The sequence below is a fragment of the Miscanthus floridulus genome, chromosome 10, assembly GCF_019320115.1.
Source record: "Miscanthus floridulus cultivar M001 chromosome 10, ASM1932011v1, whole genome shotgun sequence".
Classification (NCBI taxonomy): Eukaryota; Viridiplantae; Streptophyta; class Magnoliopsida; order Poales; family Poaceae; genus Miscanthus; species Miscanthus floridulus.
Window position 1 is genome coordinate 25,910,552 of NC_089589.1, and position 64,829 is coordinate 25,975,380.

Sequence of the window (64,829 nt, forward strand, 5' to 3'; positions counted from 1 at the left end):
CATGCTGTAATTTTAATGATGCAAACATACACAAAGAACTCACATAAACATCCCTAGCTTCATCAGTTGACCATTCCCCATTCTTGGTGTGAGTTTTCATCCAAAGTTGCAGATCAGTAGGTTGTTCACCTGTAGCACGGTTTGTCTAAGGTGCCAAAAATGTAGCATTAGGTGATGGCCATATATTTCAGAAAGTAATCTACATATTATTTAATGTAGTTATTACCTGTTCGAAACGAATCTGGGAAAATGGTTTCGCTCCCATGAGATGCTTAGTCTTTTGTTTCTTTCGGTTTTCTGAATTCTTTGTGCTAAGTTTCTGCAAAAGGTGAATGAGCATAGTGCTGTTAATTGCATTACAAAACCGGGATTAGTAACAAATTTGGTCACAAACAAACCTGGAATTGCTCAGATCCAAAGTATTGGATCAAGTAGTACCACTCCACGATGTCTAAGTCTTCAGGCTTATGCTTCATACGTTCAGCATCAGTGGAGTATGCCTTGTATGTAGAACTGAATGAAGTTCTCCATCCTTTGTACCTCTCTTTGGCAATTGCCAATATCTTTTCACTAGCATCTTCAACAGTGTCTAAGTCCCAAATTTTCTGTTTCAATGTAATGACCAATATAAGAGTAAAGTAGAGGCGTTGAAATCATTAGATTAGGCTAAAGCTCAAAATTTACTTACCATCATCTCTTGTACTATTGATTCTTTTACAATTTCCTTGACTTTCTTCCAAGATTTCACTCCTATAAGTGGAGTCTTTTTCCTAGTGAACACTACAATCTCATCCACAAATGTACGACTGTTGTCACCACAGGGTCCTCCCGTCAAGGCATCAAATTCAACTTTTAATTTCTGAGTTCCGCCCCTGATTCTTTTAGCAGCTGCTTTGTAACCTTTGAGACATCCACGTCGACGGGTTTTGGATACACCTAATTCACATTTGAGACAAATATAACACGCATGGTCAGCAAAAGAGTTTACAACATACATTTTAAAAATAAGAGACAAGCATATACCATTCCCTTCCTTTGGTTTTCTTGCATGAGATGGCCGATTATTATTATTGTTTGTTGTTCTCCTTTCCTGATTTCCCTCACCTCCCTCACCTTGAGACAAATGATCATTATCTGTATCTGAATGTTCTTGTAATAACGAGACTACACACAACAAAAAAAAGAGCATATATCAATTAATTTATTCAATGAACAAGTATTTGATGATGTGATTAAAGAAATTTATTTACGCATATGGCGACGCCGGCCTGTGTGCCTGAGCCACTCCTTGTACGTATCAATTGTTTCGTCCCTGAAGTCATCCCTGAAGTCTGTGAACCATGTTTAACCAAATGCAATTGTCAAAACAACATTATATCTGATCCTAACCGATTTAATGAGTTATGGAAATAATGAGTATACCTATTTCTGGGTCTTCCTCTTGCATTTCTACTAACCAAACCTTGTAGGCATCAAGTTGCTGCCTATCAGTTCCAGTATCAGCATGTCTTCGCTTCCCCCCATGTTGTTTAATTGGCGTTATGCTGACATCTCCCTGAACTTCGGGCTCCTTTGACATTATCAACCTGATTTAATTATAAAACTACAATTAAATTTGGTTGAACAAGGACATGCAGCAACAAAGTCTAGTATAAAAGAGATAATTCAGAACTGTATATGACTAAACTAACTATAAACATGCAGCAAAAAAACAAAGTCTCTGATCATCAAACATTATCAACCTGATTTCCTTTTCCTTAGCATTGTCATGTAGCATTTTATCTGCATCTCGTAAATATTCAATGGGCTCAATTGTAGCTACATTGCCTCCGCAACGCTTCTTGTAGTATAAATAATCCCTTGATCCATAGCCAAACTGTTCCTTGAAATACATCAGGTTATGAAATGTGAGATGAACTCTATCGACTTCAAGTTCGATAAGTTCATCTTCCTCAGAATGCCCCTTCAATTGTAAATAAATTGTCCACATTTCATCCGTCAATGGTTCCCTGCATATAAAACATAGTAACATTAGTCCTGCTTATTATATTATGAGTTCTCACAATATGATCTAATTGTAAAAATATAATTAAATTTGGTTTAGCAAGGACATGCATGCACACTGTATATGTATACGTACACTGTTGGTGCTGGTTAAATAGAGACAGCAAGCGCACTTGTATATGTATATGTATACCCAACTAGAAGTCTGTTTGAAACTATTATGGCTGAGACAGTAAAAAAAAACTGGAGTTCTTCAACAAAAAAAATTCGAGTTCTTTAACATGTCAACCCAACTAGAAGTCTGTTTGAAATTCGAGTATATACTTGTGTAGCAGCTCTAAATTTTTCTCTCAAAAAATGCTAACCCTAGCCTAGCAGATGCACACCCATGTCCACTTACTGCTCCAGTGAATACTGAACTTCTCTGAGTGGTCTGAAACAGTAAGTATAGTTGGCAATGCCAAAACAATGACTTGGTCAGTCATTGGCTAAGCCAAAAAAAAATATCATTCCATCAAACAACAGTCAAACATGTGGCACAATTGGTGATTTAGATTTAGGAGAAATCATGGAAGTGCCTAGCGGCACAGTGGCACCAGATTTTGAGAAACAAGAAACAGAGACTACACTACAGTTCAATATATCTCCAACGCGGTCCTCACGTTAAATCTCATGATATGCTCATGATATGCACTAGAAAAAAAGAGGCTAAATCCTATAATTTTTCACATACAACTTTCATTTAGTAGACTCTAATCCTGATGTATACAGTATTGTGCAAAGAACTATATTGACAATCTAGTGATGAAATGAGAAGCACTTTCTAGATATTGGTTTGAAACTTTCAATTAATCGGATCCAAACATTTGCCGGTAGAAAATGTCCCAAAGAATACCGGCCTACGTGGCACTATTGCTCTGCAACTGCATGGCCGGATAGACCTCCACAGATCCAGTGATTACGTGAATTTAGGCTCCACATCGACCAACTAAGATCCAACCAGGTCGTCATCGCCAAGGCAGGAAGTCATGCCCAAGAACAAAATTGCCCAAGAAAACCGAAAAAATGAACCGAAAAAATTGCTAACCCTAACCTGATCATTGCCAAGGCAGGAAGTCATGCCCAAGAACAAGAACAACTAGGGGCAATCCAAATGAAGGTAGCTAGCAGATTTATTTAGTACCTCGTGTGCAGGAAGCGTAGTACCCCCAAGCCGTCATCTTCATCTTCGTCATCAGTATCATCGTGTTGGTGTGGGCGCATCTCCTCTGAAGCAGGCTCGGCGAAGCTGACGCTTCTGCGTGTGGTGTTTGAAGATCGACAACTTTTCTTCATGGTGCCCAGCCGTGGTCGCGCGCCGTCGCTGCCGTCGTCGCCGTCGCCGTGGTCACGCGTCGTCGCCGTCTTCATGGTGAGAGTGGCAGCGCCGTCTCTTGACCTAACTGGTGAAGACGAACAGTCGATGTGTGCCGCACGGTTTTAGGAGTGGGGCGGCAGGAGAGTAAATGTAAAGGCCGCTCGAGGACTTTAGGCGCGTGAATTTCGCATCCAATCGATGCTTTGGCGGGCTCCTAAAAAACAGACGGAAAATTTAGTACGGGACTTCATATATGTACAGGGAAACGAAATTTTCATATGTGTACACATAAACGAAATTTTCATATGTGTACACATAAACGAAATTTTCATATGTGAAATTACACAATAATGAATTTTTCATATGTACAAGTCCACGCTTTGTCTCGTGCCGTACTTTGAATAAATTTTCACATAAACGATATCAAGAGTGAATGCCAAACTTTGAATATTAAGTTGTGCCATATTTTGTCTCGTGTACTCCAGTATAGTTTTCCTCGTGGCAGCACGCGACCGGGGAGCGGGCGCGTCCCTGCGGCGTGGCGCTTGACCGCGCTCGCTGGCGGGTGTGGTGGCGCGTCACGGAGCTCCTAGTCAAGGGCGACGACCATGACACGGCGGCACTATCAGGCACGGCGGCAGGCACGGCGGCACTATCAGGCACGGCGGCACTATCAGGCATGGCGGCACTATCAGGCACGGCACGGCGGGCCGCCGTGCCGACCGTGCTCGTGCCTCGCCGAGCCCGTGCCGTGCCGTGCCGTGCCGGGCCGACCGATTGAAACACTATATACTCGGCGTAAAGCGTAAACCGAAAACAAGAAGGATAGCGAGTTCCTAGTCAAGGGCCACGACCATGACACGGCGCAAGACAGTAGGTGGCACAACTGGAGGAAGAAGAGTATATTTTTTCAGCTTCCTTACTGGGAAAAATTGCTTGTAAGGCATAACTTGGATGTTATGCACATCGAGAAAAATGTCTGTGAAAGCATTATTGGGACATTGCTTCACATAGATGGTAAGAGTAAGGATAGTGAAAAGGCGAGGCTTGACATGCAACATCTTGGGATACGGCAGGATCAGCATCCGGTGGTGAAGAATGGAAAGTATATTTTGCCATCATCATTGTACTCCTTAAACAGGGACCAGAAGAAGATGCTATGCACATTCTTAGAAGGAGTGAGGATGCCTGACGGTTACGCGTCTAATATAAAGAGATGTGTGGATGTGAATGGATGTAAGGTTTCTGGACTAAAATCACATGACTATCATGTTATTTTACAGAAACTGTTGCCCTTAGTTGCAAGGCATATCTTGCCTGAAGCTGTTGCTAGACCATTGATTGAGCTTAGCAGGTTTTTCAATGCGCTGTGTTCAAAGGAGCTGGTGCAAACTCATTTAGAAACACTAAGCTCTTCAATTGCAGAGACTTTATGTAAGCTTGAGATGATATTTCCACCAGCATTCTTTGACATTATGATGCATTTGCCGGTTCATTTAGCTGAGGAGGCTAAATTTGGTGGACCTGTGTGTTATCGGTGGATGTATCCAATCGAGAGGTATCTACGTACACTTAAAGGATATGTTAGGAACAAGGCACATCCAGAAGGTTCGATAGCAGAGGGATATATCTTAGAGGAGTGCATGACATTCTGCTCTCGCTTCCTAGAAGACATTGAAACGAAGCTGGATCGACCAATGCGCCATGAGAGGAGCGTGGTCAATGAACCACCGGCTGGGTCTAGCATAGTTGGCAGCATCGACTACAGTAAGAAAGGCTGCAAATTAGAGCATCTTCCTAAATCTGAAATGTTGCGGATGCGGCACTATATGTTATCAAACTGTGATGAGGCACTGAGATGGATCGAGTAAGTGTTAGAAACATTTTTCTTTGTGTTTTTACACAGTTTATAGTTGAATGCATACTAATATGTTTTTCCCAAAATAAATGTATAGGAAGCATAAGGAGCTGTTGAGAAGAACTAGCGCACAAGGCGTTGATAAGCGTCACAGGGAGCATTTTGTTGGATGGTTTGAACGTAAGGTGAGTAATGTGCACTTGAGTAGCCTCTCGCAATGTTAATTTTCAGTTCTCGAACTCTTCAAATGTTGTGGGGAAACTGAAGTGATGTATTGTCATCCCCTATTGCTATCTGTGCAATGCTAGGGAATGCCATGAGTGTCAGCAGGCTTAACTCTCATTGTGAGATGCTTTTTCAACATGTTTGCTGGCTCACATTGCTGACTTACTGTACACTATTTTATCAGTTACAATAAGATGTAGTACTATGTCAATAATCGCCATATACAGCTGTATTTGTGTCCATCATGTATGTCTTTCCATGGAACTAGGACCATTAGGTTTAAATTCCAGCCATCACAGTTGCCTTGTTGGTCATTGCACTACTATATCCCTCATGTTACCTGTGATAACTTCCCTCATGTGCTCTTCTTGTTCCTAAACAATCTCTTGTCAATATAAATATGTGAAGAGATGCTACCCCATTGGCTCAGCATTTGAGTTATTGCTCCCGTCTCAATTTAGGTACTGGAGTTAAACAGGCTGACCTCCAACTAATCCCCCTTGCTGAAGAAGGATTAGTCATCATCAGTTGCTTTCTCAAGTTAAGAATCTCAAATATACTTACAAAAAATAATCCCCCTGTTGTGGAGCCTTTAACCAATCTGAGTAGAGTTAAGCCCACTCCAGTAAAGGGTTACTAAGAAAATAATATCTCTTTGCTGCTAGAAATTAATATCTCTTTGCCCGCTCCAGTAAATCTCTCTTCACTACTACTTGACCAACCACATAGCAGAATTCTAGCAGTATATACTAGAATGAAATCTGTATGAAAATAATATATAGTAGAATTCTGCTATGTGGTTGGTCAAAGTAGAATTCTGCTAGAATTTTACATTTCTGAAATCTGCTATGTGGTTGGTCAAAGTAATCTCTCTTACTGCTAGAAAATAATATCTCTTTGCTGCGTTTGGGTGTGATCTTTTGTTATCTGTCATCGGTGGAGAGTTAAGAATAATGCATTGATATATAGTGTCAGGGTTCAAGGTACTTTATGCATTGATATATATATATAGTGTCACTTTTAAAATACAGCAGTCCTTATATTTTTTTCTTGCGTGTAGGCCAAGGAACTTTATGAAGAGCGGAAGATCAGTGAAGAGCTATATGATCTTTCACAGGGTCCTCATTATGTGGCTCGGGTTTTCAACAGATGCGTAATTAATGATTTTTTTTTCCGAACCGCTGCTATAGAGGCTAGCTTCAATACACAAAATTCAGGAGTTCTAGTGAAGGGTGATGATAGTACGAGCAATATGGATTGGTACGGTGTCCTTAATAAGGTAATCGCACTAGATTTCCCTGGTGAAAAAGAAGTCATATTGTTTGAGTGTGATTGGTTTGATGTTCCTGCCGCATCCAAGAGTAAAAGTAAAGGGTTCAGTAAGGATCAATATGGGATTATAGATATTGATACAACTCGTCGTCGATATATGAATGATCCTTACGTTCTGGGGACTCAAGTGGAGCAGGTTTTTTACGTTAAATGTGCAAATAAACCCAAATGGAGTAGTGTTGTTAGAATGAAGCCTAGGACCTTGTTTTCCATGCCAGAACAAGGAGAAACTGAACAACAGGGACAGATTGATATTGACTCAGTCGATGTAGGTGTGGAGGACATGGACATTTGTATCCAGCTTAGAGAGTTGACAAATTGGACAAGGAATGACCTCGATGGAGTGACTGGAGATGCCAGCATTATTCAAAGTGCTATACCTGTGCCAGAACCAGATCAAGATGACATACCTGATGATGATGATGAGAATGATGACACCTACATCAACGACGGGCATGTTGCACCTGTCAACACTTTAGGCCAGGGAGAGGAAGATGAGCTTTTTACATAATTGTGATCCTATATGTATTAATGTGATATTTGTTTCTTTTAATTGGTATCTAGTATGCAAACTTTTGTTTAATTTAGACCGTGTGTTGAGCTTAAATTATGATTTTACTTGAATTCTGCAATTTAAGTGGTGCGTAAATTTGTGCTGGATGTCGTCAGGTGTTACTTCAATTTTGCAAGCTGAAAATGCAATTCGTTGCCTTTTGCAATTGTATTTTAGATGCTCATTCTAAAAGTGAAGCAATAGTAGTCAGCTTCCTGTACAAATGAACAGCACCTTCTTGTGCATTTTCTTTGGTGTTGACTGTGCATTTTCTTGTGAGAACCAAGGAGCCAAGGAGCCCTTTCACAGGCAACGATGTGGTGTGATGGTCTGTCGCACTTTGCTGTAGTCCGAGGTCCTGGGTGTCCAGTGACATGGCGAAGCGTGTGGCAAAACTGTATACAAAAAAGTTGAATGCAAGGACTACGAGCAAAGTGATTTGTAGCGCAGTGGTAAGGACCATTTCAAGTAGAAATGGAGGTGGGTTCGAAGTTCGACTCCTCTATTTGCATGTTTTTACATGCAGTTTTTTTTCTCTATTTTTTTCTAATAAATATGCAGTTTTTTCTCTATTTTTTTCTAATAAATAATAAATGAAGTTCTAAAATTGAGCGTTTGATTCTAGTAATTAGAGCTCTATAGTCTCTAAAGTTTTTAAACTTTAAATTGTTTTGATGATTAGGCAATTCAAACTAAAGCAAATAAATTGTTTTTAAACTATAAATTGTTTTCTAGATGCAACAGGCACATGAGCTATCGAAACAAAGGTTAAGTTTTAGACAACGTTATTTCATCGTGGCCACAACCAGGCATAATCGCAACCAACTAAATATTCATGGCAACAAACACAAATCAAACGCAACGAATTGTTTTCTGGATGCAACAGGCACATGAGCTATCGCAACAAAGGTTAAGTTTTAGACAACGTTATTTCATCGTGGCCACAACCAGGCATAATCGCAACCAACTAAATATTCATGGCAACAAACACAAATCAAACGCAACGAATTGTTTTCTGGATGCAACAGGCACATGAGCTATCGCAACAAAGGTTAAGTTTTAGACAACGTTATTTCATCATGGCCACAACCAGGCATAATCGCAACCAACTAAATAATCATGGCAACGAACACAAATCAAACGCAACGAATTGTTTTCTGGATGCAACAGGCATATGAGCTATCGCAACAAAGGTTAAGTTTTAGACAACGCTATTTCATCGTGGCCACAAGCAGGCATAATCGCAACCAACTAAATATTCATGGCAACAAACACAAATCTATCGCAACACTAAATCAATATTATCGCAATGCACAATTAGTTGTGGCAATAGGTACCCAAAAAGGCAACCACCTTGTTCACTGTGGCATTAACACCAACTTATTGCAACGAATGTTTTAACTGACGCAACCCACATTTTTTGTGGCCATAAGATCCAGATATCGCAACCCATTAATATGTTGGTTGCTATAAAACAAAATATTGCAACCAAATGTGTGGTGTTGCGAAAAAAAATGGTGCTCTAAGGGTCAATTCCTAGTAGTGTAACTTATATTTGATTGATTGTGTGTCCTTTACAATAGCCGAGGTCCAATATTTATACTCAGAGCCTAAACATGAACCCTACTCGAGCACTACCCATTTCAATCTTTGGCATAGAAGAAAATATTCCTAATTTAAGATAACTTGGACCATAATCTTTCCCTTTTTGTAGAGTCCGATATGTAGTTTCTTGGTGCCAACCATAGCTCATCATCACTATCTGCTGACATCATCCAAAGGGATCCGATTCCAGAGTCGTATCTGAATCAGCTGATATCGATCCTTATACAATCAATTCCTTGATTGGCATGATTTTGAAAGCTTTGAGTTCCCACATTTTTCTCTCCAAATTTTGGTGTAAACACAACCTATATCTAGTGGATTTCACCTCTGAAGATGCTAACTTGAAGACATGCCTATTCACCAAAACATCACTTGGGTGGCTGTGTCATAGAAGACTTGCTCATGTTGGGATGAGCTCACTCAAGAAACTTATGAAGAATGAATTGGTGAGAGGGTTGAAGGATATGAAATTTGAGAAGGACAAGCTTTGTAGTGAATGTCAAGCCAGCAAACAAGTTGCAAACACTCATCCTACAAAAGATTTCATGTCAACAACAAGGGTGCTAGAGCTCCTTCACATGGACTTATTTGGACCAACAACATACAAGAGTTTGGGAGGAAATCTTTATTGTCTTGTGATTGTTGATGACTACTCTAGATATACATGGGTGTTCTTCCTTCATGACAAGACTGGTTGCTTCATGTTTCAAGAAGTTTGCCAAGAGAGCACAAAATGAGTTTGAAGTGAAGCTCAAGAAGATTAGAAGTGATAATAGAAAAGAGTTTGACAACACAAACATTGAAGCCTGTTGTGATGAAGTTGGAATCAAGCATGAGGTCTCCGTAACATACACTCCTCAATAAAATGGTGTAGTTGATAGAAAGAACCAGACACTAATCATACTTGCAAGAACAATGCTTGATGAGTACAACACACCCAAAGCTCTATGGGCAGAAGCTATCAACACCGCATGCTATGCATCGAACCACCTATTCCTTCAAAAGTTTCTTGGCAAGACACCTTATGAGTTGCTCAATGGGAAGAAGTCAGATGTCATATTCTTCTGGGTGTTTGGCTGCAAATGCTACATCTACAAGAAGAGGCAACACCTAGGGAAGTTTTAAAGACGTTGTGATATTGGTTTTCTTGTTGGTTACTCATCAAAGTCCAAAGCATATAGAGTATTTAATCATGCCACTAGCTTGGTTGAAGAAATATATGATGTGGAATTTGATGAATCTAATGGCTCCCAAGGAGCACATGAGAATCTTGATGATGTAGGTGATGAACCATTGAGGGAGGCCATGAAGAATATTCTGGTTGGAGACATCAAGACTAAAGATGATGAAGATAATGTACAAGTGATTGATCCACCTTCTTCATCAAATATGCCACAAGATGGTGATAAAGATGGGAGAGTAGAAAATGAAGATACTCATGTCTCCCATGATCAAATGGTGGCCCAAGCACAAGATGTTGATGCTCCACAACCTCCCCCTCAAGTGATTGATAGAAGAAATTCACCTCTACTACAAGCTCATCCACAAGATCTCATCATAGGGAGTCCATCAAAGGGTGTAATGACTCAATCTCAAAAACTTGCTTCTTTTATTGAACATCACTCTTTTGTCTCTTATGTTGAACCTAAGAATGTAGAAGAAGCTCTTCAAGATTCCGATTAGATAAATGCCATGCATGAAGAGTTGAACAACTTCGCCCGCAATGAAGTTTTAACTCTTGAAGAGCGACCACAAGGTGCAAGAGTCATTGGAACAAAGTGGGTGTTCCGCAACAAGCAAGATGATCAAGGCGTTGTTGTGACAAACAAGGCAAGACTAGTTGCAAAGGGGTTCTCTCAAGTTAAATGGTTGGATTTTGGAGAGACCTTTGCACCAGTTGCAAGACTTGAAGCCATTTGTATCCTCCTTGCATATGCATCACATCATGAAATAAAACTATATCAAATGGATGTTAAACATGCATTTTTAAATGGCTTCATAAATAAACCAGTCTGTGTTGATCAACCTTTCGGGTTTGAAGACCCTAGATATCCTAATCATGTTTATAGGTTGTCTAAGGCGCTATATGGGCTTAAGCAAGCCCTAAGAGCTTAGTATGAATGCCATCAGGATTTCCTTATTGAGAAGGGCTTCACCATTGGGAAGGTCGACACCACAATATTCACCAAGAAGCTTGATGGTGAGTCTTTATTTGTCAAGTATATGTAGATGATATCATCTTTGGATCATCAAATGAAGATTCTTGCAAAGAGTTTGGTGAATTGATGTCGAAGGAGTTTGAGATGTCTATGATTGGAGAGCTTACATTCTGTCGGGTACCTTAGAATGGGGTACCCCAAGCAAAACATCAAATGGGTTGCCCAAGTCCCATCTAAGAAATAATAATGATGATAAAAGCAAAAAGATAAGTCATGGGCCCCTCCCCGTCGCGACCAGGACCACTGGGACCTCCTCCTCCTCGCCTCGAGCCCCGAGAAGGAGGTCTCGACATCCAGGCGAGGCTCCCCAGGGAAGGCCTCAGCAGGAAACGCCGTCTCCACCTCGCCCGAGGCTCTCCACAGAAGGCCTCAGCAGGAGGCGCGTTCTCCGTACCGCGCGAGGCCTCTCGCGCGAAGCCTCGGCAAGGAGCCTGATCTCCGTCTCGCGCGAGGCCCCATTCTCCATGTCGCTCGAGGCCGGCTCGCCCGCGGTCCATCGCCCCCCGCCTCGGCCGACCCTCCCGACAGCCGGTCACGTCCCATTAATGCTTTCAACCACTCCCGTGATCTCAGCCGGACAGCGGCTCAACGTCACAGAAAGACCGACGCGACCCGAAGTCGCATCAGCACCATACCGGCCAGGATAGGGCACGGCGGGGATTACCGGCCACTGTGTCCAAACACTGTGACCACGATCAGCCGCCGTCAGCACCTGGGACAGGATGTGGCGGGGGTTACTGGCCACTGTGTCCTACCACTGTGTCCATGATCAGCCGCCCGCTCAAGGCCTCGGCGCTGTACACTAAGGCCTCGGCACTGTACATCAGGGCCTCGGCAATGTTGGGGTCCGCGCCTGTCGAGACCCCCCCACCGTAGTACCAGCCTCGGCCCCGACCAAGTTTCGGCCTCATGCATAGTCCGTCCACAGCGGCTTATGGTCACCGCCACGTCCACTCCGAGGCATTCCTGGGGCTTCCACGACGCACAGGACAGGAGAAAGACCGACGCGACCCGAAGTCGCATCAGCACCATACCGGCCAGGATAGGGCACGGCGGGGATTACCGGCCACTGTGTCCAAACACTGTGACCACGATCAGCCGCCGTCAGCACCTGGGACAGGATGTGGCGGGGGTTACTGGCCACTGTGTCCTACCACTATGTCCACGATCAGCCGCCCGCTCAAGGCCTCGGCGCTGTACACCAAGGCCTCGGCACTGTACATCAGGGCCTCGGCAATGTTGGGGTCCACGCCTGCCGAGACCCCCCCACCGCAGTACCAGCCTCAGCCCCGACCAAGTTTCGGCCTCGTGCATAGTCCGTCCATAGTGGCTTATGGTCGCCGCCACGTCCACTCCGAGGCATTCCTAGGGCTTCCACGACGCACAGGATAGGAGAAAACACAGGACCTGATGGGACGACCACACCGCCCCAGTACTCCAAGGATGGGCCGCTCCGACGACCACACCGCCACAGGAACAGGCCACAGGGCTTGGACATGCCGTCCCTGTCGGCATGACGCCGCATAGTAATACATGTACTGCCCTTGTCCCCCCTTCAACTATAAAAGGAGAGGACTTGGGCCACTTAGAGGGGACGCCTGGAGAACACACACACACGCACACCTTCCAGCCGCTTGAGAGCAACGTCTCAGACAGCCCCACGACACCCTGCCGAGACCTGGGACAAGTTCCCTCTCTCCCTTAGCTTGTAACCCCCTACTACAAGCACTTTGGTGCAAGGAATACAAGTTCTATCCCTCAGACTGGACGTAGGGCGCCGATTGCCTGAACCAGTATAAATCTTGTGTCTCTTTGCATCACCATCCGGAATCGGGAGCACGCAGAACAAATTCACTAGTCGGTTGAGGACCCCCCGGTCCGAAACACCGACACATTCTTTCTTGGTTTTCAAGTCAAGCAAATGAGAGAAGGGATTTTCATCTCTCAAAAAATATACCAAGGATCTTCTCAAAAGGTTCAATATGGATGAATGTAAGCCAATCAAGACACCAATGTCATCCAATGGACATCTCGACCTAGATGAGGGAGGTAAAACGGTTGATCAAACTCTCTAACACTCTATGATTGACAGCTTGTTATATTTAACCGCATCTAGGCCCGACATCATGTTTAGTGTGTGTATGTGTGATAGATTTCAAGCTAATCCTAAGGAAGCTCATTTAATTACCGTTAAAAGAATCTTTAGGTACCTTAAGCACACACCAAGCATTGGCCTTTGGTATCCCAAAGGAGCTAGATTTGAATTAATTGGCTATTCCATTTCAGATTATGCCGGTTGCAAAGTTGATAGGAAAAGCACATCCGGAGGGTGCCATTTGCTTGGTAGATCACTTGTGTCTTGGTCCTCCAAGAAGCAAAATAGTGTGGCCTTGTCCACTGCCAAAGCGGAATACATTGCCGTGGGTGCTTGTTGTGCACAAATACTTTACATGAAGCAAACTTTGCTAGACTATGATGTAGTTCTAGAAAAGATACCACTTTTGTGTAAAAATGAGAGTGCGGTAAAGCTTGCTAATAATCCAGTTCAACACTCTCACACCAAGCACAAAGATATCTGCCATTACTTTCTTAGAGATCATGTTGCTAAAAATGATATATCACTAGAAGGTGTAAGGACCGAGGATCAATTGGCGGATATCTTCACTAAACCACTAGATGAGGCTACATTTTGTCGGTTGAGGAATGAGCTCAATGTTCTTGATTTTAGCAACTTCACTAGAAAATGAGCTTGTGTTGTCCCTTGCATTGCATTGTAATATACAACATGTTTAACTTTTGGTAATGCATTTATGGCTTGTCTAAATGGTTAAGATAACCACCGAAAAGCGTGTAAAGAAGCTTAACCTTGGATCAAACTTGACAAGCAACTAGAATTACTTTCAAGTATTACATTGCATATGCATGTATGTTGTTTTATCGTTTCTCTTCAATCACCCTTTTATTGCCTATTTTCTTAAATAGAATTATAGCCTAAGGCAAAATACTTTGAAAAATTTGAGGGTTTGAGAGAGGTCACTCACATCAGTCCCAATTGGTGTTTATTTGGGTCTTATTGAAGTTGGGACTTGATTGGGAATAGGTAGCACGAAGGAACATTGAAGATTAGCTGAAAAAGGATGACCGAACACTAGATCGGACTCTGCTCCCTGCGTCTAGTCAGTTCACAGGAGGTGAACCGTTGCTACATAAGAGTGACTGGATGTTGAAACAGTTCCTTTCCCATGTCCAGTTAGTTGGTGATCCTATGTTCGGTCAAGCGAAGAAGTTGGAGACAGGGTCAACTGGACTCTGGCTGAGTCCGATCAGGGACAACTAGATGCGTCCGGTTGTGACTTGAGGGGATTTGGACCTCTCTGTTGTCGATTGGACTCTAGGTGGCAGCGTCTGGTCATTGCCACCGGAGCATCCGGTTAGTAGAAGTTGGTTAGATCTAGGACTCTATTTTGTTTCCTTTCTTAATCCATCACGGGGGCCACCACATAATCCCGCGTCGACATCGCCTCCATCTTCCATCCACCGCCATCACGCCCGTTCCTCATGCGTGTGCCCTAGCCATGACTCTGCCTTCGCTCCGCGCCACCGCGCCATCATGCCGCTCCGCCACCTGCTCACGCCGCCACGCCTACACCACCTCTATCGCGTGCCCACGCCGCACTATGCCACCGCACCCACGTCGCCCGCAGCACTCTTGTGCCATCGCCTGCACCTCCCTTGCCGCACTGATCCATGCATCCATGCCCTAGTGCCGCCAGCAATAGAGCCACCATGCCCTAGCGTCGCCTAAGCATCGCCGGTACCCTACCTACCATCACTAGTGCAGCATTGCCTCGCTGGAACCCTAACCCTAGGCATTTTCCTGGTGGTGCCCTCATGTTTCGTTCCTCTGCTCTTTGATTTGCCGGTTCATCAGGTAGCAAACCCTCATTTCTAATTTTGTACCTATTGCTTGCTTCTTAGGGTTTCGTATCTCTAGATGTATATTGAAATTATTCATATATCTGATCTATTCTATCGTGTAGCGAGTCGGTGTGTTTGAGGTCACTTTGGCAGTTGTCAGTCAACTCAGGGCCAAGCTCACGAGTACGGATCGAGGCCAAGCCTCGGAAGTGACAGTTGGCAGTTGATTCTTGTCAGTGGCCATTGTTCTTTTTAGCTCCAGCAATGGCACATGTCAAGAACACCGGAGGTGGTCCAAGTGATGAGCATCCGAGGCCTCCACCTCGCCTACCTGCTGAGGTGAAAGGCAAGGCGAAGAAGCTTGCAGCGAAGGAGCACAAGTATGCAGATGCTGATACTGAGAGAGTAGCAGCAGTTGTAGCCACCGCAGAGAGTGGTGTTGTCATTGCAGATCAGCTCTCACCAGCACAGAGGGTCATCGTCAAGGCGGTAGAGCATCGTCATGGTAGTCCAGCTAGGACTGTGATGCTTGAGGGACGACGTGTCATTTTGGAGGAGAGTCAGCCTCAGGGGGAGCCACAGCAGCAGACTCAGCCAGCAGAGCAAACAGAGCAGACTCAGGAGGCAGAGTAGACAGAGGAGACTAAGCAAGCACCTTAGCCACAGTTACGACACAATGGTCGTACTCATACCTAGGTGACACCGAGGCCAGAGGCACCGAGGAGGGGTTCTCATCCACCTCCTAGACTACAGGGTCCGCCTCTAGTGACTCACCTAGATTTGAGGGCCACCACAGCCAAGCAGGTGCAGTAGCTTAGGTTCGTGCAGTTCGAGGACTAGTTCCCGACGAGGAGGGATTAGCGTGCTTCAGAGGGATTTTATACACCACTACAGGAGGACTTCTATAATTCTTACTGAATAGTGGTGTGTCTTTCAAATCACAGAGGGTTTGTTCCATTGAGGCCATTGTAGCCGCAGCTGGAGAGCAGATCCACCCTCATCTCTCTTACTTGCCAGGGTTGATAGACTTACTTGGATGGATAGGCAGATATGTTCCATCTTGGGTCCGGGAGTTCTACGCTACACTTTGGATTGACCTAGCTCACAGGTTCATACACTTTGCATTCAGAGGTCATGACTATAGGCTGATGAGCTTTAGGGTCAGAGAGATTCTCAGGTTATAGGAGTCACCCATCCGCCTTCACGAGGTTTGCTATGGTCACACAGAGCCTCCTAGACGCCCTCACGGCGGTCTTGTGCCTCCCACAGATCTCATCCGACCTTGCTTCACAGAGCCATTCGGCGAGGGGTCGATCAGGACACCCAGAGATCTTACTCCTATAGCTAGACTGCTTGATGCTATCATGAGGAGGACCCTGCTAACGAGGATGGGATATCATGAGGGATTGACTCGCATTCAGTTATGGCTACTGAACTCTCTGATGCAGCAAATAGTGTTTGATATATGAGATGTCATTCTTTCTAAGATGGAGGATACGCTTGCAGAGGGATTCAGAGGTCATAGGCAGTTGTCGTATGCTCACTGGATCACATTTTTGATTCCTAGGGCAGTTATAGTGAGGCCTCCTGAGATGTTGGCAGAGTATTCTGGTGCTACTACTGATTTCCCTACATATAACATGACCCAGATGCTCCATCATAGCAGAGCGAGGACACCTAGCCAGCTACGCCGTTGCCTAGAGGTGCTAGAGTCTGTAGCCCAGTAGGATGAGATTATCAGGAGCATTGCAGCGACAGAGGAGGAGCAGCTAGATGCATAGCAGGAGGGTATGGTTGAGAGTGATCCTAGTGACAGCTCAGATGATGATTATCGGGCTATTCCTTAGATGCCTCCACGATGACATGATGATGAGGCTAGTGGCTCTAGCTCAGCTCCACAGCCACCATAGACAGACCCCGCTCTACTTGCTATTCTTGAGCGGATAAGGCAGGATCAGGCTCCCTAGGCCTAGGAGACCACAGCTGCACTTGCATAGGTTCAGGCCAGACAGGATGAGTTCCAGCGACAGCAGTAGGCTATCTAGCAGCAGAAGGCCATGTAGCAACAGTAGCACCTCATTCAATAGCAGTTACTTGGTTTCATGCAGCATGTCGTTACTACCATTGGGGCTCCACCGCCATAGCTTACACCTCAGCCCGGCCAGCCTGCCACCACTACAGTGACTCCAGGTTTTTAGCCTAGTGGGCTTCAAAGTCAGGGGCAGCCAGCTACCATGTTCGCTTCACCTACAGAGCAGGTGTCCTAGTGGTTTGCTTCACTAGTGCCAGCCTAGGGTCTTTCCTTCACACATCTACATACGGGCTTCACACCGGCTCAGAGTTCATCGATGCTTATGATAGACACCCCAGTTTCCAGGAGCCTTGGTGCTACTTTCAGTGTGTTGATAGGGCAGCCTACAACACTAGAGCTACGTGTCCCTAGACCTTACACTATTGCTCTAGTTACTGGGACTACAGAGACACTCCCATCATCAGTTGCATCATCAGAGCCACCTACTATAGTCATACCTATAGAGTCACAGGTCGCACTAGTTCTAGAGCAAACCCAGACTGCTTTAGCATCACTTCCAACGATAGAGGGTCAGACAGCTCAGAGCTCTAGATCAGAGGATGATGCTACCCAGTTCCAGATTGCTCATCGCACCTCAGCGCCCGACTCGTCCGTTGCTGCCCCGCCAATAGACCCTTAGGTTTTGGTGCTTAACGCCAAAGGGGGAGAGGGATCGAGTATGAAAGACATAGGGGGAGCTTATTTATTACATTTGGCTTTTTATGTGTGATACATTATTATGCATTCATGTTTACTTTCATGCATTGAACTACATACGTGTGATCGTGATATTTATGTGATAGTGATATTTATGTGATATGTGACATGTGTGCTCTCTACTTTGATCTTGATATATGTCATGTCACTTAGTTATGCTCATTTGCTTTGCTTCCACGTTTTACTCCGATGCAAATGAGCTTTATTTCTTATACTCATGCTTATTTCGTATATATTGAGTACATCATGTTGGCTTGGGTCATATAAGCTTGCCTAACTCTTTTGTTCTTATTGTCAAAAGCTTATATGAACCAAGCATGTTGAAAACTGCATCTCTTTTACATACTCGAGGTTGTATTGCCATCAATCACCAAAAAGGAGAAGATTGAAAGCATCTAGGCCCTTAGTTGGGTTTCGGTGATTAATGACAATACGAGATTACTATGACTAACATATGTTTTGTAGAGAAAATTAAGTTAGGTCATGGTAATGGCAATTGATTAGGCAATCATAGTTGTCATGCCCCTACGATGGAAATTGTTTCGGTTTTCAAAGGATGGATGACAAGGTTAAGGATGGACTACTTCTAAGTGTTGTTTGGTGTTGAAGAGACACTTAGAGTAGTTTAGGACTTTGTTTTTCCTTTGGTCGTACTATTAAGGGGGGTATGGACTAGTAGCTTGATCTAGGTGAGTCTACTGGGTTAGGTGTGGTGCACACTTGTCAAATCTAGCACTAGGTAGCTCCGAAGTAGCCCTTAGATCAATTGGAGAAAACTTCATTCACATATGATTTCGAGTTGGAAGTGAATGGAGGGTCAAATATTGACCGGACGCTGGTCCTGGTGTGACCGGACGCTGGCAATAGTGTCTGGTCAGTTCATTTGATCAAGTGAAGTCGTTTGGATGCGACTGGACGCTGAGTGAAAAGTAACCGGACGCTAGGTGCCAGAGTCCGGTCAACTCCAGTAAGGTTCCAGAGACGGAGAATTCTGATCGAATGCGTCCGGTCAGTGCTGACCAGACGCTGGTCAGGTTCCGGTTACTGACCGAATGCTGAACAGCGAAGCGACCGGACTCTAAGTGCTAGCGTTCGGTCAACATCAATAAGAGTCCAGAGAGCAGTTTTCATGACCGAACAGAATCCGGTCACAACTTAACGGCTCTATGGCGGGGAGAACTGACCAGAGCATCTGATCACCCCGCAGAGTGGTGTTTCCACCTCCTAACGGTTTGTTTTGAATGATGGGGTATAAATACTTCCTCTATTCATCCAAGGGAGGTCTCTTGCCTATTTCAACAGCTAAGAAACACCCTTAAGAGTGCCGAGGAGAGCAAGAGCCTAGTGAGGTGATTGAGATTTGAGAATCCAAGATTAAGGCCTCATTAGTGAAAAGAGAGTAGCAAGTGTGCATCCACCCTTCACATTAGGCTTATTGTGGTCAAGTGAGAGTTCTTACTTGTTACTCTTGGTGATCGCCATTACCTAGACGACTTGGTGGTGATTGAGAGTTTGGTGATCATCCGGCGGAGCTTGTGGATGACCCAACTCAAGTTGTGAGCGGTTATGGGTGATTCACCACGACGGAGTGTCGAAGAATCAACCCATAGAGAGCAATTGATCCTTGCGTGGATCAAGGGGGAGCTACACCCTTGCGTGGGCGCTCCAACGAGGATTAATGGGGAGTGGTGTCTCTCCGATACCTCAGCAAAACATTACCGCGTTCCTTCTCCTCTTTTTACTTTAAGCATTTACATTTGAGCAATTCAATTCTTGTCTTTATATTCTTAGAATTGCCATGCTAGAGTAGGATTGGAACTTATGGTGCTAAACTTTTGTGTGGTAGATCAATAGAATCACTTTCTAGGCACAAGGGGTGAAGTGGGCTAAGTGTAGGGTTTATTTATTGCCATGAATTTTAGAATTAGCCCAATTCACCCTTCCTCTTGGGCATCTTGATCCTTTCATCTACTATGTATATTTCTAAATTACACATTTTTATCACTATTAAGTTAGAAGTAAGCATAACTCTATGCATGATGTAGGACAAATAAACATGTATATCTTAGGATAAATATTTATTGTAATTGCTTATCAAGTGTGGAAAAATGTTCTCTTAACTAACCACATAGTGATGGTACTGCCAATTCACTTTAAGTTATATTGTTACTCCATGATAATGAATTTTGTAAGTTATTATTTTAAATATGTTTATACATTTGGACTGAAATATTATGTCATATCAATATGGTAACTATTTCATTTTAAGCGCTCTATGTTTTATAAAATAATACTACTACATATAATTCTTTGATATAGATCATGGTGCATAGTATTATGCTTACTTCTAACTTATATTTCTCATGAGATCTAATTTAATAAGCACTCTATGTTACTGGTATGTTGGGTGACGATCCGAATTCAAAGAAGATAGAAGAAGAATTGGAGCCCAATGAGAGATAAGAAGAGAGAGAGAGAGAACCAAAGCAAGGGATAACGATCAAGTGCACATTTCATTCATGCCATGGCTATCTGAAAAGCATCTTGAGTGCCATGGCGCAAACTAAAAAGACTATTTGTATCATTTTAAGAACTCAAAGGGAAGCCTAGACCTAGAATTTTTTAAAATAAAACTGAAGATAATTTTTTTGAATAAAAGATATAATTAGCACAAAGGTTTTAACTTAGCTTGTTGATTAAAAATTGCTATAAGTAGATTAAAATTTGTAAGCTAAAAATATAGATTCATGATGTAACAGAAAAGGATACAACAAGGGCTTATATATATAACTTAGTCGTAGTTTCAACTAAATACGTATCATGCTATATAAAAGAATATAAATCGTAGAAATCCTAACTAGATGTCCCCAATGGAGCCTTCCTGTTATCTCATGATACTCGCTAGGAGAAAAAAGATAAATGACAAAATTTCTCACAAAAATCATAAAGATATGGGATCACTTAAATTTTAAGATCTATAACAACCTAAAGTATATATCTACCATAGTTGAAGTTAAGGTTTTAACTAAATTCATATTGAAAATATACATAATTGTCATGTGAAGGAAAAAAAACTAAGTATATGGATGAAAAAATATATAGACCAGCGATTGATAAGTTTATCACAACTGCATTGTATTAGAAAATGAATAAAGAGAAAAATGTATAGTTTAATCTAAGTATTTTTTTATTAGTCAGAGATCACTACCGGAATCCTCAAATTCGCTGAGTGTTTTTATGTTTGCCGAGTGTATTTCCTCGGGCACTCGGCGAACAGGTTCTTTGCCGAGTGTCAAAGAAAAAACACTCGGCAAAGATTGGGTTTGCCGAGTGTCAAAAGAAAAACACTCGGCAAAGATAAAGTTTGCCGAGTGTAAAAAAACACTCGGCAAAGAAATAAAATATTTTTCTGGAAAAGAAGAAGAAGAAGAAAAAAAATAAAAAAAAAACTTTGTTGAGTGCTTAGATCTAGAACACTCGGCAAAGAAATAAAAAAATCCTGAAAAAAATGAGAAAAAAATAAAAAAATACTTTGCCGAGTGTCCAGATGGGACACTCGGCAAACAAAAACAAAATATCTTCTTTAACCCACCCACCCACCCTCCACAACCGCCCCCAGCGCCCAGCGCCCCACCCTCCCTCCGCACCCGCCCCCAGCGCCCAGCGCCCCATCCCCTCACCTTCTTCCTCGGGCCGCACGCACCCTCCCCGCCGGCGCCCCTCCCCCTCCTCTCCCTCTCTTCCCCGGCGGCGGCCGCCCCCTCCTCTCCCTCTCTTCCCCAGATCCGGCGAGGCCGCCCCCTCCTCCCCCTCTCTTTCTCGGATCCAGTGGCCTCCCCCTCCTCTCCCTCTCTTCACCGGCGCGAACTGGCGGCGCGGAGCAGCGCGGGGGGAGCAGCCCCTCTCCACTCCAGAGCGACGCTGGGGGCATGACCCCTCTCCACTCGGGCAAGCTCCAGTAGCAGGCAATGGCGGGCGGCCATCCCCTCCCTCACCCTGGAGCACCTCCACCACCGTCCCCGGGCTGGTTTAGGTGGAGGGCAGCTGGATCCAGTGGAGGGCGGCCGGATCCATGGCGGGACCGCCCTCCGACAGTGGATCATGGGCCGGCGAGGTCGGATCCGGAGCGGGGAGTCCTGATCCGGTGGCGGGGAGGCGGATCTGGCGAGCGAGGCGGCGCTCCTCCGACGACGAGCGAGGCGGCGCAGGCGGGCTGTGGCGACGCTCCTCCTTCACCTCTTCGTCAGCTCCAGCGCTGGGGGCCGGATCTGGTGGCGGGGAGGCCGGATCTGGCGGCGGCGAGGCCAGATCTGGCTAGCTACAGCGGCGGTGGCGTGGTGGTAGTGGCTCGTGGCGGCGGACGTGAAGCCGGGGAGCGGAGGCGTCTGGGCGTGAAGCTGGGCCGCAGCGCAGGGGAAGGGCATGGCCGAGGAGACCGACAACGGCCGGCGGAGACCGGCCGGTGGTGGCTTTTTTTATTTTTTTTGGCCGGTGGTGGCTTTTTTTATTTTTTGCAAAAAATGTTTGCCGAGTGTATTTTGGGCACTCGGCAAAGTCTTTGCTGAGTGTCCGACAAAAAACACTCGGCAAACTAGTGTTTGCCGTTAAAGGGGTTACCGAGTGCCGTTTGCCGAGTGTAACGCTCGACAAACCCTTTGCCGAGTGTTTTTGGGGCTTCGCCGAGTGCCCCTGGCACTCGGCAAATATCTTGTATCCGGTAGTGGATATTAAAATATAACTAATGCATATGTCTCTTAGCCCGCAGGAGTCGATGGACTATTACGCAAAATTTTAAAGTTCACTTAATCAGTAATTTTAAGTGTAGAAATGTGTATTTTACTCATTTGTTGGTATTTCTTAGATATATAATATTGTAATTTCACTTTATATTTTGGCAACTGGTTGAGTGAAACAAATGTTTTACTTATTTATTTGTTTATTACCATGAAAAGTGTAGCATACAAAATGACAAGTCGATTTATGCACGGTTACCTTTTTCATTTGGAACTTGAATGCATGGTTAACATGTTTCTTACTATAATCCAAAAGGAAACAAAGCTAACTGTACCCGTCACTGTGGAAACATCGATGTGCCATTTCCATTTGGCTTAGAAGATGGTTGCTTCGCTATGGAAAATTTTCGCCTCTTCTGCACAAATGCGACATCATCAGCTTTTCTCCGTTTGGGACCTCCGGGGGATGTGATCATCAGTCTCCAAGTTAACGAAGGGATACTTAACTACACTGAAGAAATAATGAATGCGCCCGGTTTTAAACTTTTTTTATGGTTATGGTTTGACAAGCAGCTCTATGCAATGGGTTGTTGCTAATCTAAGCTGTGCTGAAGCTAAACAGAATACATCTGGGTATGCTTGTGTGAGTATCAACAGCAGGTGTGTGGAAGTGAACACATCTGACGGTTATTATTTTGGATACCGCTGCAAATGCACAGATGGCTTCCCAGGGAATCCGTACATTCAGAGTGGTTGTCAAGGTACTCGACATCGCAGATATTGATGAGTGCCTTCAGCAAGACATTTGTAAGGGCAGAATGTGCAGTAACATAGAAGGAAGCTTCAAGTGCATTGAATGCCCTCGGAAGACGATATATGATCAGGCAAATAACCAGTGTACTAGAACAAAGCAGCAGGCTCTGCTCATAGGGGCCTTCTCCTCCAAAACGTTAAATTTTTTAAGATTTTTCGTCACATCAAATCTTTGGACGTATGCACGAAGCATTAAATATAAATAAAAAATAAAACTAATTACACAGTTTAGACGAAATCCACGAGACAAATCTTTTAAGCCTAATTAGACTATGATTGGACACTAATTGCCAAATAACAACGAAAATACTACAGTGTCATTTTGTCAAAAATTTCGGCAACTAAACTGGGCCTAGGTATCGTTACTGTTGTTACTAAATAACAACAGTTGCTGCTCATATTTATTATTGTTATTGCTAATAGTATTCCTATTGCAAAATAAGGTACAATATATATAAGGAGGTTATGTTCGTGTCTATATAGGTATTATTATCGGACTTTCGGGAGGCTTCAGCATCCTACTCCTGGCCTTCCTTGCATTATTTCTTCTCCGTAGATGGAGAAGAAATGTTCAAAAGCAACTACGGAGGACTTATTTCCAGAAGAACCAAGGTCTTCTTTTAGAACAGTTGACGTCGTCTGACAAAACAAATATTTTCTCTCTTGAAGAGCTAGAAAAGGCAACAAATAACTTTGATCCCACACGTATCATTAGACATGGTGGCCACGGGATGGTCTATAAACGCCGGTTTTAGGTGGCAGAAATTTAGAATTTAGGTACTGTAGCACTTTCGTTTTTATTTGGTAATTAGTGTTTAATCATAGACTAATTAGGCTCAAAACGTTCGTCTCGCAATTTCCAACCAAACAGTGCAATTAGTTTTTTTTTCGTCTACATTTAATGCTCCATGCACGTATTGCAAGATTCGATGTGATGGGTACTGTAACACTTTTTGGGGAAAAAATTTGGAACTAAACAAGGGCAAAGGCATTTTATCTGACCAACGTGTTGTTGCAATAAAGAAGTCTCTAGTCATTGAGTACAGCGAGATCAAGCAATTCATCAATGAAGTTGCAATACTTTCTGAAATAAATCACAGAAACATCGTGAAGCTCTTTGGATGTTGTCTCGAATCTGAGGTTCCATTGCTAGTATATGATTATATTTCCAATGGATCATTGACTCAAGTTCTCCATGATGAATCACGAAATGATGTTTCTTTGTCTTGGAATGATTACATAAGAATCGCCATGGAAGCTGCAGGAGCTTTATCATATCTCCACTCAGCAGCTTCAATATCAGTCTTCCATCGTGATGTGAAGTCCTCTAATATACTCTTGGATGGGAACTACACAGCAAAAGTTTCAGACTTTGGCGCTTCAAGATTGGTTCCAGTTGATCAAACACACATTGTTACGAATGTACAAGGTACATTTGGTTACTTAGATCCAGAGTATTTCTATACGAGGCAACTAAATGCGAAGAGTGATGTGTATAGTTTTGGGGTGGTACTTCTAGAGCTGCTTGTTAGAAAGAAGCCTATTTTCACAAGTAGCTTAGGCTTGGTTCAGAACTTGTCAAACTACTTTCTTGAGGCATTGAAAGAGAGAGAAATCACTGATATAGTTGATCCTCAAGTTGCCCAGGAAGCAACCAAGGAGGAGATCAGCAGCATCGCCTCCATTGCGGAGATGTGCTTAAGATTACATGGTGAAGAAAGGCCTACAATGAAGCAAGCGGAGATGGAATTACAGATTTTACGAGAGAAACAGGTGAGCACTTGGCAAAGCAGCCCGGAAAATGAGCAGCAAAATGAAACAATATTGCTAACTCGAAAAGGTAAAGCAACTTGCCAAGCATTTGCCACAGAACCAGGTGAGGGAGCCAATTTACCACTGAAACACAACCAACGATGTTATAGTTTAGAGGAAGAGTTCATGGAATCTGCAACACTACCACGCTAGATGTGTTTATTGAGTATGATTGATTTGGTGCCGGTGGCCATCCATCTATAATGTATCACTCACCAGCAGGTTGCATATAGTAACTTTATATATATGAGTAGATATTTTGTGGGATGGTTCGGGTAAATTAAATTTCTTTGCCGTGTGGGCTCTGTGGGGTGGGTCTGGGTTGGGTACGGCGCTCAAGCGATGCTTCGCGTAGGCCAGAGCGAATGGGCACGAACGGAGAGGGAACGGAGCAGATTGGACGGTGGGAGGGAAGGGATAACGTGGAAGCTTGAGGTGCTAGATTTGGTATACAGAAATAAGGAGAATGGTAGATAGAACCCGCGTTTCACTGGCTTTGTTTATTGTACAATAGGAGTGTTTATACATATGTGAAGATATAGTTGTTCTTTTGCGTTAGCATAAACATTACTTAGAACTTTGAAAAACTTTGAGATGGTGCCAGATAAATAGTAATCTGATTTATCATTTATCTATTTCAGTACACATGTAAAATAAGTTATCATATAAATAGTGCACACGTATATTTTAAGTTTTTAACCAAACTAGTGGGCATTGGCTCACTATACATTCGGAGAAAACACTGGAGGCATGCTTGTGTTACTGCAGCACCACGCGCCACCTATAAATTGTTGTTAACAAAGTCTCCGTCATGGTTAGAATTCCTAGAGAACAGACTTTAGAACGATGTCCCAATTTGACATTAGCCTCGGCATTTTTTGCTCCCGGGACTAAAGAACCCTTTAGTCCCGGTTGGTAATACCAACCGGGACTAAAGGTCCCTGCCCAACGGTCGTCCGCGGGTCAAGGATCTTTAGTCCCGGCTGGTATTACCAACCGGGACTAAAGGTAATACCAGCCGGGACTAAAGCTTTTAGTCCCGGTTTAGGTTATGCCCCGGGAATAAAGATTAATCTTTAGTCTCGGTTTGGGTTATGTCTCGTCATTGGTGCATCCATACATCGAGATACATAAGGAGTTCTTACGATCCAAGTTTCCAGGGAAGACTGAAGCTTGGAATAGGCGTCAGCACATGAAAAGTTTCAGTGGTTGGTTGCGAAAAGAATGTCAAGGCGATGACAATATTGATGAGTGACTGTATTTGTTGGCTAGGCAGCCATCGTGGCATATCCTCACGTACCAAGGGTACGAGATAAATGGGAATACATTTTACACAGTTGCCCAAGATAAAAGGAGCACCAATCAAAATAGTGGTGTTCGCATAGATGGCACAGATCCAAATGGAAATATACAAACATATTATGGCCGCATAGAAGAGATATGGGAACTAGACTACGCACCTAATTTTAAAGTCCCTTTGTTCCGGTGCCAATGGGTGAAGCTGACAGGAGGAGGGGTAACAGTCGACAAAGAGTATGGAATGACAACAGTGGACCTCAACAATATTGGGTACAAAGAGGAACCATTCGTCCTTACTGCCGATGTGAGTCAGGTATTCTATGTGAAAGACATGTCTACAAAATCAAAGAGAGGAAAAAATGAAGACATCAACTCAATGATCAATAAGCCAAAGCGCCACATAATTCTTTCTGGAAAAATAAATATAGTGGGAATTGAAGACAAGTCAGACATGTCAGAAGATTACGAAAGAAATGTCCGAATTCCACCCTTCATAGTGAAGAAAGATCCAAGCATCATGTTAAATGATGAAGACACTCCATGGTTACGACAAGATCATAACCAAGGGTCATACGTCAAGAAGAAATTCACTGTTGTGCCCGCATGATACAACGATGCATGTTTAATATATTATATTTTAGAGACGGATATTATGTAATATGTTATGACTTCACAATTGTAGATCTTGCTGATATGATCAAAATTGGTATTCAGAGTTTTTTCATCTGAGGTCATTTAGTGTCTCATTTGAGCAAGTTTGACCAAGTCAAATTTGGTCAAATAAAAAAATAACACTTTGACTCTAGTATTATGAACTCTAAATGACTTCAAATTGAAAAGTTTTGAATACCAAGTTTATTAAACTCATCAATATATACAATTGTTGTTTTGGTCAACTTTCCATTTGAGAAAGTTTGGACGGTTCAAATTTGTGATTTTTAAATTTCGACGCCTACAAACTAGTTTTTGGGACCCTAGATTGTCTCAAATTGAAAAGTTTTGAATACCATCAATATCTACAATCCTTATATAGGCCATTTTTTCATTTGAGAAAGCTTGAACAAAATATAGTTCAAATTTCACAAGTGTGTGACATAGTTTTAGAAAGTCTATATGAGATTCAAGAAGTTGTGACTAGTGTTTGATAAACATTTCTCAAATAGGAAAATGAGCTATGTAACAATTGTAGATCTTGCTGAGATGATCAAACTTGGTATTCAGAGTTTTTTCATCTGAGGTCATTTATTGTCTCATTTGAGCAAGTTTGCCCAAGTCAAATTTGGTCAAATAAAAAACAACACTTTGACTCTAGTATTTTGAACTCTAAATGATTTCAAATTGAAAAGTTTTGAATACCAAGTTTGTTAAACTCAAAAAGATCTACAATTGTTGTTTTGGTCAACTTTCCATTTGAGAAAGTTTGGATGGTTCCAATTTGTGATTTTTAAATTTCGACGCCTACAAACTAGTTTTCGGGACCCTAGATTGTCTCAAATTGAAAAGTTTTGAATACCAAGTTTATTAAGCTCATCAATATCTACAATCCTTATATAGGCCATTTTTCATTTGAGAAAGCTTGAACAAAATATAGTTTAAATTTCACAAGTGTGTGACATAGTTTTAGAAAGTCTATATGAGATTCAAGAAGTTGTGACTAGTGTTTGATAAAAAATTTCTCAAATGGGAAAATGAGCTATATAACAATTGTAGATCTTGCTGAGATGATCAAACTTGGTATTCAGAGTTTTTTTCATCTGAGGTCATTTAGTGTCTCATTTGAGCAAGTTTGACCAAGTCAAATTTGGTCAAATGAAAAAACAACACTTTGACTCTAGTATTATGAACTCTAAATTACTTCTAATTGAAAAGTTTTGAATACCAAGTTTGTTAAACTCAAAAAGATCTACAATTGTTGTTTTGGTCAACTTTCCATTTGAGAAAGTTTGGACGGTTTAAATTTGTGATTTTTAAATTTCGACGCCTACAAACTAGTTTTCGGAACCCTAGATTGTCTCAAATTGAAAAGTTTTGAATACCAAGTTTGTTAAGCTCATCAATATATACAATCCTTATATAGGCCATTTTTTCATTTGAAAAAGTTGTAGAACAAAAAATACTATATTTTCTTTATTTTTATAGGTTCAACAAAAATTTCCTGTCAATTTTGGTCAAAAACCGAGAAAAAATTGAAACATTGACGTTACAATAATATGATAATAAATTTCCTATCGAATAATATTAGTTTTATTAATTTTAAGTTACAAATATATTTTTGCATTAACAAAATACTTAGTATTAGTAACATTTATATTCTATATTCATAAAAGAAATTAAAAACTTTAGGTTACAAAATTTTCCTATTTACAATAAATAATTAGTTAATCAATAGTATTTTTTAAAATAAATATTGCAAAGTATTGAAGTTGCTATGGAATTAATTGATTAACCTAGTATTAAACAAAATCAAAATCCCAGGCCTTTCCAATTACGCTGGCGGGTTGCCAAAATTTTCAGGCCTTCAGTCCCGGCCCAGGCCAAGAACTGGGACTAAAGGGTGGGCGACAATTTCGGTGCCCGCCCAAAAATACCTTTAGTCCCGGCTGGTCAGCCGGGACTAAAGGGTTGGACCTTTAGTCCTGGTTGGTCTTACCAGTCGGGACTAAATGTCCTTTAGTCCCGGCCTATATATATCGAACGTCTGTTCTGTTCATCTTCGATCTCGCCTCCGTCGCTCAGCCCCGCCCAGCCGCGCCATCCGCCGTCGTCGAGCTCGTCTCTGCCGCGCCGCCATCGTCGTCTACCCCCGCCCGGCCGCGCCATTCTCTCGCGGCCCGCATCACGTGCCGCATCCCATCTCCGCCGCCGCACCTGACCCCACCCTCTGTCGCCGACGCTTCCCGCGCGCCCACCGTACCCTCCGTCGAACTCTCGTGATCTGCTGCTCTCGATCGACCATGTTTTTTAGATTTTTTTTACAAAGTCTCGGTTGTATGTTAGATTAAAATGTATTAAATTTTAATTAGTAGTTTATTGTTAGTTTTTTAGTTATTTTTAGATAGTTTTTTATATATGTTAGATTTAAATGTATTAAAATTTAATTAGTATTTTATTTATATAGTTTTTTAGATAGTTTTTTATTATAGTTTTTGATATATGTTAGATTAAAATGTATTATCTATTACTAGTTTATCTAATTTCATGTTAGATTTATTTAATTGGATTTAGTAATTATATATTCTATCTCTATATATATATCTAGAGAGAGATTCTATATGTATACATATGTACTTAATTATTTCTATATGTATATATACATGTACTTATTTTCATGTGTTGAGAGAGAGAGAGAAAATTGTATCTAGAGAGACATTCTATGTGTTATCACATGCATATCTAGAGATATAGACATATGCACTTATTTCTATATGTTGAGAGAGAGAGAAAATATATTGTATCATTCTATGTGTATATATATACATGTACTTATTTTCATGTTTTTGGATCGAAAGTGTTTTTGATTCGATTCCAAAGCCTATACCTTATTATTGTTTATCCTTATGAAATATTATGTGTTATTATATTTAATTGGATTTAGTAATTCTATATGTGTTATCACATGTACTTATGTTATGTATCATAGTAATTCTATCTATGTGTTATCTTGAAGATACAAATGGCTGCTCTGGATGATAACTTGAGTGATGACATAATGGCGGATATTATCAACGCCGGCACCAATATGGATGTAGATGACACGAGTCAGTACTTTGCTGATTATGAGGATATCCTGAATATGCCGGTGGTTGAAGATCAACAAATTGCCGCGCAAGAAAATACTGGCGAGGTATATTCGATTATCTATCATCTCTTATAGATGCATGTGTACATATATTTGTTGTTAATCGTTGTGTTTCTACTCATGTAGCCGGTCTCTGGATCTACATCAACCACCGACAAAAGTAGGAAAGTCTGAGGGCCAAAAAAGCCATTAAAGGGCCGTTTCATAATATCAGAATTCGACACCGACACCGGCAAACCATTAGGACCACATGCTCAGACATATGTCATTCAATGTGGGTTCATTGTAAGGGATAGGATCCCAGTTAGTGCTAGTGAATGGAAGCAGAAGATATCCACTCCTAATGTTAGTTTTGTATCTGATCGTGACAAGAACCTAGCTTGGAGAGATATCACTCAGTATTTCACATTACAAGCAGATGATGCTTTGAAGGAGCTAGTGAGGGATTGGACAATGAAGAAGATGGCAACATTGTTCTAGAGTTAGAAGAAGACATTGTATAAAAAGTTTATCTTGAAGAATGCTACGTCGGATTTCAATGCTAAGGCGTTTGTCAAGTTGGAGTCCCATTAGGATGCCTTCGTAGAATACAAGACATCTCAAGATAGTGAGGAACGTGTGATGAGGAATCGACAGAATGCCCGACAGAAGCAATACCATCATCGCATGGGATCAGGTGGTTATAGGAGTGCTATTCTCAAGTGGCAGAACCTAGAAGCAGAGATTACTGCCAAGGGAATCATACCCGAAACAATAGAGAAGAACTGGCCTCAACGCGTAAAGAATTTGTTCTACGCTCATGGGGGAAGCCTAGACCCAGACACTGGCAAGCTAATTTTCAGCCAAAAAATTGAGAGAGCAACACAGAGACTAGCTCGTGCTAGGGAAGAAGCTGATAGTGGTGTTTTCAAGCCCAACATAGAGAAGGATGAATTGACATATGCCCTAGAGAATCCCGAACACGGTGGTCGAACAAGAGGCTATGGGGCGGTTCCGTAGCTACACGCATTCCCAGCAGACAAGGATACCTATAGAAGCCACCAGAGAAAGAAGGATGAGGAGGCAGAATGAATCCGTGCATTGGAGCAATTTGTTGATGAGTCACGACAAGCATTGCTTGAATCACGTGAACGAGAAAAATCTCTTGAGGCAAGAATGCAGGAGGAGATCAAGAGGCAAGTGCAGCTATCAATGAGTCAAATGCAATCGCAATCAACGCCGGGAGTCACCATTAGCCCCGTTGGTCAGATGAAAAGCAGTTGTGCTTCTACGGAGCTGCCAGTTATTCAAGACGACGCTGGGTTGTGCTTCCCTGTTGATGACATTACCGAGCCTCTAACAACATGTGAGCTGCACATTCCAGATGGTAATAATGCATCAATCATGGTGGCTATCGGGGTTGTATCTCCAATAGACCGAACGAAGACACCAAGAATCCATGGGTCAGTTATTCAACCTAGATATGCTAGCGTCTTGGTCGATAGAGTGCTCAAAGGTTACAACAATGTTCCCCTTGACATTGAAGGCGGTGATGGGAAGAAGACACTAGGAGAAGTAGAGAAGACATTTATTCAATGGCGCAAACGCTTCATCATCATTCCTGGGACGCCACCGCTTCCCCTACCTCACCCTAGGTACGAATGAAAGTGAATGAAATATTATTTTCCATTAATTTTCTATTGGCTTAAAAAATAATTGACACACAACTTGTTTTTGTAGCAGAGTCTCTCCCCAGCCTAGCCTAATCATTCATTCCCCATCTCATCACAGCGTCGCGGGGGGCGAGACGACTTCATCCCCACGGCAATCGCCAACTCCTACACCAGCCCCATCGCCTCCACAACGATCTCCAACTCCTACACCGGCCCCACCGCCTCCGCAACGATCTCCAACGCCTCCACGCCGATCTCCACCAACACCGGCCTCATCGCCTCCACGCCGGTCTCCAACACCGCCCCTACCCCCTCCACAGCGACGCACTACAAAGACGTCTAAGGTCCCGGCGGCAAAGAAGTCCTTGAGAAAAAGAGTTATTTCTCAAGAAATACTTCTTGAAAAGACTGATGAGCAAATAGCAGCTGAAGAAGACAAAAAAGTGAAAGATTTTTTTATAGATATCAAAAACAAGAGTCAAGCGAAGCTTAAGGAGAAGCCGTACTTTTACATACCACGAGATGTGCTGAGGCAGAAGGTCGATGCTCACAAGAAAAAGATGATTGAACTTCGTAAGTCTTCGCCACTATCAGACTATGACCGCTCCCTTGTGAAGTCACATGATGCAGATAAGAAAAGGAAAAGAGCATCAGGGAAGAATGTCCCACAGCTCGGACAACAGAAGCAACCAATGCAAAATCTTGTTGTTGCTAATAAATATGGTTCCAACATAGAAGTCTATCGACCAGACAACTCTGGAGAAGTGTCGGTTCAAGCCCTTAATGCTTTTTTTGAAGATACTGGTTTAACCTTGGATCAATTGACGGGCAAAGCTCCAATCCAGAACCTGGAAGTTGATACCTGGAAGACTTATAAATATGGCAAAAGTCTGTACAACCCTGCGGCTCTGAATGAATTGGGTACGCAAATGTACTTGCTCAACAAGTGGTACATGCAGGCGTGTGGCAGGGGTGAGCAGTGGATCTTTGTCAGATTTAGAGACCATCATTACTTCTATAGCGATGACATCTTACATATTAGTTTCGAAGAATTGCATCAACTATACCACATGGACGCTCTGGACAAATCAATCATTAGCTCCTTTTGTTTGTAAGTGATTCGTACTTTTATTTAATAAACTCACTTCCATGCGTACGTGTATATAATTATCCCCACATGTAACTTATATTTATATACAGATTCCAGATGTCAGAGCTCCAAAGAATACAAGACACCAGTGTTGGCTTCATTGATCCTTATATCGTATTCAAAACCGGTATTATTGTCAAGAAGCGGTGGGTATCTGAAGCACAGGAGAATATCATAATGTTCTTCGTGAAGCAGCACGACAAGACAACAATACTTTTCCCGTACAACTTTGAGTAAGTGTTAATAATAATGTAGTCTACACATTTTATGTAATATCAATACAACTTATATGCATGTACGTGTGTGTATAAACCAATGCAGGTTTCACTAGATACGCATTGTCATTGAGTTAAACTCAAGTCGGTTAATCATCTTTGACTCGTTGAGAAAAGAGCGGGCACTATACCAAGATATGATAGACATTATCCAGGGGTAATTTCGATCTCTCGCGCACAACTATTATTGAATAGACTTTGCCATAATTTATTAACGATCGTACATTATTGGTCGCACAGGGTTTGGAAAGAGTTTATTCGGCAACATCGCAAGGATTGCAAGGCACCACTTAATATAGTTGAAATACCAGTAAGTTATACTATATACACTTCCCCACGTGTTTAATTACTATATCGTACTTCAATTTACGTGTGAGATGATGAGAATAATCTTCTTCTCGTACAGTGGTGTTTGTGGCAGCAACCAGGTAATAACTTGTGTGGATACTACGTTTGTGAATTTATCACTACGCACATAAGAAGAACTCCTAAAGATGTCCTCAGAGTATGTATATATTAATTTTTTATTTATTTTTAAATGAATATATATATATGTATTAATACTTTTCCTTTTATTTCAAATGCAAGACTGAATGGTTGAAACGAAGGGTCATGCAAAAAGACCATCTAAAAGCAGTTCAAGAGTCAATAGCAGGATTTCTTCTAGAAAAAGAGCTAAATCCCAACGGCGAGTTCTACTTTGATCCTAAGGAATAAATGATGTAAATTAAATGTTTATTGATATCGTTATTTTCGAGAACAAGATTATGAAAGTGTTGTATATATACATATATATATCTATAATATATATAGGTTCATACTTTATTCGAATATAATAATGCTCGAGATGAGAATTAGATGTAATTATATGCGTGCGTGTATTTATATTAGCAACGTAGAATACGTACATAAAAACATATTATATATTAAACAAATACGTGTAACTGAACTGAAAACAAATTAAACAAAAAAAAAGAAAATGAACCTTTAGTCCCGGTTGGGGTTACCAACCGGGACTAAAGGGTGCGGCCACGTTTGCTCGGCTGGAGGGCCTTTAGTCCCGGTTGGTAACACCAACCGGGACTAAAGGTCCCTCTTTAGTCCCGGCTCGATGACCCGGGACTAAAGGTGGCACCTTTAGTCCCGAGATCGTTGTCCCGGCGCGGTAACCGGGACTAAAGGCCGTTACCGCCCGGGACAACAAGTCCATTCTGTAGTAGTGCCTCCATCTCCTTTCCTTATAAGATAGAGTCAATATATTTTACAATAATATCAGCAATTAAAATGCCGATTAGTTCCCTGTGGACCATTCATCAATCAGCCAAAAAGCATCTATAGTTGCAACTTTTCCACAACAGCACTTAGTTTTGCTATTATTTATTAAAATAATATTATTTAAAAAGAAATTTCCCCGCGGCACCATCACACCTGGTTGGCAGCACTGCAGCAGCAACAAATGATGCGTTCGGCTCGGCTCACTTGGATATAGTAGCGTGTGGACCGTGAGGTACATTTTCAGGACGTGTGGCTTGCAGCCTCACTAGATGTTACGTTCATTAGCTGTTCGTTTCCACTATTTTTTAATTGTCTTCGTTCACAAAGTCTATACTTTTCTTTAAAAATAAATAATATCATATACTTTATTCTCTTTCCATTCTAAATTATAGATCGTTTAACTTTTTAAAGTATAATAAAATACTTCCTCTGCTTTTATTTTACTTGTCGTATTAGTTTTATCCTAAATCAAATATTTATACTTTTGACTATCGATCTTTTTAAAAAATAATATATGTTTATGACATAGATTTATATTTTTAGATTCACTATGAGAAATACTTTATAACATAATTCATATGTCGTGAAATAATAAGAAATATTTTCATAATTTATAATTCATATATTGTGAAACAATAAGGATTTTTTTGAAATAAATGGTCAAAGTTAGTAATGTTTGACTTAGGACAAAGCTAATGTGACTTGTAAAACACATAACGTATATCGAAGTGTATAGCAAAAATTAAGGCAGGACAATTTATAATTTAGAACCGAGAGGGCATATAAAAAAAACACAAAACATTTATACATATAACAGCACATTTACGGAAGAGCGACCTTAATGGATCTATTTTTTCTTAAAAACACAAAGCTATTTTTTTTTTTTAACTCGCCAATTCCTCTTTCCCAACTCAAAGTTGCACCTCAAAAAATTAGAAAGCCAAGTTTTTTTTTATCTCACCAAATCCTTTCTGCCAATCAAGGTTGTATATCTCCCGCGAAATATAATTATTTACCCATACTGTATGTAGTATGATTTAACCGATATACCTCGATTTGACCCGCTATCTAGAACACTGTTCCCAACCTAGATTGGCCCCCAGACTTCACGCCGGAGAACCCAAGCCGTCCTCGTTGGTAGGCGTCCAACCTTGCGGCACGGCACCCCAGTCTGCACGGCGCGGGCCGCGCACCGGACCACGCACTGCGATGGACAAGACAAGAGGCCGCACGCGACGACTTGACAAGCGCTCGCCCGCCACTGTCCTGCTTTCAGGCAAAGACGTGACTGACGGACAGGATGACACGGCAAGCATTATCAAAAGTTCAGAACCTCCCTTTCACATTCACGTCGAACTGATCACACACACAGCCACTGTTCAATGATTCAATCGCCTTTGCAGTTGCACTGCTAGCTTCGCAACAAATTCGTCTCGAGCATGACTTTTATAAATTTTTTTATTAGTATTGAAATATCGATGTGACAATTACTGAACTTTAGCCCATGCATTCAACACTGTCCAAACGAATTATATTAAGCTACAGAACGAGATCAAAAGTTTTTGCAAAATCGCAAGGGTGAGTCGCGGTCTCGCTGCTTGCGCGACTCGCCCGACGCCGCTCGCTGCTCCGCACTAGTCGCCTCTGGCCTCCTCTCCGCCCTCCACGCTCGCTGTCGCCGCTTGCCGCCTCACTGCCTCCAGCCGCCGGCATATCCGGGCATCCGGCGACGCGATCCCGCCCCAACCGGCCGGCCGCTGCCGCTCGGCCTCGGCGCCGCCACTCCGCCAGGTAGCAAGAAGCAGGTAACGAGCCCCAGCCGGCCCTGCTTGGCTGAGTCTGTTTGGCTGCTTCAGAGTTCAGACTTCAGTGCTTTACTGCTTTCGGAAAGCACTGATGTCGAAGGTATTACTATTACGGTATTTAATCCGGATGTTCATGTTGTTTCTGATCCGGACGTTCGTGTAGCAATTGAGCAATTCCATCATGACATCCGAGATGATCATCCTGTTCTTGGTTGGTTTCAGGGCTAATAAGTCTAGCTGGTGCTGGTTTGTTGTGAGAGAAAAATATTGTATCATGACTTATAACTTATAAGTCATGACTGAAACCAACAAGCGAACATGCTGGATGTTAGGAGGGCTTAGGGGGTGTTTAGTTCCACCCCTAAACTTTAGTCGCTGTCCGGCCCATCGGATGTTTGACATATGCATTGAGTATAGACTATTTACGAAACTAAATACATAGAATGAGACTAATTTGCGAGACGAATTTATTAAGCCTAATTAGTCCATGATTTGACAATGTTATGCTACAATAAACATGTGCTAATGACGGATTAATTAGGCTTAATAAATTCGTCTCGTGGATTACTGAGGACTTCTGTAATTTATTTTTTATTAGTATTTAAATACCACATACGACACCTCATATGACATCTGATGTGACAACTGTTAAACTTTAGTCCCTACATCCAAACACCCCCTTATTTGGTGAAAGGTCTAAACAAACCTTTTGGTCACAAATTTCCTCACAAATCTATTAAGGATAAGAGGATGTTTGTAAAGAAGTGGTTATCTCAAAATGATTGGTTATCTCAAAATGTGTTAAGGATAAGAGGATGTATGTCTAGATATCTTTTTACATTCTTCAATGTTTTTATGATTAATGTCATTTTTTAATTGACTTGTATATAAAAATGGCAGGTTCTATACTTCATTTGTCTATCGATTGAAACATCTATTATTCAGCCTATTCGTTGATTGGTTTCTGAGCTGATAAGTCCGGCTGGTGCTGGTTTGTTGTGAGAGAAAAACACTGTATCATGGCTGGCTGAAACCAACGAGCGAACAGACTGATTGATACTTCTATTATTAAAAGGTAACATCTCAATTCTTGTCGGTTGTTCTAAAATTTTTGCTCAAAACATAAGTTGTCGTTGGTAGCGGAAATTTTAAAGTCCGCCCTAAGTGAATTCTCGGGCTAGATTCACACTGTATACAATTGTAATATAACTTTATATTTTGGCAACTGATTGTCACACCCAATTTTAAGGATAAAATTGAATACACAAAACTCGTGTGTGCCCAGGAAACAATCACACACACAAGCTGACAAATTACAATAGTATCATCACGGTGTCCCATACATCAGAGTTATAATAAAACTTAGTCTTTTATATCACAGCGGAATAATAAAAAGATAATAAACTCTCGTGGTCGTCATCACAGGGAAGGTCAACTGGTTGACCACAAGCCTAATAATCCTCCGGGAAAACCTCATACCCGTTGACATCTGTTACCCATCCGGGATTTTTATCCAAGTAAAGAAAATAAACAAGTGTAAGTACATTCCGTACTTAGCAAGCTAACATGGGGTTATGAAGCTCAAAAAGGTTGACACTGGTTTACTGCAGTTAGCACTTTTAGTAAGTCAAAATTTTATTATCAAGGATTATCAAGTTATGCTTAAGCCCCCTTTTCAACCCACATAATCATATATCAGAACCGGTTGAATCATGAAACATCATCATAATATCATCATAGTCATCATGTATGAACAACATTATAAGTAACCATTTATTCTGTGAGTTTTCCGGGCCGCTCGTAACCGTGAGCAAGTCTATTATAACAGTTTGTTACCCTCTGCAGAGGTGGTGCACATTCACCGCGAGTCGTGATCCCCTTATGCCCGAGTTAATTACCCCCATGTCACTACCAAGGTGAGCGGGCAGGGTACACTATGAAGCCATTTCATAGGTTTCCCTAACAAGTTAGGGCCGCTAGGTTTCCTTGGCAGGCAGATGTAGGGACCCCCCTTTCCTATGGCACAAATCCATCGCGGCTATACTCATAGGAACAGAGGCAGCCCTATACCCAAAGTGGCAAGCCCCATTTGCGCCAAAAAGGTAACCTCTAACCAGCTAGGAAAGGTCCTATTACTGAGCTAAAGTCAGAGCCATATGACTCTCCCGGTTGCACTGTCAGTCCCAGCTTTTGCCGACAGATAAGTCCTTATGGAGGGCCGGGAGCAACATGAACAAAGGTCATTTGCACTTTCGCCCTATGGAACAGTTGTTATAATTCATGTTACTCTTTTTTTTCCATAGTATCATTCATCAATATGTATGTCAAGTTCAGGTAGAGCACCAGCAATCTACCCATATGCATTTAACCCATAGGAGACAAGGAACAGGATAACAATCACTAGGATGTCCTTACGGGTATCAAAATTAGACACATGCACATGAGTAATTGATTACAATGAAATAGGACATCAAGGAAGACCCATATTATACTTGCCTTGGTTCACAAACTCGGGCTGGTCCTGCTAGTCGTCGAAGAGTTCTTGGTCTCCAACGTTTTCCTCACCGTCTGAACGCGACCAACACGGCAACATACAACATTCCAAAAGCATTCATGCAAAGCAAACATTCCTATCATTAGAACAGTACACCAACAGTATTGAAATCAAGATAAAATGTTTGTAAAACTATCTACGTTTCGCTACGATCACGTTAACGCGAAGTTCACGAAAAACGGAGCTAAAATGTGAGAGTTATGATTAAAACGGGTTTTCCTATAGCCCTATATTTAATTAATTCTAATCATGAAATTAAAAAGTTCCAAACTTGTCTAACAGTAGCTCCAACATGTAGCTTATGAAATTACGAAACTAACGCGATTTGAATGGATCAATTTGGAGTTAAAACAACAATTTTATAAGCGAAACAGTTCGAATGGTATTTCTGTAAATACTGAAAGCGTACTTTTGACTTAAACAGTGAACTTTACGCTTTCGAAACGAGAATGCGTACTCGAGGAAATACGCCTTGGATTGCGGGTTCAATTCGGTGAAACTAGGAGGGCTCTTTAGCAAATCTACCCGCGAAGGGGTATCTTCAATTCCTGGCCGTTGATCACGCAAGGGACGGCTAGGATCGGCCTGGAGGGTTCGGCCGGCCAGAACAGTAACACCGGCGAGGCTAGCCATGGCCGGCGGCTTGGAACACGCCGGCGAGCTTGGTTAGGGGGGCTAGGGTCCACCAAACTGGGAACCGAGGGCACCCGAGAGCTCGGGGGGAAGAAGGGGGTCGCGCACAGGTCGAGAAGACGGCCGGAGGGGAAAGCCGGGGCGCGGGCGCCATGGCCGGCGGCATGGAGCTCACGGCGCTCGCGGATTGGGCGCTAAAAGCCACGAAACGCAAAATAAAACGCATGGGGAGAGAGAGGGGACCACGGTGAAGCTCACATCGGGGAAGGATGGAGTCGACGGTGGCTCGGGGAAGACGGCGACGCGGACGGCGGACGACAATCCTCGGAGCTCCTCAATGCGGCAGTTGTGGCCGGGAATGAGGCGAAAATGGAGCGGGGCTGCAGGGGGCGCGCGAGGGGGGGCTCGGCTGCCTTTTTAACGAGGCCGAGGGACGGGGAGGACGCTCCCACGACGCGCGTCGTGGCGGCGGTTGCTGCAGCGCCAGGCGCGGGCGGTTGCCGAAGGAAGGGGGCAGAGCTGACGCGTGGGGCCGTGCGGTCAGCGACTGGGCGCGGGGCGAAGGCGCGCGGCGACAGCAGTTGCCCGAGCTGGGCTGGCGGGGCTGACGCGGCCGTTGCTGGGCCAAGCGTAGCTGGGCCGGCATGGAGCGCGCGGCTGGGCTGCTGGCGCGAAGCTGGGCCGAGCGGGAAAAGGGGAGGCGAGCTGGGCTGGGGCTGGTGCTGGGCCGCGGAAAGAAAGGCCTACGGGCCAAAACCGAGGAAGGGAGGGAATGGAAGGAAATTTCCTTTTTCTTTTTATAAATAAAATTTTCAAACTCATTTTCAAAAGGTTTTTAAAATCTTTTAGCATTTGAACAAAACCACCCGTCACAGAAATGAATACGCAATAGCATGAATGCATCAACATGTTTCTATTCTTGTATTTTCTTTTAATTTCATAAAAGAAATATTATTTCCTAATCTGAATTGCACATATAATTGCATAATTAAATCAAATTTACTATTTTAAATAGAATTCAAATTTTAGGGTGTTACAATTCTACCCCCCTTAAGATGAATCTCGTCCTCGAGATTCGGGTGATTGCTTACTCAAACAGTTGGGGATAAGTCTTTCTCAGATCATCTTCTCTTTCCCAAGTAGCCTCATCCTCTGTATACCGATTCCACTGTACCTTGCACATCTTTACTGTTCGGCTTCTCGTAACTCTTTCGGCAGTTTCCAAGATCTTTATCGGATACTCTTCATAAGTAAGATCTTCCTTGACAACAAGTTCTTCCAAAGGAATTTGTTCTTCTGGTACCCTCAGACACTTTTTCAACTGGGAAACATGGAACACGTCGTGCACACCGGACAAGCTCTCAGGCAATTCCAACTGATAAGCTACTTCTCCACGTCTCTCTAGGATCTTAAAAGGTCATATATACCTTGGGGCTAACTTTCCCTTCATATTGAATCTTCTCACACTCCTCATTGGTGACACTTTCAGGTACACATAATCACCAATCTCGAAAGTCAGCTCTCTTCTACGGGTATCAGCGTAACTCTTCTGTCGAGACTGAGCCACTCTCAAATTGTCTCTAATCATTCTTACTTGTTCTTCCGCATCTCTAAGGACATCGGGACCAAACACTTGGGTTTCTCCAGTCTGATTCCAGAACAAAGGCGTTCTACACTTACGTCCATACAACGCCTCGAAAGGTGCCATCTTGAGGCTCTTTTGATAACTGTTGTTGTATGAGAACTCTGCGTAAGGCAGACTCTTATCCCAACTATCACCATACTGAAGTGCACAGGCTCTCAACATATCTTCCAAAATCTGGTTGATCCTTTCAGTCTGTCCATCGGTTTGCGGGTGGTAAGCAGAACTGAAATTCAACTTTATTCCCAAAGATCTATGTACTTTATGCCAGAATTGTGATGTAAATTGGGTGCCTCTATCCGACACAATTTTCTTGGGAACACCATGTAAGCACACTATTCATTCCATGTATAACTCTGCTAATCTTGCACCATTATAAGTAGTCTTGACTGGTAAAAAGTGAGCGACCTTGGTGAGTCGATCCACTATTACCCATATTGAATCATAACCTCTTTGAGTGCTGGGGTAATCCTACAATAAAATCCATGCCAACTTCTTCTCATTTCCATTCAGGGATCTTCATTGGTTGTAGTAACCCTGCAGGTCTTTGATGCTCAAGCTTTCACTCTTTGACAAGTGTCACACAAAGCCACATATTCTGCCACATCTCTCTTCAAACCATACCACCAATACTTTTCTTTGAGATCCAAGTACATCTTGGTACTTCCGGGATGTATAGAATAAGCAGACTCATGGGCCTCTTGCAGAATTGCGTCTCGGATAACTTTCACTTCCGGTACACATATCCTCTTCCCGAACCAAAGAGTTCCATTCTCATCCATTCTGAATCCGGGTGCCTTTCCAAGCACTACATTCTCTGCTATCTCTTTAAGTTTTTCATCCTCCAATTGACCTTTGCGTATCTCCTGCTCCAGTGTAGGCTCTATTACCAATTCCATTGCATTAGTGACCTAGGCTCAAGTTGAGATACTCCATTTCAGCACACAACTCTGCTGACATAGGTGTTATCTGAATACCATTGGCATAGCTCTTTCTGCTAAGTGCATCAGCTACGACGTTTGCCTTTCTCGGGTGATAATGCACTTCCAATTCATAGTCTTTGATCAATTCCAACCAACGACGTTGTCTTAGATTCAGATCTGATTGAGTGAAGATATACTTCAAACTCTTATGATCAGTATAGATATCACTCTTATGTCCAATCAGATAATGTCTCCAGATTTTCAAAGCATGAACCACAGCTGCCAATTCCAAGTCATGAGTAGGATAATTCAACTCATGCTTCCTTAGTTGTCTAGATGCATATGCAACCACTCTTCCTTCTTGCATAAGCACACATCCGAGACCCTAAACGGGATGCATCACAATATATAGAGAAGTTCTTGTTTAAATCGGGCAAAATTAATACTGGAGCTGTAGTCAATCTCTTCTTTAGCTCTTCAAAGTTTGCCTGGCATTTATCCGACCATACATACTTAGCATTCTTTTCCAACAAAGCTATCATAGGCTTGGCTAGCTTGGAAAAGCCTTCAATGAACCTTCGGTAATAACCAGCCAATCCCAAAAAGCTACGAATCTCACTTACAGTAGTTGGTGGTTTCCAATTCAGTACATCTTGCACTTTGCCTGGATCCACTGCTATACCACCATTGGAGACAACATGACCCAGAAAAGAGACTTCCTTTAACCAAAACTCACACTTGCTCCGCTTAGCGTACAACTTATGCTCTCTAAGCTTTTGCAAGACCATCCTTATGTGTTCCGCATGTTCTTCTTCAGTCTTGGAGAATATTAGTATGTCATCTATGAACACTACCACAAATTTATCCAGAAACTCCATGAACACCTTATTCATCAAATACATGAAGTATGCAGGTGCATTGGTCAATCCAAAAGACATAACGGTGTACTCATATAATCCATACCGTGTAGTGAATGCTGTCTTGGGTATATCCGAGTTCCGAATCTTAAGCTGATGATAACCAGATCGGAGATCAATCTTGGAGAACACATGAGCTCCTCTCAACTGATCAAACAAATCATCTATCCTAGGCAAAGGGTATTTATTCTTGATGGTAACCTCATTAAGTGAGCGGTAATCCACACACATCCGTTGACTACCATCCTTCTTATCCACAAAGATCACAGGTGCCCCCCACGGGGAAGAACTGGGGCGTATGAAACCTTTTTCTTGCAACTCTTTTAGTTGTTTCTTAAGCTCTTCTAATTCATTAACTCCCATTCTATATGGACGTTTAGCTATTGGTGCAGTTCCAGGTAATAATTCAATAATGAATTCAATGTCTCGGTCAGGTGGCATACCTGGCAAGTCATCGGGGAAGACATCCGGGAATTCCTCCACGACACGATCTTGTTCATTGGTTTCACCATCTAGCTGATTCACTGTGGCTGTAGGCTGAGCTTGCACTACTACTTCTACACAGATTCTATCGCCATTGAGTGATGTCACAACCACAGATTTCTCCTGACACTGAATCACTGCCCGGTGTTGTTTCATCCAATCCATTCCCAGGATAAGGTCAATTCCCGCTGTTCTCAACACAATAGGCTTCACCTTGAAGTCTACCCCCCTTAAGGATATGCTAGTTGAGGGGCTCCAATAAGAAGCGGGCATACTACCTCCCGGGGAATTCACTAGTATCGGTTTTTCATGGCACACAAAGGTATGCTATGCATTCTAACAAAAGCTTGGGAGATAAAAGAATGCGAAGCACCAGAATCAAAAAGTACGGGTAGCAGAAATAGAGTTGACACTGAACGTACCCAACATGACCTCAGGCGTCTCCTGAGCCGCATCAGATGACACATAGTTCACCTTCGCTGTGAGAGGTGGTCGGGCGTTGAACTTCTGATTGTTGGCCTGGTTCTGAGGTGCTTGTTGGTTCTGCTTCTTAGGGCACTGATGAGCATAGTGCCCTACTTCTCCACATCGGTAACAGGCATTGGGATTGTTGGGTGCAGCACTCTTCACAGGAGCATTGTTAGTCACTCCCTGGCGTGTTGCAGGATTGCTAGTCTAGTTGCGGAGGACGCTGATTTCCAAACTGTTGCTGATACTGAGGGCGTTGCTGGAACTGGTTCCGCTAAGGATACTGACCACGGTTTCCCTGATGAGTTGGTCCTTGATTCCTCTGCTGGAAACCTTGCTGGGGATAAGCACGTGGGCGAGTGTTGCTTCCAGAAGCTTGCCCTTGGAGCCTTCTCTTCTTAGCTTCCATCTCCTTGTGCTTATCATCAATCACGATTGCGCGATTCACCAAAGACTGGCAAGTTAGGATAAGTATTAGACATCAGCTGGAGCTGCAGTCCATCATAGAGTCCCTTGAGGAAACGGCGTTGCTTATCCTTGTCATCCGCTACATCATTAGGAGCGTAGCGAGATAGTTGTGCGAACTTGTCCCGATATTCCGCCACAGTCATTGATCCTTGCTTGAGTGATCTGAATTCTTCCTGCTTCAGTTCCACTAGTCCATCAGGAATATGGTATGATCTGAAACTGTCCTTAAATTCCTGCCAAGTGATATCAGGAGCATTGTTGGGACGTCCAAACTGGAATGATTCCCACCAATCCTGAGCAGCTCCTTGGAGTTGTCCGGAAGCGTACAACACCTTCTCCAGGTCGTTGCATTGTGCTATGTTCAGTTGTTTCTCCACAGCACGCAACCAATCATCGGCCTCCATAGGGTCTGTGGCATGTGTGAACACCGGTGGACGACCTTTCATAAACTCTCCACGCTTATCTCTAACCTGGACAGGCGGTGGACCTCTTGCAGATTCATTGTCCAAGCGCTGCATCATAGCTTGCATCAGCTGCGCTTGCATTCCCAATATCTGCTCCATGGTCACAGGTGGCGGTGGTGGATTCATAAGAGCATCACGCCCACGACCACGGCCTCTGCCTCTTCCTCCTCTTGCGGCCATCTGTTTTCCAACAAATGTGCAAAGTTTAGAGATTTTTCCAATGATAGAGAGCTTGCAAGAGATAAGAAACAATGCTGAAAATTTTCTGGGCAAGATTCAAATTCAGCAGTTCAGTAAAACTGTTATAACTCAAGTTTCCGAGATCCAACAGAGGTGCACCAAGATTCGTTAGAAAGCTTAGGACATCAGCTACAACTTTCATTTAGACCACTTTTACAGATTCGAACTCACACATAGCCAAAAATAGAGCTAAACCAATACTGTTCTGAGTTCCAGACAGCGCAGGAACATCAACTTGTGCCAATTAGATCTCCCAAACCTGAATAGCTATTGACGTGATTCCAAAGACACTTGAAAGATACAGAGGTCTAGTTATCTCCACAAAAATTTCAGAATTTTTATCATCCCAGATTTCGAGTTACCAGATAAAGAACACAGGCTGCTCCAAAAATCAGCACAGCAGAGATAAGATAAAATGATACTTCAGCATTAAGATTTCATTCTAAATTTAAAGTTCCAATCTAAGGAAGTTGTGGACATGCCCACAAACTTCCAGCAATCAAGCAAAATACCAACTCAACCAAGTTCACAAATCAAACATCTAATCAACCAAGTTCACAAGACCAACAAGACTAAATAAGGACACGAACTAACGACGTGATAATCTAGATCAAGGCACCTAACACCTATGGAGCGGTGTCAATCATGGTGAAGGAACGGCGCTTCTTCTTGTAGATGGAAGGCTGTCCCAGCTGTGCTCGAAGTTCATCCACTTGTTTCTGAAGACGTCTCTGCGCCCTCTGAGATGCACGTAGTTCTCCTTTGACCTCATCATCCACTCCCTGCATAGCGTGGACATGCTGCACCGTTGCCTCCAAAGTGGGGTCATTCTCTGGTGGAGCCAAAACCTGCCAAACACCCTCATGATCATTTCGAGGAAGGAACCTGAAACGATCCTCCCTCATGGCCTCGAAGCGACGACCATGGTAGTGGATGTAGGCATTCTGTGCTGCATCCTCCATGCCATCCAAAGCATGGGCTCTCCTGGCAGGGGCACTGTGGACAGTCTCCACCTCATGTCCATTGATGATATCATTCCATGCGGTGACCACCAGCTCTACCTTCCAGAAGGTAGCCTCCAGTGGGTGCTTGTACTCGGCGCAGTGGTAGCTGATGGAGGCGTGCAAGTCGGGGAAGTAGTCGTCCAGCACGTGGGTGAGGAGAGTGTGGTAGTAGGCTGTCTCTGGAGCTGGCTTGAAGTAGTACTTGCACTTCCAGCCAATCTCCTCGTCCTCCACGTGGGCAGCTGGGACGGGTGCAGGTGTAGGGGAAGTAGCCGTCGACTCCTCAGGTGTAGCTACCACAGGATAGACGGGCACGGCGACTGGTGTAGGAGTAGGTGTAGGCGTCGGTGTAGCCATCTCCTCGTCGTCGGAGATGATCACAATCTCCCTCTCCGCCGGTGGGGCACGCGGGGTGAACATGGCACTGATAGCCTGCGGTGCTGAGTCGAGCAGTCTTCGGATTATGAGACATCTATAGATTTAAATTGAGATAGAATTAGAATCAACAATTTTAAATAATAGATTAAGGTATGAAAAGCATAAATGTTTTAATAAAATAACAAGAATAAGTCAGTAAGCAAGAACCAGAGGAGTAAAGATGCTAAAACGACCTTTTTCTAACTAGGCTTGCGTCCTACAGTCAACACGGCTCTGATACCAATTTGTCACACCCAATTTTAAGGATAAAATTGAATGCACAAAACTCGTGTGTGCCCAGGAAACAATCACACACACAAGCTGACAAATTACAATAGTATCATCACGGTGTCCCATACATCAGAGTTATAATAAAACTTAGTCTTTTATATCACAGCGGAATAATAAAAAGATAATAAACTCTCGTGGCCGTCATCACAGGGAAGGTCAACTGGTTGACCACAAGCCTAATAATCCTCCGGGAAATCCTCATACCCGTTGACATCTGTTACCCATCCGGGATTTTTATCCAAGTAAAGAAAATAAACAAGTGTAAGTACATTCCGTACTTAGCAAGCTAACATGGGGTTATGAAGCTCAAAAAGGTTGACACTGGTTTACTGCAGTTAGCACTTTTAGTAAGTCAAAATTTTATTATCAAGGATTATCAAGTTATGCTTAAGCCCCCTTTTCAACCCACATAATCATATATCAGAACCGGTTGAATCATGAAACATCATCATAATATCATCATAGTCATCATGTATGAACAACATTATAAGTAACCATTTATTCTGTGAGTTTTCTGGGCCGCTCGTAACCGTGAGCACGGCTGTTATAACAGTTTGTTACCCTCTGCAGAGGTGGTGCACATTCACCGCGAGTCGTGATCCCCTTATGCCCGGGTTAATTACTCCCATGTCACTACCAAGGTGAGCGGGCAGGGTACACTATGAAGCCATTTCATAGGTTTCCCTAACAAGTTAGGGCCGCTAGGTTTCCTTGGCAGGCAGATGTAGGGACCCCCCTTTCCTATGGCACAAATCCATCGCGGCTATACTCATAGGAACAGAGGCAGCCCTATACCCAAAGTGGCAAGCCCCATTTGCGCCAAAAAGGTAACCTCTAACCAGCTAGGAAAGGTCCTATTACTGAGCTAAAGTCAGAGCCATATGACTCTCCCGGTTGCACTGTCAGTCCCAGCTTTTGCCGACAGATAAGTCCTTATGGAGGGCCGGGAGCAACATGAACAAAGGTCATTTGCACTTTCGCCCTATGGAACAGTTGTTATAATTCATGTTACTCTTTTTTTCCATAGTATCATTCATCAATATGTATGTCAAGTTCAGGTAGAGCACTAGCAATCTACCCATATGCATTTAACCCATAGGAGACAAGGAACAGGATAACAATCACTAGGATGTCCTTACGGGTATCAAAATTAGACACATGCACATGAGTAATTGATTACAGTGAAATAGGACATCAAGGAAGACCCATGTTATACTTGCCTTGGTTCACAAACTCGGGCTGGTCCTGCTGGTCGTCGAAGAGTTCTTGGTCTCCAACGTTTTCCTCACCGTCTGAACGCGACCAACACGGCAACATACAACATTCCAAAAGCATTCATGCAAAGCAAACATTCCTATCATTAGAACAGTACACCAACAGTATTGAAATCAAGATAAAATGTTTGTAAAACTATCTACGTTTCGCTACGATCACGTCAACGCGAAGTTCACGAAAAACGGAGCTAAAATGCGAGAGTTATGATTAAAACGGGTTTTCCTATAGCCCTATATTTAATTAATTCTAATCATGAAATTAAAAAGTTCCAAACTTGTCTAACAGTAGCTCCAACATGTAGCTTATGAAATTACGAAACTAACGCGATTTGAATGGATCAATTCGGAGTTAAAACGACAATTTTATAAGCGAAACAGTTCGAATGGCATTTCTGTAAATACTGAAAGCGTACTTTTGACTTAAACAGTGAACTTTACGCTTTCGAAACGAGAATGCGTACTCGAGGAAATACGCCTTGGATTGCGGGTTCAATTCGGTGAAACTAGGAGGGCTCTTTAGCAAATCTACCCGCGAAGGGGTATCTTCAATTCCTGGCCGTTGATCACGCAAGGGACGGCTAGGATCGGCCTGGGGGGTTCGGCCGGCCGGAACAGTAACACCGGCGAGGCTAGCCATGGCCGGCGGCTTGGAACACGCCGGCGAGCTCGGTTAGGGGGGCTAGGGTCCACCAAACTGGGAACCGAGGGCACCCGAGAGCTCGGGGGGAAGAAGGGGGTCGCGCACAGGTCGAGAAGACGGCCGGAGGGGAAAGCCGGGGCGCGGGCGCCATGGCCGGCGGCATGGAGCTCACGGCGCTCGCGGATTGGGCGCTAAAAGCCACGAAACGCGAAATAAAACGCATGGGGAGAGAGAGGGGGGACCACGGTGAAGCTCACATCGGGGAAGGATGGAGTTCGACGGTGGCTCGGGGAAGACGGCGACGCGGACGGCGGACGGCAATCCTCGGAGCTCCTCCGTGCGGCAGTTGCGGCCGGGAATGAGGCGAAAATGGAGCGGGGCAGCAGGGGGCGCACGAGGGGGGGCTCGGCTGCCTTTTTAACGAGGCCGAGGGACGGGGAGGACGCTCCCACGACGCGCGTCGTGGCGGCGGTTGCTGCAGCGCCAGGCGCGGGCGGTTGCCGAAGGAAGGGGGCGGAGCTGACGCGTGGGGCCGTGCGGTCAGCGACTGGGCGCGGGGCGAAGGCGCGCGGCGACGGCAGTTGCCCGAGCTGGGCTGGCGGGGCTGACGCGACCGTTGCTGGGCCAAGCGTAGCTGGACCGGCACGGAGCGCGCCGCTGGGCTGCTGGCGCGAAGCTGGGCCGAGCGGGAAAAGGGGAGGCGAGCTGGGCTGGGGCTGGTGCTGGGCGCGGAAAGAAAGGCCTGCGGGCCGAAACCGAGGAAGGGAGGGAATGGAAGGAAATTTCCTTTTTCTTTTTATAAAGAAAATTTTCAAACTCATTTTCAAAAGGTTTTTAAAATCTTTTAGCATTTGAACAAAACCACCCGTCACAGAAATGAATACGCAATAGCATGAATGCATCAACATGTTTCTATTCTTGTATTTTCTTTTAATTTCATAAAAGAAATATTATTTCCTAATCTGAATTGCACATATAATTGCATATTTAAATCAAATTTACTATTTTAAATAGAATTCAAATTTTAGGGTGTTACACTGATCGAGTGAAACAAATGTTTACTTATTTATTTGTTTATTACCATGAAAAATGTAGCATACAAAATGACAAGTCGATTTATGCACGGTTACCTTTTTCATTTGGAACTTGAATGCATAGTTAACATGTTTCTTACTGAAACTAGGGTATAATCCAAAAGGAAACAGAACTAACTGTACCCGTCACTGAAGGATCCCTCTAGGTGTTATTTTGAGTGTTGTGGGTCACCCGGAGTCTGGTGCGCAGCATGAATCTTTGGGTCTCCCAAAGGTTTATTTTTTATACATACGGTGTCTGTATATAGCCACAGGTTGTCTTTAAAATTCTTTTTAGTAGTGTTATTAAAAAAAAGAAATTCAGTGTTTTTTTAGGCAAGTCGGCAGTAAGGAAGACTCCTAGCCGGCATGTCGGCAGGGTCTCCTAGCCGTTTATTTATTTTTTTTGTTTCCACATATATACGTGTGAATATATAAGTTTTGACCTTGACCAGGGCATATGCAGCTTGCAAGGACGTCCAAAATTGCAGCTGGTGGCAAAGCTCGGAGTGACGGACGGGCAAGCATTATGTGGACTTCATTTTTGCCATGGTCTCATTCCGCCATGCACTTGCACTACTGCTAGGTTCACACACACACACACACACACACACACACACACACACACACAAAAAAAAAAAACTGAGCGAGATCAAGTTTGGCGAGGGTGAGAGCTTAGACTATCAAGATAACCTTGCCAATGATGCTTTGTGCGGCACTATTATTCTCTCTGGTGATTGTTTGGTCTCCAGTAGAGACGTCGTCGACCACCGTGCTAGCAGCCTCCGGAAGCATCATGGCCGGAGGAAACAGGACGTCGTTGGACGGCTGCCCGACGAGCTGCGGCAATCTGACCTTCGCCTACCCATTCGGCGTCGGAGCGAATTGCTCCCGGGGGCCCGATTTCAGCTTGATCTGCGACGACGACGCCAGTCGGTCCCCGAAGCTCTTCTTGCGAGATGGCATCACCGAGGTGGTCGAGAGCATCGAAGTTAACATCGCCGGCTGGTATCAGGACGTCGTCTTGGTCTCCATCTGGCGTGCCATCCCCATGAACTCCGGTGTACGCGTTTACAACATGTCCCTGGAAACCCCTGGGAGGTCCTTCTCATTTGACACCTCTGCAACATTCAGTGTGACAGGCTGCGACCTGGATGTGTACTGGATCGATCAGATGACCAGCAGGCCTGTGTTTGGTTGCTCAACTTGGTGCCCCGGCAGCGAAGAAATAATCACGGAGGTGGCGGCTAGCTACAACTGCAGCGGCATGGGATGCTGCTCTGTTTTGGTGCAAGACGTTTTCCAGATATCTATTCAGCTCAGTTTCGTCCACCGGAAAAGCAGTAGCATCGGCGCCTCCAGATCTTCTAACCGGAACTCTCTATTGCGGGATAGAATCACCGTTGTTACCAGTAATTCCACCCTGCTCTTTTGGAACATCGTCGACCAACCCAACTGTGCTTCCGCCGAGAAGAACCGGACAGAGTATGCTTGTATATCAGCAACCAGTCATTGCAACGACGACACAACATTTGGCTTTGGCTACACCTGCGAATGCGAACCAGGCTTCACAGGCAACGCCTACATTATTGACGGTTGCACCGACGACAATATTGGTACCATTTTTTTTTTTGAAATCATATTGGTACCATTTCATATCTACTCTCCCTGCTGCTTCTAACATAATTGTTGTAGCCTCAGCCATGCTTAGCAAATATCTAGGCCTCCATGTTCATTCTCACCCGATGCACTGGGAAAAAAAATCTTAGAAATTATCACAGAAATAGAAACTTTAGACATTTTATTTGTATATCCTAATCACCATTATCAATAATAACCATTGGATCTATTCTGTTTTATAAAAGATTCCCACCACTACCATTATGAAAAAAATCCATAAAGTAACCCCTAAATTTTTATTCAAATTACCCACCATTGTCATTATAAAAGATAACTCACAATAACCCCCCTAATTTGAATCTAAATTGTCCACCTATGCCATTATGTAAGATATTTCAAATAAGTCCATAAATTTGTATCTAAATTAACCACCTCTATCATTATGAAAAAATTTAAAGTTCACTTAATAAGTAATTTTAAGTGTAGAAATGTGTATTTTACTCATATTGTTGGTATTTCTTAGATGTATACAATTGTAATGTCACTTTATATTTTGGCAACTGATTGAGTGAAACAAATGTTTTACTTATTTATTTGTTTATTACCATGAAAAGTGTAGCATACAAAATGACAAGTCGATTTATGCACAGTTACCTTTTTCGTTTGGAACTTGAATGCATGGTTAACATGTTTCTTACTGAAACTAGGGTATAATCCAAAAGGAAACAGAGCTAACTGTACCCGTCACTGTGGAAACATCGATGTGCCATTCCCATTTGGCTTAGAAGATGGTTGCTTCGCTATGGAAAATTTTCGCCTCTTCTGCACAAATGCGACATCATCAGCTGTCCTCCAGTTGGCACCTCATCGGGATGTGATCATCAGTCTCCAAATTAACGAAGGGATACTTACCTACACTGAAGAAATAATGAATGCGCCCGGTTTTAATATTTTTTATGGTTATGGTTTGACAAGCAGCTCTATGCAATGGGTTATTGCTAATCTAAGCTGTGCTAAAGCTAAACAGAATACATCTGGGTATGCTTGTGTGAGTATCAACAGCAGGTGTGTGGAGGTGAACACATCTGACGGCTATTATTTTGGATACCGCTGCAAATGCACAGATGGCTTCCAAGGGAATCCGTACATTCGGAGTGGTTGTCAAGGTACCCGACATCTCTCTCCTTTTATCACTCACTTCGAAACTCTCTCTGCGTTGTCACATCTTCGATCTGGTTTGCAGATATTGATGAGTGCCTTCAGCAAGACATTTGTAAGGGCAGACTGTGCAGTAATATAGAAGGAAGTTTCAAGTGCATTGAATGCCCTCGAAAGACGATATATGATCAGGCAAATAACCAGTGTACTAGAACAAAGCAGCAGGTTCTGCTCATAGGTATCGTTACTGTTGTTACTAAATAACAACATCATTTGCTGCTCATATTTATTATTGTTATTGCTAATAATATTTCTATTGCAAAATAAGGTACAATATATATAAGGAGGTTATGTTCGTGTCTATATAGGTATTATTATCGGACTTTCGGGAGGCTTCAGCATCGTACTCCTGGCCGTCCTTGCATTATTTCTTCTCCGTAGATGGAGAAGAAACATTCAAAAGCAACTACGGAGGACTTATTTCCAGAAGAACCAAGGTCTTCTTTTAGAACAGTTGACGTCGCCTGACAAAACAAATATTTTCTCTCTTGAAGAGCTAGAAAAGGCAACAAATAACTTTGATCCCACACGTATCATTGGACATGGTGGCCATGGGATGGTCTATAAAGGCATTTTATCTGACCAACGTGTTGTTGCAATAAAGAAGTCTCTAGTCATTGAGTACAGCGAGATCAAGCAATTCATCAATGAAGTTGCAATACTTTCTGAAATAAATCACAGAAACATCGTGAAGCTATTTGGATGTTGTCTCGAATCTGAGGTTCCATTGCTAGTATATGATTATATTTCCAATGGATCATTGACTCAAGTTCTCCATGATGAATCACGAAATGATGTTTCTTTGTCTTGGAATGATTACATAAGAATCGCCACGGAAGCTGCAGGAGCTTTATCATATCTCCACTCAGCAGCTTCAATATCAGTCTTCCATCGTGATGTGAAGTCCTCTAATATACTCTTGGATGGTAACTACACAGCAAAAGTTTCAGACTTTGGCGCTTCAAGATTGGTTCCAGTTGATCAAACACACATTGTTACGAATGTACAAGGTACATTTGGTTACTTAGATCCGGAGTATTTCTATACGAGGCAACTAAATGCGAAGAGTGATGTGTATAGTTTTGGGGTGGTACTTCTAGAGCTGCTTGTTAGAAAGAAGCCTATTTTCACAAGTAACTCAGGCTTGGTTCAGAACTTGTCAAACTACTTTCTTGAGGCATTGAAAGAGAGAGGAATCACTGATATAGTTGATCCTCAAGTTGCCCAGGAAGCAACCAAGGAGGAGATCAGCAGCATCGCCTCCATTGCGGAGATGTGCTTAAGATTACGTGGTGAAGAAAGGCCTACAATGAAGCAAGTGGAGATGGAATTACAGATTTTACGAAAGAAGCAGGTGAGCACTTGCCAAAGCAGCCCAGAAAATGAGCAGCAAAATGAAACAATATTGCTAACTCGAAGAGCTAAAGCTACTTGCCAAGCATTTGCCACAGAACCAGGTCAGGGAGCCAATTTACCACTGGAACACAACCAGCGATGTTATAGTTTAGAGGAAGAGTTCATGGAATCTGCCACCCTACCACGCTAGATGTGCTTATTGAGTATGATTGATTTAGTGCCAGTGGTTATCCATCTATAATGTATCACTCACCAGCAGGTCGCCTATAGTAACTTTATATATATAGAACCAGCGTTTCACTGGCTTTATTTGGTGTATAATTGGAGTATTTATCCGTACGTGAAGATATAGCTGTTCTTTCGCGTTAGAATAAACATTATTCAGAACTTTGAAAAACTATGAGATTGTGCCAGATAAATAGTAATCTGATTTATCATTTACCTGTTTCCGTACACATGTAAAATAAGTTGTCATATAAATAGTGCACACGTATATTTTAAGTTTTTAACCAAACTAGTGCGCATTGGCTCACTAATTTATATTAGGAGAAAACACCGGAGGCATGCTTCTGTTACTGCAGCACCACGCGCCACCTATAAATTGAAGTTGTTAACAAAGTCTCCACCCTGGTTATTAGGATTCCTCCCTTGTTCACCTATAAATTGAAGTTGTTAACAAAGTCTAGATCCTGGTTAGCTCCTTCTTTTCTTCTAGAATAGAGTCCATATGTTTTATAACAATATCATCAATCGAAATGCCGATTAGTGCCCTATGGACCATTCATTAATATAGCCAAAAAGCATCTATACTTGCAACTTTTCCATAACAGCACTTAGTTTTGCTATTAGTTATTATTAAAATAATATTATTTAAAAAGAAAATTCCCCGCGCAGCACCATCACACCTGGTTGGCAGCACTGCAGCAGCAGCAACCAATAATCTGTTAGGCTCGGCTCACTTGGATATAGTAGCGTGTGGGCCGTGAGGTTTGTACATTTCCAGGACGTGTGGCTTGCAGCCTCACTAGCTGTTCGTTTCCACTCTGCTAAAAAAACACTGTTCATTTCCACTATTTTTTAATTATCTTCATTCACAAAGTCTATACTTTTCCTTTAAATAAATAATACCATATACTTTATTCTCTTTCCGTTCTAAATTAAGGCCATTTTAGCTTTTTAAATTATAATAAAATACTTCCTCTGATTTTATTTGCTTATCATATTAGCTTTATCCTAAATCAAATATTTATACTTTTGACTATCGATTTAAAAAAATAATATATATGTTTATGACATAAGATTTAAATTTTAGATTCACTATGAGAAATACTTTATAATATATAATTCATATGTTGTGAAATAATAGTAATACTTTCATAATTTATAATTCATATGTTGTGAAACAATAAGGATTTTTTTGAAATGAATGGTCAAAGTTAGTAATGTTCGACTTAGGACAAAGCTAATGTGACTTGTAAAACACACGTATAATGAAGTGTATAGCAAAAATTAAGACAGGACGATTTATAATTTGGAACCAAGATGGTATATATATATAAAAGAAAAGACAGAAAGCCTTATACATATAGCACCACATTTACGGAAGAGCGACCCTAATGGATCCCTTTTTTTCTTAAAAACACAAAGCTAGTTTTTTTTTTGAACTCATCAATTCCTCTTTCCGAACTCAAAGTTGCACCAAATCCTTTTTCCCAATCAAGGTTGTAAATCTCTCCCTATAGGCTCCGCTATCTCGAGATATAACTATTTGCTCATATGTACTACCTCCGGTCCATTTTATCTGGCGCACACGTATATCAAAATTCAAACTTTAATAAATTTGACTAATAATTAGGCTAATAATTTTTACTATTATAATACAAACTTTATATGATTAGATTTGTAAGGAAATATACTATCCAATGATTATAAGTTTATAAGCATAAATAATATAATATAAAACAAATGAATGATCAAAGTGTAATCTATGAGACCGTATCGTTCTGACTTGTCCTAGATAAAATGGACCGGAGTGAGTATAATTTAATCGATATACCTCTATTGGACCCGCTATGTAGAACACTGTTCCCAACTTTGATTGGCCCAGACTTCACTCCGGAGAACCGACGTACTAAGGACCTGTTTAGATGCCATTCAAATTTTAAGTTTTTTTACTCTCTCACCATCACATCAATTTTTAGCCGCTTGCATGGAGTATTAAATGTAGGTAAAAAAAATAACTAATTATACAGTTTAGTTGGAAATCACGAGATGAATCTTTTGAGCCTAGTTGGTCCACGATTGGACAATATTTGTCAAATAAGACGAAAATAGTATTATTTATCAGGTTAAAAAAAAAAATTTGCAAAGTGAACAAGGCTAACTCCTCGTTGGTAGGCGTCGAACCTTGCGGCACGGCACCCCAGTCTGCACGCGATGGACTAGAGGCCGCACGCGACGACTTGACAGCGCTCGCCCGCCACTGTCCTGCTTTCAGGCAAAGACTTGACTAACCGACAGGACGACACGGCAAGCGTTATCAAAAGTTCAGAACCTCCCTTTCACATTCATCTCGAGCTGATCACACACACACAGCCACGCACACAACCACCGTTCAATGATTCAATCGCCGTTGCACTTGCACTGCTAGCTTCGTAATAAATCTCTGAGCGAATTATATAGCCTCTAGGCGACTCGAGGAAGTTGCGTCTGCGTGTGGCGGTTGGTCCTGTTTTCCATCCGATCCCCTACGGTTACTGAAGGATCGGTGCTTCCTGATCTTGTTTGTTCATCAGAATCGTGTTTCCCATCGCATCCACCCGCCGAGATTGAGTGCGGCTTTGCTTTGAGTGTGTCTCTGTGTTCGTCAGGCTTCCCCGCCCGGACGTCGTATTCGCGACGGTTCGGGCTGGGCAGCACAATGGCCGGTGTTGAGGGGTTGCTGGAGAATCTGCGGGGCGGAAAGGAAGAGCGTATGTATCAATCTTGAGTCGGCAGAGAAGAAGGATGATGATCAAGTGCAGGCTGTGGGGAAGTTGCTCTCGGAGAAGTGGACAAGGCCGGAGATCATTGAACAAGCGGTGGGGTGGATATGGTGTCCGGTGAAGGGGATTGAATGCAAGGATTTGGGAGAAAACATCTTCCTTTTCTCCTTTAATCAGTGCAAACATAAGGTTGACAAGTACCCTTGTGTGTTCGTTTTGTGATGAGTGATTGTTAATGTGATCCACGAAGTAGGTTGAGTGGTGACTAACCCTACCATGGCGAAAGCTATGTGTGCGACATGTCTTTTGGCTTGTGTTGTACAGGTGTGGAGCTCGGATGCGGTGGTCGACGGCGAGGTGAAGGTCAAGGAGGACGTGCCGTGCCGACAGACCGGGAGCGGTGAAGGACGGACGTGAGACTTGGACCGAGGGACCCAGAGGCTGGGTGACTAGCCGCGGTGGCTGACACTTGGGACATCGACAAGTGCAAGAAGACATGGAGTGACGGTGTTGACCGGGTCAAGACGGCGGGCGCGTGAGTCGAGCGAGGCTCAGGAGGACTTGGCGGGCCGGCCGGTCGAGGACGGCGGTGACACGCGTCGGATGGCGGGGGACGCGTATGGAGTACGCTACTCGCGGACGGTTTGATGGTTTGGACCTCAAAACCATCGGATGGACGGTTTACGGGTTTGGGCCTCAAAACCCGGGCGGAGGTTCCGAGGAGGGACGGACGGCACGTGGCGGCATCGGGGAGTTCGCGTTGAGGCGAAGCTACCGATGAGAAGGCGCGGTGGCCGTCGGATCAAGATTACACCGGGTTGGACAACAACGCCCTTGGGCTTAGCGGTTCAACTCATTTGTATCCAGGGGCAAAACTGGGAATGTGTAATAGCCCTGTTAAATAGGATGAGGGAGCCCCATCTCCCTCACCTCCTCCAGTTTTCATTTTCTCCTTTAGGGTTTCTTCCTCTAGTTTGCTTCCATGTATGAGAGAGGTCCACAACTCAAATTGTGACTTGGTTTTGAAGGAATCGGTGGCCGTAACTACCGTATGCCCTCCGGGATTCATGATTTAGTTGTGTTCTTGATGTGATTTTGGTGTTCTTCACGAGCTCCTTTTGTCCCCTCTTGTTTCCCCTCTCGTTTCTTTGTTTTGGGATGGTTTTGGTTCGTTCTTGTTGCCTTGGATCGATCAATGACATGAGTAGAAGCTTTCCACCGAAGGAAATCCACTAATTCCTCATGAGATCGCAGATCCGAGCAATTTAAGTTCTTGACCTATTTTTTGGGGGGATTCTTCAATTCCTTCGATTCACGGAGTTAGAGTTTGTTTCAGGCCATGATCCTTTAGAGGTTGCCTTTCTACTCGCTTGTGAACCCTTGTGCAAAGTTTCAAGTCATTTGGAGTTGATTTGATCAAGTTATGGCTTGATTTGATTTTTCCCGAGAAACTGCTCGTTCATACCGGACGTGTCCGATATGATCTAGGACGTGTCCGATATTTCTCACTTTGGAATTTTGAGCTGAAATTTGGTGGAGACCTTCCCTTGGTGTCTAAAGAGCTATGGTTAAAATTTCATGATTTTAGGACACCATTTGACTGGGGTTTTGGATTTTTCTCTTTTGGTCAGCTTGCTGCTGAAAATACCGGACGTGTCCGAATAATACCGGACGTGTCCGATATTTGCAGAGCAGTGCTGTTTTATTTTGGGAGTTGGCTCGTTTGGGCTTCGATCTGTGTGCCGTTTGCTCTGTGGTGACCCACTGTGTTCTGAGGGAGCATCCACCCTTCTCTAGGGTCGTGGTCATCAAGTCTTTCGTGTATGCTTTTTGGGGATTGATGTTGGGACAGTGGTCGAAGATTTCGAAAGAAATTTGAGGCTCCCATTCACCCCCCCCCCCCTCTAGTCGCCGTTTCCGGTCCTTCAATTGGTATCAGAGCCGGTTAAGGATCATTCCACCTTAATCAGTCCGTGATCCACGAAGGCGACATGGAGCGTGGTTCCGGCAAACCACCGCACTTTGATGGGTCCAACTATCCTTATTGGAAGATCCGCATGTCTGCGCATCTCCAGGGGATTGATTGGCTCGTCTGGGAAATTTGCGAGGATGCTACTTACGTTGTGCTCCCTGTTGCGGCCCGTACCACCCAGGATCACAAGGATCAGCACAATGCAAATAGCAAAGCTCGCAGTGTGCTTTTCTCGAGTCTTTCGCTTTCTGAGTTCGAGCGTGTCTCCGATTGTACTACAGCTCAAGAGATCTGGGTGAGGCTTTAGAGCTATCACGAGGGGACCGCACAGGTCAAGACCAGACTCTACGAGACGTACAAGCGCGAGTAAGAGAACTTCTCTCAGTTTGATGGCGAGTCCATCGATGCCATGTTTTCCTGCTTTCAGACTATCGTCAACAAAATGAAAGCGAACAAGGCCAACCTACCTTATAGTGATCATGAGAGGGCGCTCAAGCTTCTCTATGCCCTTGATCGAAAGGTATGGGATGTGAAGGTGTCGGCGATCATCGAGTCGGCCAACTATGACACCCTCACCGTCGACGAGCTTTTCAGCAAGCTCAAGTCCACAGAGATCGACTACCAAACCCAAGCCAAGCTCAAGAATCCTTCTACACCAACCATGGCTTTGGTCTCAGGTAGTGGTTCAAGTTCATTGACTAACCCTTCACAAGCTTCTTTCTCTTTGTCGTGCTTGATGTCAGTCACAGAGGAGCAGCTGGAGTCTCTTGGGGATGATGAGTTGGCACTCGTCATCAGTCGGTTCTCTCAGTTTCACAACAACCGTTTGAACCACCGACGCAGTGGTGGCCCGAAGGAGGGATGCTATGGATGTGGAGATCCGGACCACTTTGTCGCGCACTGCCCCAAGAATAAGCCCTTCACCAACAAGTACGACTCCGGCAAGCGCAAGGATAAGTGTGACTACACCTCCGGCAAGCACAAGGCCAAGGGCTGGCTTCGATAAGGAGGCGATCAAGAAGGCATACCGCAGGAAGGCCAAAGCTCAAGAACGCGCCTTCCTCAGCCTCCCTCAGCGACCTCGACGACGACTCCGATGATGATCACTCTTCTTCTCCCTCGACCGACGATGAGTCCGAGAAGAAGCGCGAGGACAAGCTCAACGGTCTCTGCTTTGTTGCCAGTGCAAACCGTGGTGGGTTTTGCACTATGGTGGTTGATGGTGGAGCAAAGCTCAAAAAGGACATCGACGTCGACGACGACAAAAATGAGGTACCGCCCACACTTGACTCACTTATGCTTGAGCTTGATACTATGAATGATACATTGATGAGTCAAGATAAGTTGCTTAAGCGTGCTGCCCGTGACAGAAAAGAGTTTAAGGACCAGCTAGAGGTTGCTTTGAAGGAGTTGGAGCTTGCCAAGAGTGGTGTAGTGGTGTCAGAGGAGGAGGAGTGCGATGAGTGCGCTATACACATGTCTAACCTCTCTGACTTGCAATCCAAGTATGCTGTTTTGCTTGATGAATGTGATGAGCTGAAGTCTCGTTTTGGGTTGCTCGGTGCATGCAAGTCCTAGCTCAGGCTTGCAATCTAAGTTGGCAGAGAAGGTTGCCAAACTTGCTGAGTTTGAGAAGGCCAACTCAGATAGCACCACCACTACATGTGTTTGATGTGAAGCTTTGGTGTTGGAGCTTGAGTCCTGTAGGCACGACAAGATGGGAACCGAGGAAGAAAACACACAACTTCGGTCCATCTTGAGCTGGGTGTCGTGCAGTGAGCCTCAGTTGGGCATGATGGTGAGCCAGTTCAGGCGGGGAACTGACTCATCGGGAGTAGGCTTTGCTATAGGTGGGAAGGGTGAGCATGTCTATGGTAAGGTTGGTGAACATAGTGGTTTGAACCCAAGTGAGAAACCCACCAACACTCCCAAATTGATCAAGATCCCTCCACCAGAGTCTACCAAGCCTATGATCAAAGATGGTGTGTTTGAAGAACCACCAAAAGCTCCACCATCCAAGCAAGTTTGGGTTCCCAAACCGAACCACTTTCGGAACTCACTCGATACTCTACCCAACATCTCTAGTGCACCCCTTCCTAAAGCCAAAAAGCCTCAGAGAGTGAACCACATCCACAAGAGAGTGAGTCAACCACCATCCAAGAGAGACGTGAGGTACCACTGTGACTATTGCCATAGAGATGGTCATTTGGCTGAGTTTTGCTTTAGGAGGAAGAGAGATGAGCGGCGTGAGTACGAGTTGAACAACCGGAACATGTACCGTCCTCCCCATGGCGTACATGTACCGCCTGTTCAGAGGCACAGTGTTAGGCCTAGAGGTGCAATGCCTCAAGGTGCTAGGCCTCAGGTGGCGAGACCACGTGGTGGTCATGCCCGGCATGGCCCAAGTCATGATCTATATGACTCTAGACCTCGCGACGGTGGCTTTCAGTCCCACACTCCTAGCGGACCACGTTTCCCCCCATGTGGTGATCGCTTCTCTCCAATGGGACATGGCATGTATGGTGTTTTTCCTAACACTTTTCCAGGGCAAATGACTCAACACTGGTATTCTCCTCATTTCACTAACCCCAGTGTTGTGCCATTTGCTCACCCCCTGTCTTTCTATTGATGCAGAGCGGAGGCCTGGAGAACACGTGGCTTGTTGATTCCGGCTGTTCGCGCCACATGACCGGAAGTTCCAAATGGTTCTCCAGCCTCGACCCCATACAATACAAGGAGTACATCACATTTGGGGACAATAGCAAAGGTAAGGTGCTGTCTCGTGGGACCATTCGGGTCAATGAGTCTTTTATCTTGAAGGACGTTGCTTTGGTTTCAAGCCTGCATTTCAATTTGCTCTCTGTTTCGCAACTCCTTCAAGATGGGTTTGAGGTGCGCTTTAAGACTGGACTTTCTCGTGTGCTCGATTCTCAGGGACATCTAGATTGTCAGATTGTTCCTTTTGGCCGAGTTTTCAGAGCTGATTTCTCTCAGTCTTTCGGTTCTTCTCGCTGTTTGGTTGCCGGATCTTTTCTGATTTGTGGAAGTGGCATAGGAGACTTGGTCACTTGAGCTTCGATCTCCTAGTGAGGTTGAGTTCTCTTGACATGATCCGAGGATTGCCCAAACTTAAGTTTGAGAAGGATCTGGTATGCCATCCCTATCGCCACGGAAAGATGGTGGCTGCTTCCCATCCTCCAGTGACTCAGGTCATGACCACAAGACCCGGTGAGCTACTCCATATGGACACTGTTGGTCCGGCTCGGGTTCGGTCAGAGGGAGGGAAGTGGTACGTTCTTATGATCGTGGATGATTTTTCTTGTTATTCTTGGGTGTTTTCATGGAGGGCAAGGACGAAGCATTTTCTCATGCTCGTGACTTGATCTTGAGGTTGCAAACTGAGTTACCAAAGAATGCCATACGAGCTATCCGCAGTGACAATGGCACTGAGTTCAAAAACTCTCAGTTTGACACCTTTTGTGCTTCCTTGGGTCTTGAACATCAGTTTTCTTCACCCTATGTCCCTCAGCAGAATGGTGTTGTTGAGCGCAAAAATCGGACTTTGGTTGAAATGGCCAGGATGATGCTCGATGAGCATAGGACTCCTAGGCGTTACTAGGGCCGAAGCCATCAAGACCGCCTGCCATGTTTCAAACCGCATTTTTCTTCGTGCTTTCTTGAAGAAGACATCCTACGAGTTGCGGTTTGGGCGTCCACCCAAGGTGAGTCATTTTCGAGTCTTCGGTTGCAGGTGCTTCATTCTTAAGCAAGGTAATCTTGACAAGTTTGAATCTAGATCTTCGGACAGTATATTTCTTGGTTACGCTTCTCATTCACATGCGTACCGTGTGCTTAATCTTGAGACTAACCGTGTTGTGGAGACTTGTGAAGTCACCTTCGACGAAACCATGCCCTCTTCTATTTTGGTCTTTGAACGTGCAGGTGATGAAGAGATGGGTGACAGCATTTTCATTGAGGATGACGATGACGTCGATTGGGATGATCTCAAGCCATCTCAACCGGCTGCCCCGATCGAGCCAGCTTCGACCACTTCGGCTCACGGCCCGAGCCCTCCACCTCTACTTCATGGGGTCCGTGCGAGCTGCTTCCTCAATCGACTAAGGAGGCCCCAGCTGTGGATGAGGGGGAGGCGACTTCATCTTTGGGTGCACCTCGACATATCCAGCGATGCCATCCTCCTCAGACCATGATCGGCGACATCGACGAAAGGGTAACGCGTTCCAAGTCTTATCATATTTCCCATTTCGCTCATTCTGCTTTCGTAGCTTCTTTTGAGCCTCGAGATATTGGACACGCACTATCTAATGCCGATTGGGTTAATGCTATGCATGAGGAGTTAGAGAACTTTGAGCGGAACCAAGTGTGGGTTTTAGTTCCACCTCCACCAGAGTGCCACCCCATAGGTACAAAGTGGGTTTACAAGAACAAGCAGAGTGAGGATGGGGTGGTGGTGAGAAACAAGGCGAGATTAGTGGCTCAGGGTTTTTGCCAAAAAGAGGGAATAGACTATGAAGAAACATTTGCTCCTGTTGCCCGTCTAGAAGCCATTAGGATTCTTTTAGCATTTGCAGCTTCGAAAGGGTTCAAGCTGTATCAGATGCATGTAAAGAGTGCCTTCTTGAATGGGTACATAGAGGAAGAGGTTTATGTGAGGCAACCCCCTGGCTTTGAAAATCCAAAGTACCCCAACCATGTTTTTAAACTCCACAAAGCCTTGTATGGTTTGAAACAAGCCCCGAGAGCCTGGTATGAGCGTTTAAAAGCTTTCTTGCTTGATAAGGGTTTTAGGATGGGTTCCGTAGATAAGACTTTGTTCCTCCTCAAGCAAGGCACAGACATCCTTTTGGTTCAGATATATGTGGATGATATAATCTTTGGTGGCTCTTCTCATGCTCTTGTTGCCAAGTTTTCAGATACTATGAGCAGGGAATTTGAGATGAGCATGATGGGCGAATTGACTTTCTTCCTTGGGCTACAAATCAAGCAAACTCGTGAGGGGACGTTCGTGCACCAAGGCAAGTACACCAAGGACGTGCTCAAGAAATTTGATATGGGTGAGGCCAAGCCTCTTTCGATGCCCATGTCAACCACGACGGCCCTGGATGAGGACAAGGAGGGAGAAGCCGTGGACCAGAAGGAATACCGAAGCATGATCGGGTCCCTGCTGTACCTAATGGCGATGAGACCGGACATCCAGTTTAGCAGTCTGCTTGTGCGCGCGCTTTCAGTCTTCGCCACGCACGTCTCATCGGCAAGCCATCAAGCGGATCCTCAAGTACCTTCGTTTCACACCCTGAGTTTGGTCTTTGGTTTTCAGCTCCTCCTCTCTTTCTCTTTGTGGGTATTCTGATGCAGGAATTATGCTGGTTGTCGTGTTGAGAGGAAGTCCACTTCGGGGACTTGTTAGTTTCTTGGATCTTCTCTTGTGTCTTGGTCTTCTCGCAAGCAGTCTAGTCGTCGCCCAATCCACCACAGAAGCTGAGTATGTTGCTGCTGCTGCTTGTTGTTCCCAGTTGCTTTGGATGATAGCTACTCTAGAGACTTTGGGTTAGAGTTTAGGGCGAGTGCCTTGTTTTTGTGACAGCACCAGTGCCATAAGTGTAGCCAAAAACCCAGGTCCTTCACTCAAAGACAAAGCACATAGAAGTTCGCTTTCACTTCTTGTGTGACACTATGAGAAAGGTGATAGTCGATC

At 43.6% G+C, this 64,829-nt stretch overlaps 2 protein-coding genes across 2 annotated transcripts; both read left to right on the forward strand.

Moving 5' to 3' along the window:
- The first annotated feature begins 21,827 nt into the window (after positions 1–21,827).
- Positions 21,828–25,370, forward strand: LOC136488265 (putative wall-associated receptor kinase-like 16). The gene is made up of 4 exons (XM_066485260.1): positions 21,828–22,279; positions 23,166–23,353; positions 23,889–24,149; positions 24,394–25,370. Exons 1-4 carry the CDS (start codon positions 21,828–21,830, stop codon positions 25,368–25,370), a joined length of 1,878 nt encoding a protein of 625 aa, XP_066341357.1.
- Positions 25,371–37,467: 12,097 nt separating this feature from the next.
- On the forward strand, positions 37,468–54,484 carry LOC136489292 (wall-associated receptor kinase-like 1). The gene is made up of 5 exons (XM_066485975.1): positions 37,468–37,547; positions 50,419–51,579; positions 52,291–52,749; positions 52,827–52,979; positions 53,110–54,484. The coding sequence occupies exons 2-5, from the start codon at positions 50,664–50,666 to the stop codon at positions 54,345–54,347; spliced, it is 2,766 nt and encodes a 921-aa protein (XP_066342072.1). The 5' UTR covers positions 37,468–37,547; positions 50,419–50,663; the 3' UTR covers positions 54,348–54,484.
- The last annotated feature ends 10,345 nt before the right edge of the window (positions 54,485–64,829 follow it).

What these genes read in the sequence shown, in the direction of transcription:
- LOC136489292 (XM_066485975.1), top strand. Translation starts at nt 50,664, where the DNA reads ATGATGCTTTGTGCGGCACTATTATTCTCTCTGGTGATTGTTTGGTCT. An exon ending in TTGCACCGACGACAATATTG is followed by an intron (nt 51,580 to 52,290) that starts GTACCATTTTTT and finishes TACTGAAACTAG; the next exon opens with GGTATAATCCAAAAGGAAAC. An exon ending in CATTCGGAGTGGTTGTCAAG is followed by an intron (nt 52,750 to 52,826) that starts GTACCCGACATC and finishes TCTGGTTTGCAG; the next exon opens with ATATTGATGAGTGCCTTCAG.
- LOC136488265 (XM_066485260.1), top strand. Translation starts at nt 21,828, where the DNA reads ATGGCGGGCGGCCATCCCCTCCCTCACCCTGGAGCACCTCCACCACCG. An exon ending in CATTCAGAGTGGTTGTCAAG is followed by an intron (nt 23,354 to 23,888) that starts GTACTCGACATC and finishes GTGTCTATATAG; the next exon opens with GTATTATTATCGGACTTTCG. An exon ending in CCACGGGATGGTCTATAAAC is followed by an intron (nt 24,150 to 24,393) that starts GCCGGTTTTAGG and finishes ACAAGGGCAAAG; the next exon opens with GCATTTTATCTGACCAACGT.